Raw genomic sequence first — 69114 nt, 5'->3', positions numbered from 1 at the left:
GACAGTCCCCAAACCCCCCCAACCCTACCCCCGCGGGAATGTCCGCTCTGTGAACTCAGAAATGCCTTCTCTCTCAACCTTTGAGACATCCCAGTTTATCACAAAAATATACCCAGATTAAAGACATAAATTGTTATTGTTTACATTTGGTGTAGGCTTTCCTGCTTCTCAGTGGCGGTGATTGAACAAAATATTAGCAAAGGATAATATTTCGATAATTCAATCCATCTGTAGACAGGAGCTAGTGGGGGCCACTTGTACTTTTGGGGATTGGCTTGGGGCGAAAGGAAGGGGATCATTGCGATAGTGCCTCATAAAATACAAAGGCGGCTCGGTATCAATTCAGACCCCACCACCCACCAAAAAAAAAACAAATAAAAGACCTTTGTAAATGCCCAGCGTTGGCACAGACTATCGAAGAGTCGGCTGTGTGAGCCGGAGTTACGTATGTGCCCAGTCTTGGTCAGAGCGGCAAGATTCCTTTTTCGGGTTTATCGATATGTTGTGTCAGCTCAGGTGGGTGTGTGCACTGATCCTGGGGGTTTGAGACCTGTGACTGAGCCCCTCAATGAATCCAGTCCAGCAAGGTTTGACCACACATGATATTTACATTTCTGAAACAGCATTGGTTATCCCGTTTCGAATCCTCCCACTTGTGGGAGAGTTTAGAATTCGAGCGTTGGAAAAGAAGATAGTAATACAGTAAATCCAACGGAGAGTTCAGAGGGGGGAAAGAAACATTTATATCTAAAGAGTGGCGAGAATACACGGCCTATCACAAAACTGAGTGGTTCAAGTGAATAGTATTTAAGGGGTAGCCGGATGAACAGAGACAATTTAGGGAGAGGTGGTCAATTGGTAAACCCTGGCAATTTACTAGTGGTGGTTAATAAATGCAAAACAGCCCCACTGGTGATTTGGTGATGGGGAGAAAAAAGAAATGCTCAATTGTGGGCAAAATTCTGGATATGAAAATAGGCAGGAACAAAGGATGAGAAGGATGCTGACAGGATGAGATGAAGATGGATAAGAGGAGACTCATGTCAGAAACTAACAAGGACCACTTATCCCAAATGATCAATTTCTGCTGCAAGTCCTGTGTAACTGTGCAAACATTTCAAAAGCACTGCATTACCTGTGAATGTTTTGGGAAGCTGAAAGATGTAAAATATGCTGCAGAATTCTGTCTTTTATTTGAAAAGGAGCTGAGATGGTTGACTGATGCTCTCAGCCAAAGTAGAGCAACTTCTAATTTTATTTTGACAATGAGTGGTATGGTGGCTCAGTGGTTAGCACTGCTGCCTCAGAATGCTAGGGACTTGGGTTTGATTCCCACCTCAGGTGACTGTCTGAGTGGATTGGATTAGATTAGATTAGATACCCCTACAGTGTGGAAACAGGCCCTTCGGGCCAACAAGTCCACGCCTCTGAACAACTCTCTGAAGATCAACCCATCCAGACTCATTTCCCTCTGACTAATGCGCCTAAAACTATGGGCAATTTAGCATTGCCAGTTCACCTGTCCTGCACACCTTTGGATTTTGAGTGGAAACAGACACAGGGAGAATGTGCAAACTCCACATAGACAAATCGCCTGAGGCTGGAATCAAACTTGGGTCCCTGGTGCTGTGAGGCAGCAGTGCTAACCACTGAGCCACCATGCCACCCATGCATATTTTTCCTGTGTCAGTGTGGGTTTCCTCCGGGTGCTCCGGTTTCCTCCCATAGTCCAAAGATGTGCAGGGCAGGTGAATTGGCCATGCTAAATTGCCCATAGTGTTAGATGCATTAGTCAGAGGGAGATGGGTCTGGGTGGATTCCTCTTTGGAGGGTCCTTGTGGACTTGTTGGGCCAAAAGGCCTGTTTCCACATTGTAGGGAATCTAATCTAATGATTGAAATGATTAAACTTTGACCAATTCTGGGCTTTTCAAGCAGGTGGCACAATCCCACCATTTCAAGGCAATACACTCTTCCCAAGATAGAATAAATATTACAATTAGGGTCTTTGCAGGAGTACTGCACTGTCAATGGGACAGTACTGAAGGCATGCTGCACTGTCAGATGGTGATTACTGAGGGAGCACCACACTATTTCAAAGTTGATCGTGAAGGAATCACTGCACCCTGAAACTGCTGCAATTCATTGTCTACCTCTCAAGTAGATCATTGTTCAATCTGCTGGCCTCTCGTTTACTGCTGTGATAAAGGGTTACCATTAGACATGGTTTATTGATCTGTGACCTCTATGCAGCTAATTCCACTACAAAGAAAGCAGAGATTTTATCTGTGAGTATTTGCTTGACCCAGCTCAGTAAACAATGTGTTTGTGATTTGTATCACATGGATTTCTGTACCTTCTTGCAAAAATATTTGACTTTCCTTTTGTCCTCTGCCCATTTTGATCAGAGAGGAGGCTTTTTTAATTCAACGTTTTCAGTGTTGTCCAGTTATTACCCGTTGTGTTGTGACTTTAAATTCCTTGTCTTACTTTTCAAATTCCCCCACCACTCCTCTCCTCCCTGTCACTTTAAACTGCTCAATCTCCCAAGTTTTCGGGCTAGCAGAGCTCCTTCCTTTCTGAGTTAAAATTCAGAGCTGATAATGTGTTGCTGGAAAAGCAGGAGCAGGAGAATCAGAAGGGCATGAGCCCTTCTCCGAAACGTCGATTCTCCTGCTCCTTGGATGCTGCCTGACCTGCTGCGCTTTTCCAGCAACACATTATTAGCTCTGATCTACAGCATCTGCAGTCCTCACTTTCTCCTCGATGAGTTAAAAATCACACAACACCAGGTTATAGTCCAACATGTTTAATTGGAATCACTAGCTTTTGGAGCACTGCTCCATTAGGTGGTTGTGGAGAACACAATTGTAAGACACAGAATTTATAGCAGAAGTTTACAGTGTGATTAGATTCCCTGCAGTGTAGAAACAGGCCCTTCGGCCCAACAAGTCCACACCGACCCTCCAAAGAGTAACCCACCCAGTCCCATTTCCCTCTGGCTAATGCACCTAACACTATGGGCAATTTTAGCATAGCCAATTCACCTGACCTGCACATCTTTGAAGTTGTGGAAGGAAACCGAAGCACCCAGAGGAAACCCACGCAGACATGGGGAGAAGGTGCAAACTCCACACAGCCACCCATGGCTGGAATCAAACCTGGGACCCTGGTACTGTGAGGCAGCAGTGCTAACCACTGAGCCATCGTGCTGTCCTAATGTAACTGAAATTATACATTGAAAAATACCTTGATTGTTTGTTAAGTCTCTGTCATGGAAACTAAATTGACTCGACTCAACTGTTAGCAAGAGCAAAGAAAAGAGCTTTTATTCAGATTCTGCAGAACCGACCCAATACATTCGGCCAGATGCCTCATGTAAGAGCATTTGAGCATAATTCAGATACTCTTTTTATACCATTCTTATCACACTCTCAAAGGCAAAGACTGGGAAAACTCAAGTTGTTATTTTCTCATCTCCTGGTCGTGGACATAACTGTTCTTATGCTTTCCTCAGCTGTCGCTGAACTCGACTGTCACAAGGTCAAGTTGAATTCAAACAAAGCCGAGCTGCCTCCTGGCTGCAGAACTCAGCAAAGTATTGTTTGCAAAGCTCAGCACAGCGTTAAATTTAGAAAGGCATTCTCTTTCAAATTTCACAGTAAATGTTAAATTTGTTAATTTTCCATTACAGTCTCTCGGCTGTTAGAATGATCATTTAGTTTCACTTCTTTCATATGTAAAACACAACACATTTTTTAAAAGTTACATTCTCAGATTAACTTTAACAATTGGTGTCAACCCACATAATGTGTTTAAGGTGTTAGCCCCCGTGCCTTCCTTTCTGACCTCTTTACTTGATTTTACTCACACTATTATTGGTAACTCTTCATTTTATTGTCTAAACTCTAAGCTTTCAAATAGCCTCCATTCAATAACTTCATTAATATAACATCTCGAATATAATAAAATATTTCAAGGGGCTCCATGAGAGTGATTGTCCAATTAAAAATTGCACTAGACACATAAGGAGATATTAGGATAGGTGACCATTATCTTGTTCTAAGGGCTTGGTGCTAAATAGCATATTAAAGGAGGAAAATAAGGTAGAGTTATGGAGAGATGTGGGTTGGGAATTCCCAAGTTTGGAGACAACACAACTAAAGGCATGGCCACAAAAGTTAGAGTGAATAAAATCAGGGATGTTAAAGGCAGCGGGGTGAGAAGATCACAGAGTTTGGAGGTTTGCGGGGCTGGAAGACACAAGGGAGGAGGCACAATACCAGGCAGGTGAGAGTTTTAAAATTGAGGAGTTTGATTGTTTGTCGTGCATGATTGGAACTTACTGCAAATTAAAGTGTGGGCAGCAATGTCTTGGATGACCTCCGGTTTATGGAGGTTCAATTATTGGGGTAACCAGCCAGGTGGGTGCATGTTGGAATAGTCAAGTTAATAGTAACAAAACCATCAATAAGGGTCTCAACAGCAGTTGGTGGAGGGTGACATGGATTTTGGGCTGTCATGATGGTAGAAATAGGTGGTCAGATGTTTACCACGGAGCTGCATGTGACCCCCCCCCAAGGTTGTTAGTCATTAGGGAGAGGGATAGAGTCGGTAATTATGGAATGGAGCTCACGGTAGGGATTGAAACTAATTCCTTTGAGGTGGTTATAGATTGGAGGAATTGAGAAAGGTGCTTAAGAGTTAGAGCTTGATGTCATCAGTATCTGTGTGAAAACTAACACTGTGCACTCAAATAGTGTGACCAAGTAGCAGGATGTAAATGAGAAACAGGAGAAAACCATGGGAGACACCAGAGGGAGGTGTGTGTAGGTGGGAAGAGAAACTATTATAGGCGACCTCTCCAGCACCTTTAAGACACTCCTTTTAAACCCACTATTTTAACCAAACTTTTGGCAACCTGTCCTAACATTTCTTTCTGTGGCTCAATGTCAAATTTTGTTTAATATCTCGTTGAACTATTTTATTGTTAAAAGTGCTAGTATAATGTAAGTTGTTATTAACATAAACTTTGCCAAATCACACACAACAGATGTTGACTTCACATCAGTAAGAGTCAGGACTGCCTGCTGTATGATGGTTCCTTACGTTGCTCTCTTTAAACGTGCAAACTCAACATTTAACTACTGCTGATCCAAATCAAACACAGGAATAGCTAGAGTAACTCAGCAGATCTGACAGCAACTGTAGAGAGAGAAAAGCAGAGTTAATGTTTTGAATCCGTTGTAACTCTTCAGAACTGAACTAAAGTTTCCCACCCTCACACAGCTTGCGTCGACCTCCTTTCCAAAACCCACAAGCAGGACTGCCCTGGCAGACCTGTTGTTTCAGATTGTTCCTGCCCACTGAACTTATTCTTTCTTCTCTTGACTTTATTTTTCACCCTCCACTCCTTATACAGTCTCTTCCCACCTGCATTTAAGCGATGCTGCCATCAGTTCCACATCTTCCACGTTTCCGTCCCTAGTTCCTTCCTCTTCACCATGGCTGTGCAATCCCTTCAAATATCAACCCCGCCCCCACACCCCATCAGGAGGGTCTGCACGTTCTCTACTTCATCCCTGAAAAGAGGCCCACATAGCCCCTATCTATCACCGCCTTCCTTTGTCAGGCTGAGCTCATTCTTTCTTCGAACTTCATCTCCTCTCATTTTCTCCAAGTCAGAGGGCGTGGCCATGGGAACCCACATGGCTAACCCACAGTTATGGCTGTCTTATTGTGGGGTATTGAAACATTTCTTGTTCCAATCCTGCTCAAACCACCAACAACAACTCTTCCTCCAATCTTTGGTGCTGCTTCCTGCTCTCATTCAGAATTGGAAAATTACTCAATTTTGCTTCCAATTTCCATACTGCACTCTAATTCACCAGATCCATCTCTGACTCTTCACCTCCCTTTCCTTAACGTCACTATTTCCATTTGTGGGCAGGGGTCACCCATCCAATATCCATTACAAACCCGCTGAGTCCCACAGTTACCACAACTACACTTACTTATACCTTACTTTACTCCAGCTTTTCTGTTTCCATTGCATCAGTTCTGATGTTGCCATCTTCAAATGGAGTGCCTCCGACATATCTTCCCTTTTCCCTAACTGAGGATTCATGCCTCATTGTGGTAGGCAGGTGCCTCAGCTGTGTTTGACCCATCTCCCACACTTCTGCTCTCACCCCTTCCCTTTCTCCCAGGGAAGGAACAGGATTCCCCTTGTCAAGTGTGTGGTGCTGGAAAAGCACAGCATCTGAGGAGTAGGAGAATTGATGGTTTTGGGCATAAGCCTTTCATCATCATTCCTGATAAAGGGCTTTTGCCCGAAACGTCGATTCTCCTCCTCGGATGCTTCCTGACCCGCTGTGCTTTTCCAGCACCACACTATCGACTCTGATCTCCAGCATCTACAGTCCTCACTTTCGACTAGGGATTTGCCTTGTCCTTACTTTCCACTCCTCCAAGCTCCACATTCAAATTTTCTCCACCATCTATGCCACCACCATAGAATCATGCAACACAAAAACTGACCTTTTGGTACAACCAGTCCACGCCAACCACAATGCCCGAGCCTAGCCCATATCCCTCCAAGTTGAAGAGTGTGGTGCTGGAAAAGCACAGCATCTGAGGAGCAGGAGAATTGACATTCCGAGCGTAAGCCTTTTATCAGGATTGAGGCTTGTGGGCCAGGGGCTGAGGGTGGGGGGAGGGGAAATGAGGAAACTGGTGACATTTACATTGATCCTGTGTGGTTGGGGGTCCCAAGATGGAAGATGAGGTGTTCTTCCTCCAGGCATTGGGTGGTGAGAGTTTAGTGGTGGAGGGGACCAAGGACTTGCATGGCCTTGGCAGAGGGGGACGGGGAGTTAAAGTGTTCACCCAAGGGCTGTGGAGTTATTTAGTGCATTTGTCTCAGAGCTGATCTCTGAATTGCTGCTCAAGTTGGTGTCCTGTCTCCCCAGTGTAGAGAACAAAACATCAAGAGCAACGGACACAGTAGATGACGTGTGTGCAAGTACAGGTAAACTTTTATGCGTGTATGGAATGAGCTGCCAGAGGAAGTGGTGGAGGCTGGTACAATTACAACATTTAAAAAGCATCTGGATGGGTATATGAATAGGAAGGGTTTAATGGGATATGGGACAAATGCTGGCAAATGGTATTTGATTGATGTAGGATATCTGGTTGGCATGGATGAGTTGGATAGAAAAGCCTGTTTCTGTGCATCTCTATGACTCCGTGTTCTACATCAACTCTCCAAAGAGTCAATCCATGTGACATTTTATAAATTCCTACTTTGGAAATTGAACCAATCTGACTCAAGATTGGAATACAGACAGACTCTAACCTTACACCTTAATGCATTCTCTCAGCTGAGATATCAGTTTTTTTAACAAAACCTTAAGTTATCTTGGAAATGTGACTTGACAGAAGTTCTGGGGTTTACATATTAATGAATTGATACCTGCAACCCATTCCAAAAGATAACAGACATAACAGAAATCTAGGTTTGTTCAATGTATCGTATCAGTTACATGACACTGTGATTTTTTGCTATACATTCTGTGTCATATGATCCTGCCCCACTAGTTACCTGATGAAGGAGTGCTCCGAAAGCTAATACTTCCAAATAAACCCATTGGACTATAACCTGGTGTTGTGTGATTTTTAATATTTAAAAGTCATCTGGATGGGGATATGAATAGTGAGGGTTTACAGAGATATGGGCCTAGTACTGGCAAATGGGACTAGATTTATTAAGGACATCTGGTCAGCTTGGATAAGTAGGACTGAAGGGTCTGTTTCTGTGCTGTATATCTCTAAGACTTTATGATAAGCTTTACCAATGTGACTTAGCTGACTGGGAAACAGACACTTATTATTTGGACAGAAAGCATGGAATTCTGTACGTTATCCTTGTGAATATTCATCTCTGAACCAACAGCATTAAAACAAATTGCCTGGCCATTATTGCGTTACTGTATGTGAGAGTCTGCTCAATTGGTTGTTACATTACAACAGTGGCAACCACAAAAAAAAATGTTTCATTGGCTGTAAATCCATTTTCAGGGCATTGTCATGTTGTAAACGGTGTGGTGTGAATTGAAGTTTTTCTCTCTGCTGATTTTCAGAATGATCCTGGAATTTCCAAAGCAATAAGATGCAGGCACATTGTGTTTGACAATAATTAAAGGAGTGACTCTCACTGGATAAGAAGGTCAATGAGTTCAACATCACGTGACTTGCCCTTGGCTGAGTCAACATCCACACAGTCTCATGTGTGTGAGAGATGTCCTTGAGGACCAAACACAAGTCTAAGAAAATAACACTTGCAAGATGTGTACTCTGCCCTACCTGAACTAAATGAGCAAGACCTACTTCACAGTCTGATCCTGAAACAATACTGCTGGTGAATATTTTAGCTACAATGCCTTTGGAAGTGTACAAAGTTAAAAATCACACAACACCAGGTTATAGTCCAACAGGTTTAATTGGAAGCACACTAGCTTTCGGAGCGACGCTCCTTCATCAGGTGGTAGTGGAGGGCTCGATCGTAACACAGAATTTATAGCAAAAATTTACAGTGTGATGAAATTATACATTGAAAAATTGATTGTCTGTTAAGCCTTTCATCTGTTAGAATACAGTGATAGTTTCACTTCTTTCATGTGTAAATCACAAAACCTTTTTTTTTAAGTTGCATTCTCGGGTTAGCTTTAACAATGGTGATAGCTAGACAATATGTTGAAGGTATTGGCCCCCTGTGTTCTCTGGCTATGCCATGATGTTTAGATTGATTCTAATCTAAAAAGTGAGATAACAGAGTTTTACATAAATTCATGCAGTTTTTGAGCTCAGACTACTACATGAAAGCATGTTATTTCCGTTATCTCACTTTTTAGATTAGAATCAATCTAAACATCATGGCATAGGGTTGAGGAGGGAAATATATCTCTGGTGGTGGGGTCCATTTGGAGATGGCGGAGGATGATGCATTGTATGCGGAGGTTGGTGGGGTGGAAGGTGAGGACCAGAGGGGTTGTGTCCTTGCTGCATTGGGAGGGGTGGGGTTCACGGGCGCTGGTGCGTGAAGTGGAGGAGATGTGCTGGACGGCATCGTCAACCACGTGGGAAGGGAAGTTGCGAACATGGAAGAAGGAGGCCATCTGGGACTTTCTGAGGTGGAAGTGGTCATCCTGGGAACAGATATGGTGGAGGTGGAGGAATTATGAATAAGAAGTAATGTTTTTACAGGAGGTAGAGTGGGAGGAGGTGTAATCTAGGTAGCTGTGGGAGTCAGTGGGCTTGTAGTAGATATCCGTGGTTAGTCAGTCACCAGAGATGGTGATGGAGAGGTGCAGGAAGGGGAGGGAGGTTGCTGAGGTAATCCAGGTGAATTTGAGGTTGAGGTGGAAGTTGTTGGTAAAGTTGATGAACTGTTCAACCTCCTTGTGGCAGCACGAGACGGCGCCGATACAGTTATCGATGTAAGGGAGGAACAGGTGGGGGAGTGGATGGTGCCAGTGTAAGTGCGGAATATGGATTGTTCCACATATCCGACCAATAGGCAGGCATAGCTGGGTCCCAACATCTTTTCCCACATGGTTGATGATACCCTCCAGCGTATCTCCTCCACTTCACGCACCACCGTCCTTGAACCCCAGCCCTTACAACACAAGGAGAGAACCCCTAGTCTTCACCTTTCACCCGACCACCAGAGATATATTTCTCTTCCCACCCCTATAAGTGTTCTGGAAAGACCATTCCCTCTTCTGGTCCACACCCCACACCTGGCTCCTTTCCCTGCCACCACAGGAAGTGCAAAACCTGCGCCCACACCACTCCCCTCACCTCCGTCCAAGGCCTCAGGGAATCCTTCCATATCTGTCAGAAATTCACCTGCACCTCGATCAATGTCATCTACTGCACCTTTTGCACTTAGTATGGTCTCCTCTACATCAGGGAGACAGGACACCTTCTTGCGGATCATTTCAGAGAACATCTCTGGGACACCTGCACCCACCAACCCCACTGCCCCATGACTGAACACTTCAACTCCCCCTCCCAAACCATCAAGGACATGCAGGTCCTGGGCCACCTCCACCACCAAACCGTTACCACCCAGCGCCTGAAGGAGGAATGCCTCATATTCTGCCTTGGGACCCTGCAACCACACAGGATAAATGTGGATTTCAACAGTTTCTTCATTTCCCCTCCCCCCCCACATTATCCCAGTCCCAAGCTTCCAACTCAGCTCCGCCCTCTGGACCCATCCACCACTGCCCCCTCTGACCTATCACCTTCTCCCTCATCTTCATCCACCAATCGCTTTCCCAGCTACCTCCCCCAACCCCACCTCCCTCACATTTATCTCTCAGCCCTGACCCACAAACCTTATTCCTGGTGAAGGGCTTATGCCCGAAATGTCGATTCTCCTGCTCATCAGATGCTGCCTGACCTGCTGTGCTTTTCCTGCACCACACTTTCAACCATGTACATCAAGGTCTGGATCATTAATATAAGACCACAAGACATAGGAGCACTACTAGGCCATTTGGCCCATCAAAGTGGCTCTGCCATTCAATGAGATCATAGCTGATTTGATAATCCTCACCTTCACTTTCCAGCCATCTCCCCATACCCCTCAATTCCCTTCCTGATTAAGCCTCAGCTTTATACTTAATGACCCAACCTTTACAAACATTTGCAGCAACAGATTCCACATTTCCACTATCCTCTGACAGAAAAATTCCTCCTCATCTGCGTCTTCTGCAGCCAACCCTTTATTCTGAGATTATTCCCTCTGGTCCTAGACTCTCTTTCAAGGCAAACTAACTTTCCACATCCACCCCGTCAAGTCCCCTAAGAATCATGGACGTTTCAATAAGGTCACCACTCATTTTTTTCTCAATTTCAATGGACACAGGCCCAAACTAATCAATCTTTCCATAACAAAATCATTCCATATGCAGAATTAATTTAGTGAATCTTCTATGGACTGTTTGCAATGTCAGTGCAGGGGTATATTTCCACTTAGATAAGGAAACCATTCACAGTATTGCAGCTATGGTCTGATTAACGCTTGTACACTTTTGGAAAGACCTTCCTGTTTTATTCCATATTTCCTTTGGGAAAAAATGGCCAATTGTCCATGGAACATCCCAATTGCTCACTGAACATCTTGTCATTCAAGAACGAGAACTCCCAGACTCCAAAAGCCACTGACCATCCTGACTTGGAAAAGTAACACCATTTGTTTAGTGAAATCCTGGGACTTCCTCCCTAAGGGAGTACTCCTACATCAAATAACTGCAGCGATTCAAGTAGGCATCTCACCATCACCTTCTCAAGGTCAACTGGGGACAGGCAATAAATGCCAGCCAAGCCAGTGACACCACATCCCATGGGTTTTTTTAATATTACATTAGATTACTTACAGTGTGGAAACAGGCTCCTTGGCCCAACACGTTCACACAGACCCTCTGAACAGCAACCCACCCAGACCCATTCCCCTACATTTACCCCTTCACCTAACACTACGGGCAATTTAGCATGGCCAATTCACGGAACCTGCATATAGAGATGTACAGCATGGAAACAGACCCTTCGGTCCAACCCGTCCAGATATCCCAACCTCTTTGGACTGTGGGAGGAAACCAGCGCACCTGGAGGAAACCCACGCAGACACAGGAGAATGTGCAAACTCCACGCAGACAGTTGCCCGAGGCGGGAATTGAACCCAAGTCTCTAGTGCTGTGAGGCAGCAGTGCTAACCACTGTGCCACCGTGTCACCCCAAAGAATCACTCCATGAGCTGCACCAAAAATGTAAATGTCTCATTTTTCTTACCAAAACTTGCCAAATTGTGTCTCTGTTATCTAGAACAAAATAGATTTTCTTTAGGTTACTTTGAGATTATTGAAGAAACCTTTTATTAGAAATAAACTTATCCCTTAAACAAAACTTATTCTATAACCAAAAGGCTGTATCTGTGCCACCAAGTTTAGGATTTTAGTTTATTGTAGTCTGTTCTACCTCCTGAGCCTCTTTGTGTGAGATGAGGAGGGAATTCTTCACTCAAAGCATTGTGAATCTTTGGAATTCTCGATCTGAATTCTCTCTATGGGATGGCATGTGGCTCAGTGGTCAGCATGGCTGCCTCAGCACCAGTGACCTGGGTTTGATTCCAGCGAGTGAGAGAACCTGAGGATTGCAGATGCTGGAGAGTCAAAGTCGAAAGGTGTGGCACTAGAAAAGCCCAGCAGGTCAGGAACATCCGAGAAGCAGGAGAGTCGACCTTTAGGGCATAAGCATATTTCGGTCATATTAATGGGGTGGTAGGTGAGGACCCCTAAGCTCCTGGGTCAATGAATTCCATACACATTGTGATATCAAACTTTTCTTCCGCCACCTCTGCCTCCATGCTTACTTTATCAATTGTGACTCCCACCCACCCTCTCAGGTCCCTCTTCTCCCACCCCCAACATACTCCATCCTCTTGGACACCCTGTCCTGGTCTGTTACCCACCCTTGACCTCTTCATCTCTTCTACCACTCCATTGACCGCCTCAACCAGTCCACCCCTTTCACCAACTCCAACCTCTCACCCTCGCAACGTGGAGCCCTCCACTCTCTCTGCTCCAACCCCAACCTCACCATCAAATCTGCAGACAAAGGGAGCACAGTGGTAGTTTGGTGCACTGACCTGTACGTCGCTGAAGTCAGGCGTCAACTCACAGACATCTGCTCCCATTGCCCCCTCGACCATGAACTCACCTCCCATCACCAAACTATCATTTCCCAGACCATCCACAACCTCATCACCTCAGGGAATCTCCAACCTCATAGGCCCAGAACCCTGCACTGACCGGTTCTATGTCCTACCCAAAATTCACAAACCTGACTGCCCCGTTTGACCCATAGTCTCGGCCTGCTCCTACCTCACCAAGCTCATCTCCTCATATCTCGACACCATCCTGTCCCCTTGGTCCAGGATTTCCCCACATATACTCGTGATACCACCCATGTCCTTCACCCCCTCCATGACCTTCGGTTTCTTGGCCCCCAGTGCCTCATCTTTACCATGGAAATCCAATCCCGGTACACATCCACCTGCCACGGCAAAATCCTCCAAGCCCACCATTTCTACTGCTCCTGATGACTCAACCAGTATTAGCGGAACTGGTCCTCAGCCTCAACAACTTCTCTTTCAAATCCTCCCAGTTCCTTCATACCAAAGGGGTAGCCATGGACACCCACATGGGCCCCAGCTATGCCTTCTTCTTCATTGGGTACATGGTACAGTCCATCTTCCGCAGTTACACCAGCACCATACCCCACCTCTTCCTTCGCAACATTGATGACAGTATCGCCGCGACATCGTGCTCCCATGAGGAGGTTGAGCAGTTTATCAACTTCACCAACACATTTCACCTTGACCTTAAGTTCACCCGGACTACCTCAGATACCTCCCTCCCCCTCCTGGACCTCTCTGTCTCCATCTCTGGTGACCAACTCAACACAGACATCTATTTCAAAGCCACCAACTCCCACAGCTACCTGGACTACACGTCCCTACACACACACCCAAAAACTCCTCCACCCTGTGGCTGACCACTTCAACTCCCCATCTCACTCCACCAAAGACATGCAAGTCCTGGGCCTCCTCCACCCCCAAATCCTAGCTAATGGACTACTGAAGGAAGAATGCCTCATCTTCTGCCTTGGGACCCTTCAACCACATGGCATCAACGTCAACTTCACTCATTTTATCACTATCACCCTCAGCTGCATTCACCTATCGCCTTCCCAGTTACCTTCCCCCAGCCTAATCCCCATATTTATCGCTTTATTAAGCCCCTCCCCATTCCAAAACACATTTCTGATGTGCCCGAAACGATGACTCTCCTGCTCCTCAGATGCTGCCTGATCTGCTGTGCTTTTCCAGCGCCACATCTTTTGACTCTGGGCTCGATTTCAGCCTTGTGTGACTGTTTCTTTGTGTCTGTGTGGAGCTTACACATTCTCCATGTCTGTGAGGGTTTCCTTCACGTGCTCCGGTTTCCTCCCACCCAAAATTGCAGGTTTGGTGGAGTGGCCATGGGAAATGCAGGGCTAGAGGGATAGAATGGGATGCTGTTTGCAACGTGGGTGTGGACTTGATGGGCCAAACGGACAGATTCCACTCTGTAGAGGATTCTTTGAGTGTTGTGGATGCACCATGCTTGAATATATTTAAAGCTGAAATATACAGATTTTTGATTTTTGTCATGATGTGCAAGAGGAGTTGAAGCCCCAGCCATGCATGTAGCGAATAATGGAGTACTCTCGATGGGTCAAATAGTGCTCCTGTCTCATCTTCTTATGGCAACTTCTCAATTTCTGGAATAGTCAGTGTATGTAACACCTGCACTTTTGTTTTCAATTTTTAACCCTAGTATTTCAACTATGTTCTCTTTTGCTGTAACTTTGGCAGCATTTTCCTTGGTGAAGATTTTTGTTATGCATTCATGATTGAGGGCACCACTAGTTAGGCAGCTCAGAGGACAGTTAAGAGGCAACACATTGGTGTGGGTGTGCAGTCACATGTTGGCTAGGCCAGGCAATGATGGCAGCTATCTTCCCGAAAGGGTATAAATCGGTTCAAATATTTATTTTGACCTCACTCATGCCCCCCTGCATCACTTAGAGATAGTGAAGGTTCCTGCCCGAAACATCGACTCTTCTGCTCCTCTGATGCTGCTTGACCTGCAGCACTTTTTCCAGCTCCACATTTTGTCGCCTCTGCATCATTTGCATAACATCACTTTTAAAAAACAAATGCGGGATCTCACTGCCCAAAGTCTCAATAATGAATTCAATAGAACTGAGGTTGAGAGGGTGGAGAGCGGCAAGTTCCTCAGAGTGACAATCTAAATTGGTGTCCCCACATGGATGCGATGTCAAGAAGTCACAACAACACTTCTTCTTCCTCAAGAGGATCAGGAAATTTGGCATGTCCATGAGGACCCTTACCAACTTCTACAGATACACTGTTGAACGCATGCAGTCTGGGTGCATAATGGCCTGGTATGGCAACTGCTGTTCACTGGACCATAAGAAACTACAGTAGGTTGTGTGCATAGCCCTGACCATCACACAAGCTAACCTTTCACTGATAGACGCCATTTACATCGCTTGTTGCCGAAGGCATTTCTTCACCTGAAGTGTGGTGAGCCTGTGGAATCATTATCACAGGAAGTAATTGATGTCAAAACATTGAATGTATTCAAGAGGTAGCTAGATATAGCACTTGGAGTGAATGGGATAAAAGGTTATGGGTAGATAGCAAGATTAGGCTATTGAGATGGATGATCAGCCATAATCATAATGAATGGCACAGCAGGCTCAACGGGCTGAATGGCCTCATCCTGCTCTTATCTTCTATTTCAATGTTTCTGTTTCTATGAAAGGCTGTCAACATTATCAAAGACCCATTGCACCCTAATAATGATCTCCTGCAACCGTTTCCCTCAGGTATGATTAGAGAAGCAAGTTCAGAAACAACTTTTTCCTGGCCATTATTAGACTGATGAATGGACTCTCTAACCTCAAATAATGCTGATCTTGCTCATGTTGGTCTCGCCTAGCTCACACCCTGTGCAACATAACCTGTACGCCTCTGTCGAAGTTTTTATGGCAATTTTTGATCCGTACATCCCTGCTTCCAGTGATCTCCCTGTACTGCTTGTAAACAAAGCTTTTCCCTGTACTTCGGTACACATGACAAGGGTTGGTACAGTGGCTCAGTGGTTAGCACTGCTGCCTCACAGTGCCAGGGACCCAGGTTTGATTCCCACCTTGGGTGACTGTCTGTGTGGAGTTTGCATATTCTCCCCGTGTCTGTGTGGGTTTCCTCTGGGCACTCCAGTTTCCTCCCACAATCCAAAGGTGTTCAGGTCAGATGAATTGGCCATGCTAAATTGCCCATTGTGTTCGGTACATTAGATTACTTACAGTGTGGAAAAAGGCTCTTCAGCCCAACAAGTCCACACTGACGCGCCAAAGTGTGCCCACCCAGACTCATTCCCCTGCACCTAACACAACAGGCAATTTAGAATGGCCAATTCACCTAATCTGCACATTTTTGGACAATGAGAGGAAACCAGAGCACCCGGAGGAAACCCACGCAGACACGGGGAGAATATACAAACTCCACGCAGTCAGTCACTTGAGGCGGGAATTGAACCCAGGTGTCTGGCGCTGTGAGGTAGCAGTGCTAACCACTGTGCCACCGTGCCGCCCACAATTAGTCAGGGGTAAATGTAGGGGAATGTGTCTGGGTGGGGTACTCTTCGGAGAGTTGGTGTGGACTTGTTGGGCCGAAGGGCCTTTTTCGGTACCATAGAGAATCTAGTCTAATAAATAAATGAATCAATTAATCAATCTGCCCCTTTGCTCCTACTCTGCTTCTGGCAAGTGTAAAATGGAGCCAATTTTCCAACTCCTTTTAGTTCTGAAAACTTCGAAATGCTAACTGTTTCCTCCCAAGAGACCTGCTGAGTTTCTCCAGCAATTTGTCTGAGATTTCCAGAAGCAGCAGTATCAATCCAGTAATGGGAACGACTGTGATTGGATAACTGCAGTGGATACACTGACGGCAAGTTACAGAGTAAGCTGCGATTGGCGGGTTCCCCCAGGGGCTACGATTGGCGGGTTCCCCCAGGGGCTACGATTGGCTGGTTCCTGCAGTGGTTGCGATTGGCTGGTTATAGCATATAGTCGATTGGCTGGTCACAAGACGGGTTCTTATTGGCTGGCGGCAGTACTGGCTGTGATTGGTTGCTTTGATCCGGATGTATCAATGTAAACAGCTGGCGGCCGCTGGGTTCCACGCCGCAGGTAAAGCTCGCCGTGTGCCTGGGGCTCGGGCAGCGCAATGAGGACAGCCCGGGGCTCTCTACTCTGCGGCGGCCTCATTGCGTTAGTCTCCGTTGCAGTCGCTTTGTGCTGCCTGCGGATTGAAGGTACAGGATTCCGGGAGAAAGTCTTCCAAGCCAGGCCTCCAGACACAAGACACCGGGGGATCCAGTCACACTCACTGGAAACTTAACGTTCAGATACAGATCAGTTCTCTCAACCGGCGATCTCACGGTGCAGCACTCCCTCAGTACTGACCCTCTGACAGTGCAGCACTCCCTCAGTACTGACCCTCTGACAGTGCAGTGCTCCCTCAGTGCTGACCCCCTGACAGTGCGGCACTCCCTCAGTGCTGACCCCCTGACAGTGCGGCACTCCCTCAGTGCTGACCCCCTGACAGTGCGGCACTCCCTCAGTGCTGACCCCCTGACAGTGCGGCACTCTCTTAGTACTGACCCCCTGACAGTGCGGCACTCACAGTACTGACCCTCTGACAGTGTGGCTCTCCTCAGTACTGACCCTCTGACAGTGCAGCACTCCCTCTGCACTGACCCTCTGACAGTGCAGCACTCTCTCAGCACTCACTGGAAAATTAACGTTCAGATAGAGATCAGTTCTCTCAACCGACCCCTGACAGTGCAGCACTCCCTCAGTACTGACCGTCTGACAGTGCAGCACTCCCTCAGTACTGACCGTCTGACAGTGCAGCAGTAACCCAGCAGCAGTTCCCTGGAGCAGCGCAACAGTAACCTAACACTAACCCTCCGATGTTGCAGCGCTCCGACAAGTACTGTCATTGCAATTGATGCTGGAGGTTGTGTTCCAGGCTCAGTAATGAGGTTTGAACCCTGGATCATTTGGCACGGAGAGGGAATGAATAACTATGGCAGACTGTTTCCCTTGATTGTGAATTCTGTTTGAAAAAGAGTTGTGAGCAATGAATGTGTGTTAAACATTAAAACAAAACAAAGAACTCTGGATTCTGATGAACGGTCACCGGACTCAAAATGATAACTCTGTTTTCCCTCTCCACAAATGCTACCAGATCTGCTGAGTTTCTCCAGCTATTTCTGACTTTGAATGAGCGTGTTAATCCCTTGAAGTTATGTTACAGATTTTGCTTTTTTTATTTTCTTACTGTCTTTCAGTTCTGTGCAGAGCTTTTACGTTTCACAGCCACAGGCCTGTGGGAAGCATGGAAAAGAATCTTCAGCTGGTCAGGAATATCATCCCTCCTTTAACTGAGAAAAAACATAAAGGACAAGATGGAAAAATAGGGATTATTGGTGGATGTACTGAGTGAGTCTGGTACAGACCCCCGGCTGACGCAGGGAAAGTGCAGTGTGGCGTTGACGGGGAGGAGGATGGTGAAATGGTTGAGGTTGGGACAGAGGTTGTGTAAGATGGAAGAAGGAATTATGGTGAACAGAGTGATGGGGTTCCTCGCAATAACCATTTGGGGGACATAGAACAAATCTTTGGATAATAGGATGATCCCATACAGGACCATTAGTGAATCTGAGAAGGTGGCAGTGGGAGTCAAGAGTGGGCTGAGGAAGGGCGATGAGTGAACTGGGGAGAGAAACTCTCTGTGAAAGCGTCCAAGATCAGCTCATCAACTTTCGGGGACAATGGTTGCTTATCATTTTTATTTTCAGCACAAAAATTCTCCAAAAAACTTACATAACTAGGTGAAAGAAATAATAATTGGGAAAATTAAATAGACTATGTACTCTGTTTTAATTGAATAATTTTGATATTTTAATAACTTACAGATACACAGGCGCACCATACTTTGCAGCAATTGCGAGTCTTAAAGTGGTATGTACTTGACCAAAGTTTGAAGCATTAAATTTATATTTTGAGAAAACATTGTACCAGTTTCTGTTGGGTTTGAATATCGCAAATGGTCTCAGGAATGGCTGATCTAACTTAGAAAAACGTGAGGTGTTGCTTTTTGGTAGGGCAAATCTGGGCAGCACTTATAAACATAATGGTCGGGCGCCGGGGAGTGATGCTGATAAAGAAACCTGGAGTGCAGGCTCATAGTTCCTAGAAATAGTACAGATAGACAGAATAGTGAAGAAAGCATTTAGTACGCTGCCTTTGTTGGTCAGTGTGTTGAGTATCAGAGTTGGGAAGTTGTGTAGTGGCTTCACAGAACATTGGTTAGGTCACTTCTAGACTACTGCTTTCAATTCTGGGCTCCCTGCTATAGGAGAGATCTTGTGAAACTTGAAAAGATTCAGACAAGTTTTACAAGGATGTCGCCAAGATTGGAGGATTTGAGCTACAGGGAGAGGCTGAATAGACTGGGGCTGTTTTCCCTGGAGCGTTGGAGGCTGAGAGGTGACCTTCTAGAGGTTTATAAAATAATGAGGGGCATGCATAGGATAAATAGCCAAGGCTTTTATCCCAGAGTAGCGGAGTCTAAAACTAGAGGGCGTAGGTTTAAGGTGTGAGGGGAAAGATTTTAAAAAAGACCTCAGGGACGAGTTCCCAGAGAAGGTGGTGGAGGCTGTACAATTGCAACTTTTAAAACGGTGTGGATGGTACATAAGTAGGAAGGATTGAGAGGGATATAGGCCAAATGAGACTAAATGAACTTAGGATATCTGGTTGACATGGACGAGTTGGAGTGAAGGGTCTGTTTCTGTGCTGTACATTTCTACGACTCTATCTGGTGCGTACGTACTGACAATTAAGAAACAACTGGACCTTTGGAACACTGTGAAAGAACAGTAATGGGTTTAACTGATTTATCTCTTCAAATGCAAAATCTTTCCAGAACATTGATACTGTGTTGCAAGCTGCAGATAATTGAGCCTCAGAGGTGTAGCTGTAAACAGAAATGCTTCGTCAGCTAAGTTGCTGAGTATTTCTGTGTTTCACACATTGTGTTGCATCTGCTCACAGTGCGATCCAAAGTGAAGAACTTGCTTTTATGTATGCAAAGATTGGCTTCACACTGGTTCGGTTGTAGCCATTCACTGGTTCACTGACACTTGTTAGGAACCAGAAACTACCCGCGAAGCCAGTCTGCATCCACACTCACAACTCTGAACCCACACCATGTGGTTGGCCCTGGAGCTTTCAGCAATTGGACATAGGCAATAAATAAATGCAGTCTGGCCAGCGTAATTCAGGATTGTATGTACAGTAACAGGAGGATGCAGAAGTGTGCGTGAGCTATATTTAATCTCTCTTTTGTCTCCCTAGGGTGCTGACCTTTCTCATGTGTTCTGCACTAAAGATGCTGCCCCAGTTATTAAATCCTACAGCCCGAATGTGATTGTTCATCCTGTCCTGTAAGTTGACTTTGAGTTTGTGCCCTCTACAGGACACAACAGGTGCATCGATGCTGTCCAAAACAGATTACAGGGGTATACTGTTACGAACTGATTAGACACTGTTCATATTTCTTCCTGACACGTTAACAATCAGCGATCAATTGTCAGAACTACACAAGGATTCACATTTTTTAAGCAAAAATTTTTTTTTAATCAAAAAGAATGTAAACCAATTAACCTAAACCATGGCTTACAGAAACATATACAGTTACTTCCACTTTATATTTTGTGCCACTCCCCTCACACACACGGGTGCACGCACTTACTAAATTGTTAAGGTTAACTTCTTTGTCCTGAAACCAATTCAAAAGTGGAATTCACTTTGGTTAGGTCACTGAGGAGAAATCAAAGCACAAGAATTGTTGAGGGTTTTCCATTGCCGAGTGGCTTAGTGATCTTTCAGTTTCTCCCCCAGTGTCTCCTTTCTGGATTCCAGAGCTCCTGCACTGGCATCTCTGAACCTTCAGTGCATTGGCTTGAAACATCAGAACACACCTTTTGGTTTTCTACATCCGGCTGCAATTTCAAATCTAATGATGACCTTGCTTTTTGGGCACCTTCTTTGCAGCTGTTGGTTTGTATTCCTCACTCTGTTCAGTCACCCTACGATCTTTGTATGTTATGATCTGCCTGTACTGCAGGCAAAACAAAACATTTCACTATACTTGCGTGCATGTAACAATAATAAACCAAATCAAATCAATGTTTCCAAATGTGACCCAACCACTTATTTCCAGAATTTCAACGGCAAAAAGGCTGACTTCCTGTTATTGAAGATTACTTTCATTTCTTCCTTTAGCTTCAATCTTCCAGTTGTTTTCCCCATTTCTAGCATTATTATGTACTGAACACTGATCGCAGGCTGCATCATGGACAATAAATATAGAATTAACTGTACTTTCGGGCTTTATCACTTGACTTCCATGGAGCAACAATCTACATAAAACCAAAGCTGACACAGTCTCTTAGCTGTCTTTCCAAACATCATCCAGTCTTACCCCCACCCCAGCTCCCTCACTACTGAACTCTCAGAACATCAAGACAGGATGGCACTAAGCTCCACCCATCTCCATGTTAATGCGGTGTCTGTGTATTCTTCTCGAGTAAAAATGTAAACCTTTTTAATTCTAAAGCTTTCTTTAATTCTCAGAAATCAAATGAATAATGTATCATTTACTGAAAAAAAAACTGCAAGCATCATGTCCTTGGCTAAGTTAGCCCATCTGCCATTTTATGATCTTACTTTTCTAGCTGTTAACCTCTTAGGCATAATAGATTCCAAACATATTTGAATTACGTTTACTTCAGGGTTATGTTTAGTAGTTTCAAAACTAGATATTCCTCATTTTGGTTAAAACTTTCATTCTTAAAGCGAGACGTTGTATTCTAAAACATCTGAATTATGAAGTAAATATTCACAACAATATGTAATTAAAGTGATGAAAGTTTGCGACACAGGAGATAGAAGCTGTTTCCAGAAAGAATGAAACACATTGATAGAAGATTATGTACACCGTTTAGGACTGGGGCAGAATCAAGGTCCTCAGAGAGAGAAGAGTGATGGAGGCTGTGGGATTCGATTCCAATTACTATTTGAATCAGAAATTTACATGGGGTTAGATTGAAGAGGTGATAAGGGAGTGTGGGGACTGGACAGTGATTATCTGCTGTTGCTAATGTGGACTGCATGAGCCAAATTGCCTGCTTATGTGACAGCTGTGCAAGGAATGCTGAAGATTTTATTTTGTGTAGCTACTGATTCACCTGCAAGGAAATTTCTTGTCTCGGTGAAACTTCAGACCAGGACTGTGCATTTGCAAGTTCAAATGAGAGAATTGCAGGAGTGACTGGGGCCCAGGCGGATTAGCCTTGCATCAGTATAAATAAATCTAACATTGAGCAAACACACTGAGTCTATCTGGAGTACACAGACATAGAGTGAAGTGAGAGCACCCCAGAGTTGGCCTGTTCCATTGTGTTCCATTTGTGGAAAAATGTGTTTTTGTTTATTTCAGAGACCTGTCCAGTGGTGTGGAGAATGTGGAGAAATGGTTTCCTGCTCTGCATTCAATGGTGATTGGGCCAGGGCTGGGAAGAGATGAGAAAGTCTTGCAGAATACAAAGGTGAGGATGACAGTCTGTGTAAACAATCCCTGCAGTGATGCCAGCCAGGAGGTACTTTTAGATGTTTACAAGCTGGCGACCGGTGTACTATTAGACCATTCTGTTCCTTTCACCTTGATTGAGTTTCTAAAGGAGAGAAGGGTCACCAGGTAAGGGAGAAGGGAAATGATGGGACGGGCTGACGGAGTGAGGGAACTGGGGAGTAGCTGACAGGGTTGGGGTGGAAGGTAGGAGGCAGGAGAGGACAGGTGAGGGGTTTTGGAAATAATGAGGTGGGGAGAGAAGGGGTCCTGTGTGAGAGAGGGTGGAGCTATTCCATTCTGTGAAAACTGATCTTGACCATGGTGGCAGGAAGTGGGTTGATTAGAGTGGAAGAGCACTACTTGCCTGAGGTCTCAGCAAGGCTGGTCCACACTGAGGCAGTCTGCTCCACAGGAGGCCATTAAGGACATATCTGTAAAGTTTTGTGTTTACAGTAGACAGTGATTGTGGAACTGAGAGGGGCAGTAGGTACAGCGCCACAGCTCCCTGCCTCTGCATAGCTATCGACATTGCTTCTTGGCCATTCCCATGGCTACAGAGGACCATTCAGCACCCACTGAGGAGAAAAGTTACAGGTGAAAGGAAAATAAGACCAGGCTGTAGGTCTGGTTTGCATGAAAATTGCCTTTTCTGATGTGAAGGGACTGAAACTTGGATATCAGATGCAGCAGCTGTGATGGCGTCTGGAGAGGAATAGCTAGAGATTACTCCCACAGGTGGACTAGACAGAACAGGTCCTGGCCAACATTACAGGTTGTAATAGCCTGGCTAAGTACAGCAGTCATAGAGATGTACAGCATGGAAACAGACCCTTCGATCCAACCCGTCCATGCTGACCAGATATCCCAACCCAATGTAGTCCCACCTGCCAGCACCTGGCCTGTATCCTTCCAAACCCTTCCTATTCATATACCCATCTAAATGCCTTTTAAATGTTGTAATTGTACCAGCCTCCACCATTTCCTCTGGCAGCTCATTCCATACACATACCACCCTCTGTGTGAAAAGGTTGCCCCTTAGGTCTCTTTTGACTCCACTTTCAAGGAACTGTGAACCTGCACTCCAAGGTCTCTTTGTTCAGCAACACTCCCTTGGACCTTACCATAAGTCCTGCTAAGATTTGATTTCCCAAAATGCAGCACCTCACATTTATCTGAATTAAACTCTATCTGCCACTTCTCTGCCCTTTGGCCCATCTGGTCAAGATCCTGTTGTAATCTGAGGTAATCCTCTTCACTGTCCACTACACCTCCAATTTTGGTGTAATCTGCAAATTTACTAACTGTCATAGAGTCATACAGCACAGAAACAGACCCTTTGGACAAATTCATCCATACCGACCAGACATCCCAATCTGATCTAGTCCCATTTGCCAGCATTTGGCTCATATCCGTCTAAATGCTTCCTATCCCTGTAATCATCCAGATTTGAGCACAGTTACTCCAGTCAGAGTCACAGAGCTTTCTATAACAACCCCATTGACCTATATGTATTCCAGGCCTGTTAAGATAGCGTTAACCTGTCGGAGGGGCAAAGCCAGCATCATAGGGGCCCAACCTTCAAACACTCCTTGCGAGGAAATTGGGCTGTTATTGTTTAGACACTGGCTTCATGAACGGATTGGGAGGGGGGGCGGGGTGTGTGGTGTGGTTGGAGGGAGGTACCAGTACTTAAGCTTCTATGTGTTTTACCCTGAATCCTTGAAAATCAAGACAAGTTCCTTTAATGGCTGAATATTGGTGGCATCATCCTGTTGGATTTTCCTCCTGTTCTAATGGCCTCCTATCTTGCTGATGGCAATAACAACTCTCAGTTATAGAAACACCACCAATGTCCGAAGCTGTCTCCAGTGAATTAAACCTGGCTCCGTTGAGATTGGTGTTCCCTGTGGCACTTACACCCCATGGGACATTTAATATTGAATTTAAAATGCATCATATCATCAATATCAGACAGTCAGTAATAAATCCGACAGGGAATTCAGAAGAAATGTCTTTTTACCCAGAGAATGGTGAGAATCTGGAATGTGACTCAGGGTGGTAAAATAGATACGTTTAAGCTGGGTGAACAGCTGGGCCAAATGGCCTCTTTCTGTGCTGTAAATTCTGTAATGTGATTGGCCTGTTCAGCAAATAGTTGCAAATTGTAGGATTTCAGTTCTAAATGTATTGGTAGTGTTGCAGCTATTCAAAGTGGATTTCTGTCACAACAGGTTATAATGGAGAAATGTCAGAAGCAAGGAATACCCATTGTAATTGATGCTGTGAGTAAATCATTCAGCTCTTTTTAAGACAAATTTCATCGTGTTTTATGCTTCGGGATCTTGCCCCTCTGTCTGATTTTGTTAATTGTAAAACTGTTGCTTGTAAATCCACATAATCAAAGAATCCTTCAGTGTGTTTTACAAGCTCAGGACATCCCAGCACTTTCTAACCAATGGAATAATTTTAAAGGGTTGTCGCTGTTGTATAGCAGTTTAGAAAATCGAACACAGTACAATCACACAAACAGCAATGTGATCTGTCCATTTACGGACTAAATGTGGCCAGGACACAAGGAAAACCTCAACACATCTTTGAAATAGTGCCATTAGATTTAACACCTCTGACACTGCAGCACTCCCCCTGGTGCTGACCCTCAAGTGGTGCAGTGCTCCCCCAGCAGCTCACTGGAATGTTGTCTACAGGGATTATCTATTTAATTCTGTTTGGAGCCTTTACAAACTAAGGGGAAAAAAAATCCTCACCATTTACTACAAGAAATCCAATTTGTTTTGTAGGATTTCAGAACCTAGAAAGTGAATTCTTTCTCTTTGTGTGTCGTGTACACTCTGAGCATCGAGATCCTTAAACAGTTTGTATCTCTTTTCTTTCTCCAGGATGGATTATGGGTGGTTGTCCAAGATCCCTCTGTGATCCAGGGATACCATAAAGCCATCCTAACACCAAATGTGATTGAATTTTCCAGACTCTACAATGCGGTGGTGAGTCTTTGAGTAGCATAATTAGCTGAGGTTTTTAATTGTTCTTAATTGGCAGCATGGTGGCTCAGTGGTTAGCACTGCTGTCTCACAGCACCAGTGGCCCGGGTTAGAGTCCGACCTCAGGCAACTGTCTGCGTAGAGTTTGCACATTCTCTCTGTGTCTGCGTGGGTTTCCTCCCACAATCCAAAGATGTGCAGGTCAGGTGAATTGGCTATGCTAAATTGCCCGTAGTGTTAGGCGCATTAGTTAGGGGTACATATGGAAAATGGGTCTGGGTGGGTTACTCTTTGGAGGGTCAGTATGGACTTGTTGGGCTGAAAGGCCTGTTTCCATACTGTAGGTAATCTAATCTAATCTAATCGTGTGCTCAGTGGAGCATGTTGGGCTCCTTAGACTCTGGTGGGCTGAATGAAGCAGATCGATCAAATCTTAAGAGTCATCGCTATGGTGTCTTTCAATCTAAACAGCCTGGATATGCCTCTTAAAATTGGGTGGTACTTCCTCCTCCCTTTGGTTACCAGGTGACACCGGTTTAAATTGTTGGCGAAAGAAGAGGATGAAATTTTTTTGTAATGCAGACAATTGTTGAGATTGGAAAAAAAAATTGCTTGAAAGGCTGTTGAAGCAGATCTGGAGATTACAGAAAGTGGAAGGAGGAATCAGCTATTCGGTCCACTGAGACTGCTCTACCATCTGTAAGAGCAAGGCTCATCAGATGTGGCATCAATGCCACTTTATCTGCCCGCCATCACCCTATTAATCCTTGACTGACATTCCCCCAATTGTTTTTTCTCCCCACTGTGCAGGCCTCAGGCCAGTGTGTGGCAGTAGCTTCAGGAAGCTGATCGGTGTGCACTGGTGTCCGGGGAATAGAATTGCAAATAGTAATGACCCTGTGAGAGAAAAAATACCCCTGTCCACCCCCACCACCAAATTTCAACCTTAATCACTTTTTTTCCAAAATGTGGTCCCAAGTTCACATTCCTCTGCAATGGGAAATATCATCTTACCTCCTGTCAAGCAGCCTCAGGAATTTTTATACGTTTCAATAAGATCACCACTCCTCCTTCTGAAATCCAATGAGTTTAAATCTCGCCTGCTTGTACTTTTCCTTATGAGACAATTCCATTCCATGAAACAATTTAGTAAACCTTCTCTGAACAGCTTCCAATGCAAATAGTTTTGATTTCTATTTAAATATATACAGTTCAGGAGTGATTTGTCCAAAGCCCTGTACAGTTGGGGCAAGATATCATTTAATTTTGTATGCAAACCCCCTGCAATAAAGGCCTCCTTCTACTGGCCTTCCTTATTGCTGTACATGCGTGAGGAACTTTGATTCATGTGAAGGACACCCAGATCTCTCTGTAGTGTAACATTCTGCAGTCACTCTTCATTTAAGTAATATTCTGTTTTTCTCATCTTTGTGCCAGAGTGGACTGTCTCACGTTATCTCCCATTATAGACCATCTGTCAAATGCTTGCCCACTTAGCTAACCTATCAATATCTCTCTGCAAGCTTCCAAATGGAAGTGGAATAAATATTTGAAAATGATACATTTGCAGGGCTATGGGGAGAAGAGCAGGAACAATGGGAATAACTGTATAACTCTTTCATAGACAGATGGGCTGAATGGTCTCTTTCTGCACTCAGTGATTCTATTGCGCTTTGCACTCATTTGTTATGAGCATTTGTAATTGATGGGAAGTCATGTGGATTCTCTGTGCTTAGCTCAAGAGTCATTACAATGAGTGCAATCACTCGAGCAACTTGCTTCAACTCAGTCAAGCATTGGGGAATGTGACTATTGTCCAGAAGGGAGAGAAAGATCTCATATCCGATGGAAGTACAGGTGAGCTTCACTAATGTAAACTCAGTCACAGAAATCCTTCCTTTTGGACCACTCAGTCACTCTTAGCCAATTGATTGTTTTGTGCAGTAATCCTCCAAGATTTCCTTTCCCCAAACTTTTACAAGGAGGTATTTGGCTCATTGTATCTGCACCCACTCTCCCAATGAACGTCAGGATTACAGGCCAGTCTCCTACCCTTTCTCCTTAACACTGCTATAAATAACTCAATTATTCCAGTTTACATCATCAACCATTGCCACCTTAACTTAATGGAACCTACTTCCATCATATTTCCAGATGGTATATTTCAGAATCCCAAGTTTTCCTTTCTCGTTACATTTAGTTCTTTTGCAAAGCCCTTTAAATCTGTGCTCTCTAGTTCTTGATCCTTTTATGAACAGAGAAAGTTTCATCATGTTTACTGTGACCAGACCCCTCATAACACCGAAAACTTCTATCAAATCTTCTCTTCGAGGAAAACAATCCCAACCTCTTTAATCTACCTTCAAAACTGAGATTTCTCATCCCTGGCACCATTCTTGTAAACCTCATCTGCACTCCCTCTCCAATGCATTCACATCCTCCTTATTATACTATGCACAGTACTCTAGCTGGGCTCTAACCTCGAGGCTCAGCCTAACCTCCACGCTCTTGTTCTTTATGTCCCTGTAAATGAGGCCTAGGATACTGTATGATTTATTGACTACTCTCTCCACCTACTGTGCCACCTTCATAACTTATACCCTACTCTGCCACCTTCATAACTTATACCCTACTCTCTGCTCCTGTACAAACCTTAGAGTACCCTTGATTTTACAGTCTCTCAATGTTCTTTCTATCGAAACATAAAAGTTCTGTCATGTGTTACCTATCTGGCCACTTCACTGACTCGTTGATGGCATAGAGTCATCCAGCATAGAAACAGACCCTTTGGCTCACTATGTCTGTGTCAACAAACCAATACCAAACTACATGAATGCTGTTTACCTGCACTTGGTCCATAACCTATTAGGCCCTGGCATTTTCAGTGTCTGTCCAGATGCTGCTTAAATGTTGAGTGTACCTGCCTCCACCACCCTCTCTGGCAGCACCTTCTGTATTTCTACCACCCTTTATGTGAGAAAAACATTTCCTCAAACCCCCTCTAAACCATTTACTCTTCACCTTAAACCTACGTGGTCTTTGACACATTTGACATGAAGAGTCTCACGATCTACCCTGTCTGAAAAGGAATTTGTCCTCCTTGAGGGGATTTTGGGATGGATAACTAAAACTGACCAGACCAGTGCCCACATCTCATGAACAAATGAAAAAAAAACTGAGCTTTACCAGTGAAAATATGAGAATTCAAATGATTGGATTTCACAATAGATCAAGTCGTGTTAAGAACCTAATTGATATTTTTGCATTGAATCATTTGTATTCAACTGTGGGTTTCTGGTTGGCTAACTTAATATTTAAATGTTTCCAACTCTTGAGATAATCCAGTTTAATACAAATAATTCATAACAGCATCTAGTGGCACACAACTAAACCTTTTTCTCCCTTTTTGAAGTTTATTTGGATGTGGATAATTTAACAAGAATTTGCTTCAGTTTTGGCTTATGGAATGCCTGTTTCTCACTTTTCAGTATTGGTGTGCTCACAGCAAGGCAGTGGTCGGAGGTGTGGGGGTCAGGGAGACCTGCTCTCAGGATCACTGGGGGTCCTAGCCCACTGGGCCTTTACGGCTGGGGATGAGAAAACAGACGGGTAAGACTGGCCAATAGTGTGTCTCCAGTCAGTGGAAGAGGTTTGGGAATTGTAATGTTTTTGTAATTAATGCATGCAGAGGTGCTTACACAGGAGTGATCCTCATTTGGAATCATTCTCCCGCTCTCTCTCTCCAGGATATTTATAGACTCCCCCAATATAATGCTGGGTAGGCAAAAATATCATCGCTGATATCAGGTGGAATGCATAGGTCCAGTGGGTGTAAGCGTTTGTTTCTCTCGTCCCTGCGAGACTGGACTTAACCCCTATCACTGGATATCAAGATGACTTTGGTCATGTTACAGACAGTCAGAGCACTAATCTAACTGTAACTTCAGAAGAGTGTGTTGTGGGAAGAAGTCATTTTGAAAATCTATGTATGTTTCCTGGACGGACTGTCCCAGTATCTGCTCGTATTCCCAGCTCAGACTCTCTACAATAGCGCTTCCACATTCCTCTTGGTTCTTGTGAAGCTAAGTGGGATTGAGCTGTGAACCCCTTGCTCTATTTCACACCCTAGCTGGACCCTGGCTGAAGTGGAAAGGTCACGTTTCAAACGTGGAGAATGGAGATGCTTTTTCTCACACTGATGTGGTTATGCGTTATCCATTAATCACCTTGGTGCGAATTGGGGTTACATACACTCAGTTTTGAGATTTCTTTGCTCAGTTGAGTTGAAGGCAAACTTGAATAGAGATTCTCAATTCTAAGGGTTTTAACGGAGTAAATAAGGAGAAGCTTTGCAGTGACAGGAGGGTCAGGAAACAGAGGGAGACAAATTTAAGATAAATTAGAAAAATAATCTCAAAGGAGATGAAGAGAATTTTCACGCAGTCAGATTTTCAGGGTGTGGAAGAGAAGCAGGGGCTTGGTAGTCTTTTTGGATAGTCTTTCACAAACATGATTCATGCTGTACAGTTAGAAGCTTCACACAGTAACTCAGCATGGTCTCTGTTCTCCTTCCAGGTTAAATCCCACACTTATAGCTGCATTTGGAGCCTGCGCCTTGACAAGGCAGTGCAACCACCAGGCTTTCCAAAAACATCGTCGTGCAATGACCACCTCGGACATGATTGCGGAGATCAGTACAGCTTTTAACAAACTCTTTGAGAGCTAAAGGGAAGAGTTGGCTGTTGGAGTGGAAACTGAAGTGCAAGAATTCACATGGGGCTGTATAAGCTGCTTACAGACAGTTCCCATGAATTAACTCTTGCCTCAAAATATGTCTACATGCAGCTGGCTAGCTGCAATTAAAGCACTGAAACTAGCAGTTATAATCTGTCGAATACTATGAATCCTATCTTGTGAATAAACACATCAAAATAATGGAAATGTTTTGATGGTCCAAAGTAGGATTGACACTGTTGGTGTGGGGACAGGGCAGCAAGTCCACGATTATAAAGCTCATAGTTACCATACTTTAAAATTATTTTCACTCCCTGATTGAAATAAACACACGGGTACATCCTTTGAATGACAGATCATTATTAAAAAAGAAAGTGTTTAAATTCTCTTGCTTTAAATAGCAAGAGTTTACCATTTTTGAGGACAGTTTGCCTTTGTTTGTAATGCTGTAATCTACACAGTGATTGCTTGGGCCATGATAACATGAATTATAATTCATTACTGGGCCCCTGCATAGATCCCCTGTCTGGGATTAGGAAACATGAGGATTGCTTCATTAAATCGTAATTGGAATCCTGAGAATCAGCTGTTCTCAATGGGTAGCGTTTGTGTCCCTTCATGCCCCAGTCCAGACTGTTGAGTCTGTAATCAGTTGACAGCATGGTCCTGTACAGAAGGGGCAGACTGACATGGGGCAACCATCAGCTCTCCGATGTAAGGACTCCACTTTTGATCCTGGATTTAAATTTGATCAGAACTGAAGTAGACCTTTCGCTCCATCATGCCTGTGCTAGTGTGATACAACTTTTACCCCTCTGAGTGTTAATCCAATTCACTTTCAAACATTGCTATTGAATCTGCTGCCACTATCATTTCTGCTCTAATAACCAACTCTACACTTTGTGAGAGTTTTGTTTAATATAGCTCAAATCTGTGCCCTTTGTTCCTGAACCTCCTGTAATTGAAAAGTTATTTTTCTATAAAAACCCTTCATAATTTATAGTTGAGTAAAGCTGATGGGAAAAATTCCACCATCCTGATCTTAGGACCAAGGAGTCATGAGTTGAAATAAAGGACAACATTCCTGAAGCGTTTTAATAACTTGTTTCTCTTTTTGAGCGATTTTGTACCAGGACCCTAAATGTCTCTATTTGTCCTTCTGAAACTTAACAGCATTTAAAAAATACTTTATGGGCTATTTTGTGTGCAAAATGGTTGAAATGTGTTATACTGAGGAACTGACTGTGAGGAATATCAGAATTTACATTGTGGTTCTGATCCACCATGGGAGATCTACAAGTTATTTGAAAATAATGGTGGGTTATCATTCAGTTTCAGCTCAGCAAAAATGACCTAGGAATCTGCAGCCAAACAGCTCTTTCAAACATACTGCCAGGGAAATAGGATTCAGTTGCTTGCAAGGAATGATTTTCACCGGTAATATTGAATTAAAAGCACAATGTTCATTTAATGAGTAAAGGGTTAAATTCAACCTGGGGTTGCTTTTCAGACGGTGTTGCCATCCAGCAATTAATACTGGAAACACTCCAATCAACGAGCACCTGTGGAGACAGCAAAAGAGATAATGTTCCAGGTTGATGACCTTTAACCAGGACTGCTATCTGTAAACTGTAAATTGGTTTCATGAGCAAAGCCTCATCAGATCCATGTGCTTTGTGGGAAGTCTGTGTGACATTGCAGGACATTACCACAAGAAACCACAATTAGTAACTGGACAAAACACATATAATGCTTGTTGTCCACAGCGATAGGTGTGCAAGGTCAGCTCACCTTCAGAGCATTAGGATTTTGTGCATATTTAGAACAAAACAGTCTAAAAATGTTTTAGCATCGAGTACTCCATCCTCCCTCTCTTCCCCTTATGTCACTCACTAACTTTCAATACCTCTTTCTGTTCTCTACCCCTCTCCTCCACAATCCCACCTGAAACAAACAGACAAACTGCTTGAACTTGTCCATTTGGCAAGAAAAATAAACTAGAAGCATATTATCTAAATGACGGAAGATAGCGGAGCTCTAAGGTGCAGTGAGTGCATGAATTGCAAAAGTTTGGTAAACAGGTATGCTAAATAAAACAAAAGCTAATGTTATCATTTACTGCAAGAAAAAGTGAATACAAAAGCAGGGCAGTTATATTTCAGTTATTCAGAGCATTAGTGAGATCAGATCTGGAGCACTGTGATCAGTATTTGTCTCTAGTTAAGCTAAGATGTAAAAGCATTGCAAGCTTCTGAAAGGATTTACTACACTAATACATGAAATGAGCAAATTGTCTTAGGAGTACAGCCTGGGTTTGTATCTGCTAGAGTTTAAAGAGTAAAAGGTGACAACATATCTTGAGTCTTGATAGAATGGTTATGGAAAGGCTGTTTCCATGTGAGAGAAACTAGAACTAGGAATGACTATTTAAAATTAAGAGGTCACTCATTTAAGACAGAACATCTTTCTCACAGAGGGCCATGAGTCTCTGGCATTCTGCTTCTCCTACCTCTGGAGGAAGAGTGTCTTCGATGTAGGTAGATTCTTGATTAGCAAGAGGTTGAAAATTTTTTGGGAGTAGATAGGAATGTAGAATAGCCAGAGCAGCCACAATGGTATCAAATGGTGGAGCAGGCTCAACGAGCCAAGTGATCCAAGCCTGCCCCGAGTTCATATCGTCGCATGTACATTGCTACAGTATTTAGGTTGTTCTAAAACAGCCTGAATTGGATGTGCTCAGCTATGACTTCATGACAGCATAAACTTTGTTTTCCAAACTTTTCACAACTTATCAAGTACATAATCAAATTTTTAATTGATGTACAAGAAAGAAACAGCATGATAAATGAACAAGGTGTTATCTAGCTAATGACAATGTTTGATAAACAACAGTTTAAAATATCATGATTCATCCTGTATAATGGAATGGGATCCATCAGTTTTTCTCACCATTACTTTATGTAACTACGATTGAGAAGCAACGTGTATCTTGTCTGGAACAGTGATGGACAGACCTGATGCACTGGGAGGGGGGGCAGCATGGAGACACTGCATTGTCAGTTAAGAGCCCGGGGTCCAGCAAAATTAATCACGGAGATTGATTCACTTTTCAGTCGGGGATGTGACCCCTTAGTGTCACAGCCCAACATTCCTGCTGTAGGCAACTCCCCCAGTTTATGATACCAATAAACAATTTAGCCCAAAGATAGCATATCTTTTTCCATGACTGTCAATGGGTTATGTTAATACCCCAATGTTGGTGTTGAAAGTCTGAAATTAATAATCCGGCTTCACTTTTCTTTAACTTTTGTAAGTTGTTCCATCATCTCCCATGATGAAGTTGCCCCTCGATCCTGGAAAAGCAAAAACAAAGGAGGTTTGTACAGAGACTGTGGAGAATTATATCAAATAATGCAAAATTAATGTTGCATCTTTGAATCATTGTTCAAATGGGTTAACTGGAAATTTTCAGACTCTCCAACAAAATTTCATTCCCTGCTGCCCTAGGTCGATGGATCCAAGTCTAACCCTTGATCCCGGTGTGCCCTAGCCATTTAGCAAGCAGAAAATGTCAAAGTTTGAAATTAAATATAGTGAGATTTGATCTTAAAAGTTTCCGTAAATTCCTTTACTGTTTAATGATTTATATCTGGCTTAATCTTATTCAATTACCATCAAATCCATCTATTCAAAAGAGTGGATAATTGCAGCAACACATCGCATAATTTGCAACAATTTATTTAAATTGCATGAGTCCCAGATTACAGAATGGCCTATTAGGCAGTTCAGGCAACTCTCAAATTGCAACGTTCAGTTGTCAGGGTCATAAATTATGCAATTCACTTCATGAACACCTCTAATCTCTCCACCTCTCACTTTTTTAGCACCTTCCGTAAACCTATCACTTTCACCAAGCTTTGGTCACCTGTTCTAATATCACAAATACATCTGCGTTAAATTTCATTGGATAATCCTGTGAAATGCCTTGATGCTTGTTTTTAAAACGCCAAGGAGCTGTATAAATGCAAGATATTGTTCAAAATAAGCCAAATGAAGTCCATTTACAGGAGTACAGAAAACCATTGAACTCACCTTTGATCTTGCTTTTGATTTGGCTCTGTTGAATTTGGTCAGATTAAGATGTGTATTAAAATGTAAGAAAAACTGACTGAACTAACGACTAGTGTAATTGGTTTGTGAACGGCTGCTGACAACTCTGTCAGTTTACCTTTAAAAGGATATTGAGCACTATATTGGAGGTGAGCACCTTCTATATTCAATCTAACCGGTAGCATCCAGTTTTCAGTATTTACCTGGGTACCACATATAAACACTCAGTTTTACAAGGCCTAATGGGAGCAGTCTCGGTGCTTGAATTCGGCATGACAACTCAAGTACATAAGTGTAAGAACAGAAATTTGTGGAAAAAGAAAACAATAACTGATCAAGAGTTGTGGTTGCTAAGAATTGGCAGAATGAAAAGGGAAAAAGTCAGTGGTGGCACAAGACAGGAGAAAAACAACAGCAAATGTTTCTCTTGTCAGTAACTTGGACGAGAGAATTTTGTTAAAGCCATCTTAAAATTAAACATTCACTGAGGTGGGGATTTAGAGAAATAAGTTACTGCCAGTTATCATAAGCAGAACAGAGAAGGTGGCTGGAATTACATGTACAATCATTTGGCTCAAGGCACTTTCACGCATGGACTGAACAGACAGTACAAACTCACTATAAATCTTGACTATTTTCATAGCATGTGATTTAATATCCCAAACACAAAGACAAATTGTCAGCTAGAATCATAAAATGGTTATGACACAGAAAGAGGCCATTCAGTCCATTGTCTCTAGGCTGACTCTCAGCAACTCCCCTAACCCCCTTCCACACTTTTCTCTGGAGCCTTGCAAACCTTTTTCTAACAATACTGACCCAGTTCTCTTTCCAAAATCACAACTGAATTTGCCTCAAGTCTACTCTCAAGCAATGTTACCCAGATCCTAACTATTCGCTGAATTAAAAAAAAATTTCCTCATGTTGCCAATGCTTTATTGACAATTACCTTAAATTGTTATGCTCTTCTTCATAAGATCAAATGAAAGAGAAGCATAAGTAGGTTATATGGCCTATTCAGCCAGTTGTACAGCACAGAAACAGACGCTTCAGTCCAACTCATCCATGCCGACCAAATATCCTAACTTAATCTAGCTCCATTTGCCAGCACTTGGCCCATGTCCCTCTAAACCCTTTCTATTCACAGACCCAACTGTGAAATGGGTCTGTTTCTCTGCTGTAAATACTTGTGACTTTGAAGGGAGTAAGAATGTGCTTCTGGTTGTGGTTAATGGTGTATGAGGAAGAACAAGAGTAGGGCGCTAGAAAAGGCACAGCAGGTCAGGTAGCATCTGAGGAGCAGGAGAGTCAATGTTTCGGGCATAAGCCCTGCATCAGAAATATGGAGGGGGAAGGCTGAGAGATAAATAGGGAGGTGGGAGTGGGATGTGGGGCAAGTTAGGTAGAAAGATAGGTGGATGCAGGTGGGAAGTGATGTAATGAGTCAGTGGGGAGGGTGGAGCTTGGAAGGAAGATGGACAGTTAGGTCAAGTCTAGAGGGTGGTGCCGAGTTGGACAGTTGTATCTGGGATGAGGTGGGGATTGGGGAGATATAGAAACTGGTGAAGTCGATGTTGATGACGTGTAGTTGTAAGGTTGTAAAGTCCTGAGGTGCAAGATATGGCATTCTTCTTCCAGTTGTTGGGTGGCTTTGATTTGACAGTGGAGGAGGGCCAGAATTTGCATGTGCTTGGGGGAGGGGGAAGTTGGAATGGTTGGCCACAGGGCAGTGGAGTTGTTTGGTGCCTGCATCCCAGGGATGTATCCTCAACCACTCCATGAGTTGGTGCTCAGAACACTGCAGGAAAAGCAGCCCCAGTCTAATCAGCCTCTCCCTATAGCTTAAACCCTTCAAGCCTGGCAATATTCTCATAAATATTTTCTGAACCCTTTTAAGTTTCACAACGTCCTTCCTATTGGAGGGAGACCAGAATTGCACGCAATACTCCAAAAGTCGAACCAATGTCTTGTACAGCTGTACCATGACCTCCCAACTCTTATACTTCATACACTGACCGATAAAGGTAAGCTTACTAATTGCCTTCTTCACTATCCTATCTGCCCGCAACTCTCTTCTCAAAATTAATTAAATTTCCAGTGAATATTAAAGCTTTTCCAAAAGGGATCGTATTAAAGTCTAATAAAGTCATGTATATAATACACTTTGGCCTAGTTGTGATTAAGGCTTCTACAGGAAGACCAAATGCTATGGAAAATGTTGTTTCAATTAGGACATTCTGCTAGTGAATAGTAGTGTTACGGGTGGAAATGCAGCATTCTAATGGTGCAATCCTCACGTTGGGCAGCAGAGGGCAGACACAGTCCATTCAGCATAGCAAGTTTAACAAAGTAACAATTGTTCAATCTTTCATAAACAGAAGAACTGTGAAGTTTGGCATAACAAAAGTAGTGCACAGTATCATTGCTGGAAATGTGTATAATCTGTGCAGACTGTAAATCAATAACTACTAAAAAGGCTTTCTGCACTGCAGTAATATTCTGCATGCTGTACATCGCGTCCCAACTAATACCCCTTCAAACGATTTGGTCTATTGCTCTCTCCCACTCTCCGAAATACTGTCTGCCCAGCATCTTCCTCCTCTGCATTGCTTTGGTTTATGTAAGAAGCTATTTAATACCATGTCTAATGGAATTGGAGAACAGGAAGGAGGAGAGTCCTTTCAATTTCTGAAGCTTGCTCTTTATTAGCCTAAATTGTGACCCAAGGCCGTATATCCACCTTGGTCCCACATTCCTTAATAACTTGGATAACAAAATTCTAAAAGCGTCAGATTTGAAATTTTTAAATGAGTCTCAGCTTATTTAACTTCTTTCGGAGGGAGGAGTTCTGGATTTCATGTGTGCTTTCTGACATCAGTCTCAATCTCAGTCTCCAATTTTAAAGGTCCAGTCCCTTGTTCTAGACTTCCCCATTGGGGAAATAGTTTCTCTCTATCTATCCCAACAATTCCTTTGTCTTGAAACCTGAATTAGATCACTCTTCACTGTCTATATTTAATGGAGTACTAACTGAGATTTTGAAATTCACCCTCAGATTAAACCCTTTCACCCCTTTTGTCCTCAACTTAAGTTTTAGGATGAATAATTTTATTTCTGACTTCATCCTCTGCTAAAGAGACATAATTGATGTGAAACAAGCAAAAAGCTAAGGACACTGCTGTGTAGACCAGGACAGTTGCAACAGGTCCAATAAACTAACAAGTATTTTATAGGCCTTTTTCCAAAGGTCTCTCACTAACCTTGATATTTATTCCTATTGCACTGAGATCCTGCCGCAGCAAGTCGCAGGCCTGGAGGAGAGGTTGCCGTTCACTCATCATCTGCTTACGCTTCTCCTTTAGCTTCTGTTTCTCTTCCTGGGACAGCTCTCTGCCTTCACCTGATGCCAGCTCCTGATCATCCACTGCTAGGGCATACTTTCTCACTTCCTGTCGAAAACCAACTAGTTGTTCAGCGACACTGTGAAGGGTGACTGAAGACCGGTCTGCTGCCTGCACCTGGAAAAAAGAAGAAAAGAATACATGCTAAACAAAATCCCAGACCCAGGACAACAATAGAAAGACTAATATTCTGTCTGTAATCATAGTCATACAGCATGGAAACAGGTCTTTTGGCCCAACACATTCATGCTGTTCAGGTTTCCTATAAGAAATTATTTGGCCCATATCCCTCTAAATCTTTGCTATCCATGTACCTGTCCAAATGTCTTTTAAATGATATAATTGTATCCACCTCTATCACTTCCTCTGGCAGCTTGTTCCACATATGCACCATTGTCTGTGAGAAAAAGTTCCCTCTCAAGTCTCTTTTAAATCTTTCCCTGTTAGTTTAACTTCTGTTCTCAATAATTACAAGGATTAAACTATTTGCTGTTTGAGAAAACCAAATGCAAAAATTGACCATGAAAACTATAGGATGTGGCCATTTGGAGCAAGCCAATTTAGAGATGCCTCTTGGTTTGTCAATAATTCTTTTAAATTCACCTTGTTCAGATGCTGATCTGATCCCCCTGTGAACAATATTACAATATCTCAACTTCCCTATGGCAAAATATTCCATTTTATTAGAATCCTTGATGCAACAATATTTCAGTTCTTCTTGATTGCTATCTAGATAATTGGTCTTAGTACATTCCTCTTGCTAATGATTCACCAAACAATGGAAAACTCAGTAAATTACACAACGTTATTCTCTCAATATTCTGAAATTCTATAAATTCTCCCTGAATCAGTGGGAAAAAAAACCCCACTTTCCTCCTAAGTACAACCTCTCACTCCCACTATAAGCCTAATGAACTTTGCTTGCAATATTTATCTCATTAACTAAAGAGTTGTTTGACAAGGAACAGCCTTAAGAAATATTCAACTATTACAATAACAACTATACGGAATTAGATGGAAAATGCAAAGTAATTTGGGGTTTTATTTAGCAAATCCAGAAATTGCTGAAGAAACTCAGCAGGTCGGGCAGCATCTGCTGAGACAGAATATCTTGAGTCCAAAGACTCTTCTCCAGAACTGAAGTTTGTTTTTCTTTCAGATTTCTAGCATTTGCACTACTTTATTTTATTTTCTGGCTTTTCAAAGTTCCATACGTGGTGTTGTGACATTCTGGAAATGACAAATAATCACTGCTGCCCATCTTTGTTCAAAGTAGTGGAGGGAGATGCAACATACAGAAAACACAGCCCTCTGTGGCAATGTGTACCACAGATTAACCACTCTCTGGCTGAAGAAATTCCTCCTCATTTCAGGGTCATTCCTTCACTTGGAGTCTGTGTTCTCAGGTCATAGCCTCTCCTAATATTAGAATCATCTTCTCCAGTCCACCCTATCCAGGCCTCTCAGTATTCTGTATATTTCAATCAATCAGATCCCCCCCCTCATCCTTCTAAACTCTGAGTACAGACCTAGAGTCCTCAACTGCTCCTCACATGACATCTTTCATCCCCAGGATCATTCTTATAAACCTCCTCTGAACTTCCTCCAATGCTGGCATATCCTTCCTTTGATATGGGGCCCAAAACTGCTCATAACATTCCAAACATGATCTGACCAGAGCTTTATGCAGCCTCAGCAGTACATCCTTGGGCTCTTGTATCCTCGCCCTCTTGAAGTGAATGCTAACATTGTCATTTGCCTTCCTAACTACAAACTGAACTTGCATGTTAACTTTAAGAGAATCCTAAACAGGACTCCCAATTCCCTTTATGCTTCAGATTTCTGAAGCCTTTCCCCACTTAGAAAATAATTTATGCCTCTGTTCTTCCTAACAAAGTGCATAACCTCACACTTTCCCACATTGTATTCCATCTGCCACTTCCTTACACACTGTCCTAGTCTTCTGCAGCCACTCCACTTCCTCAATGCTAACCATCCCTCCATCTATCTTTGTATCATCTGCGAACTTACCAACAATTAATGTATAACATGAATAGCTGTGAACTCCTGCAGGCCTTCACTAGTCACTAGCTGCCATCCTGAAAAAGACGAGGAGAAAGTGAGGTCTGCAGATGCTGGAGATCAGAGCTGAAAATGTGTTGCTGGAACAGCGCAGCAGGTCAGACAGCATCCAGGGAACAGGAGAATCGACGTTTCGGGCATAAGCCCTGAAGAAGGGCTTATGCCCGAAATGTCGACTCTCCTGTTCCCTGGATGCTGCCTGACCTGCTGCGCTGTTCCAGCAACACATTTTCAATCCTGAAAAAGACTCCTTCTCTCCCTTCTGCCAGTCAGCCAATTTTCTACTACCCCAGTCCCTTGCTCCTAACTCATTTTATTTAGCAGCCTCCTGTGTGGCACTTTGTTAAGATTGAATTAGTCTGTGCAAATGTTTTCAACTCTCCTCCCAGCCTTCCTCAATTTACTGCAGCAATGATATTTTTTACCTCAATTTTGCTGAAGCAATATCATTTAATATTGAAAAAAATTATTTTATGAAATCTGTTTAGCATTCAAAGCTGATATGTTTTCTGTTATTTTTTATTTCAGAAACTAATGGTCTCTGGAAAAATGAGGAACACCAACTAACCTCTAGTTTTTCAGATTAAAAAACACTATCTGTTAAGATTATAAAGGTATTATTCAGTAGCAAATAAGAAACATACTGGATCACAGTTTATTCTGAACTTTGCTGAGACTGGCTGTTCAATGTTTTAAAAGGTGTTTAATTTGATTCTCCAAATAAAATGTAACATTGTCAGAGATTCAAGAATTTACAGGGTCACTTTTTTATTCCACATAACTATGTCAGGTGAATAAGAGATGCTTCTAAAGAAAACAAAAACAGACTAAAGATTAGGAAGACAGTAACATGTGCCTTCTTTGCAAACTATCACTAATTTGCATTTGCCCGAATAGACAAGTTCATTCCATTTGTCTCAGAATGTAATTTGTGTAGCAATATTAGAAACTTATATCATAAGCACATGTTCCATGGCAAAATTGATGGCTAAAAGTGGAGTGTTAAACAACCAACTGAGTGCTTTAGAAAGCTTAGGCACCCTTATTAATTACATGCACAAGTACATATATGCATTTTATTCTAGAGGTTCCTTGTTTTTGGAGAGTGTGAAAAAGTCTGACATATCGTCCATATCTGTCACACCAGATTTTTGAGGCTTAACACATAAAATAAACACTAACAATGATCAAATACAAGCTGTATCTGTTAAATGAACAATACTCACTGGCTCAAGTTGACAGGTTCAGAATCTGGGCAAAAGTGAGTACTGCATATGCTGGAGATTAGAGTCAAGAGGTTCAGAATCTGGTTGGTCTGTATCTGAACCATAGCTCCATAACCTTCACACCTCTACCCAAAAAAAACGAACAACTAATCCACTGTTCACTTTTATCAAAATTGGATTCCTCAGGGACTAGAATAGCACACAATGTTTGTGATATATTCTGTTCAAAGCCCCACACTGTCACATACTGTATCCTACTGGGTTTTCTGATGAGTACAAAAGGCACAAGGGAAACAAGATAATAACATCAGTACAGAAACAACAAAAGGAAGTTACACAGAGGAAAAAAAAATCATGCAAAATTGATAGTAATTTCGAGGACAACCACACAGCAGGAGTTGGATGTACATAATGGAGTCTGAAGAACACCCAAAATAAAAAAAAACAAAAGTGAGATGAAAAAGCAATGAAAAATAAAGAAAATATTCTGAAAGACAATATCAGAGCCTGGACAAGTTTAGTGTATTCATAGGAATAGCTGCATTTTCCTTATTTATTGTCCTAATTAAATACAGGTATATCAAATTATAACTACTGGTTACCACATTCTATTCACATTTCAATATTGTGCCCTCTGTGAAAATGCTGGGACCATTGATGGATTAGAATTCTGATTCATTGCAGATAATTTATGTTTGAAAGCTAATAAATGTCTGCACCAAAACAGAAACCTTCCCATGTTCAATCTCTTTCTGTCTGTCTTTTAAATTTCACAAACCTAATTATCCTGGGTTAAAAGTAAGATTTCTGACAGCCTTTAAGAGGTTAAACACTGCACATTTCACTATAGTAAGGTTAATTGACTGGAAACAATCCTTTCTGTGATGCTGTCTTGGATTGGGAAAATTTCCACTATTAATCAATAGAATTCACTCGGTTCTGTACCTGTATTTCCTCAGTCTATAAGAGTTTTGCACTTATTTAGTTTCAAAATAATAAACATGAATGAGAATACAAATTTCAGAACTTGTGCATAGAAAGTCTATGTGGCCAACATTTTTGAAGTAAAATAATAAGAATTAGCTGAATAAGATTCAAGAACAATTATTATTTAGAGATGAGTGAAAAAAAAACCAAATGTGAAAAATATTGTTCATGAACAACAATAGTATTCATGATTTTATTTTTCCAAGTGATCTGAAAACTAGCTGGAGGATAAACTTCAATAACTGATGCAAAACCTATATTTCACTGGAGGAAACATAGCTGACAGAGTGAGAGCAAGAGAGAGAAAGCAAGAGAGCAAGAGATAGAAAGCGAGAGAGAGCACGCGGGAGAGAGTGAGAGTGAGAGAGTGTGCGCGATAGAGAGAGAGAGAGACACCAATAAACAGAGACCAAGACTAATATGTGGAGGTCAGAAGTCTCATAACACCAGATTATAGTCCAACAGATTTATCTGAAATCACAAGCTTTCAGAGCATTGCTCCTTCATCAGGGAAGTGAAGAGAAACACACAGGCGCAGAATTTATAGACAGGGAGATCAAAAGATTGTAAAAATGGCGCCAGTGGAGTGTCAATAGCTGAAAAGCAAGTGAAAGGATGATCTATAATCCAATTAATTGAGGCAGAGAGATAATTACAAAAAACATATAAGGTGGTGCTGGAGACAAACCAAATGGCTATAATAACATGAAAGGTATAAGTGTCGCATGCCGACAGTCTAACCAAAGTAACAAGTGATCCGAAACTGTACAAACTAATTAAGGTAGAGAAATCATAACAAGTTACCAATTAATTTCAATACAAATTAATTGGATTATATGTCATCCCTTCACTTGCTATTCAGTTGGTGATGCTTTACTCACACCGTCTGACACTTTTGAACACCAGCAGAGATTATCATTCAGTATGCCAACACTCCATCCACACCATCTGCATGATCTTTTGATCTCACTGTCTATAAATTCTGGGCCTGTGTGCTTCTCTTCACTTCCCCGATGAAGGAGCAGTGCTCTGAAAGCTTGTGATTTCAAATAAACCTGTTGGACTGTAACCTGGTGGAGTGTGACTTCTGACCTTGTCCACTCCAGTGCAACACCAGCACCTCCATATCATAGATTTCCTTAGACTGAGACATAATAAACAATTGTCCATAGAAAGCTAAATACTTCCTCATCCATTGGTAGGGGAAACGCTGGTTAACGTTACTATAAAAATAACCTAAGATCCTTATTTTCAAATTCTGTTGTTAAACATCTCTCATGCCACCTGCAAACATCTGTGCCCCAACAACCCCATAACCTCTGACTCCCCACAACCTACTATCATTAAAATCTAGCACATGGACATCACACTGCAGAATATGAACCACACAAAGGGAAAGTGAGGCAATCAGGTCAGAGTACTCTTTCTAATCTAGAAAACAAGCCCATTATCATCTGCAAAATCTCATCAAAGACCAATAATACAGTCCTCCCTGTATAAAGCAGAACATCATATTTATAAAGCAATAAATTAGCACTTAAGACAACATGTGTTTCAAAAGCACAGAAAGCACAGGAACCTGCCAGTCAATATATTGAATAAAGAGGGAGCAATTAACATGCTGTGCCAATGGTAGTGAAAGCAAGCCCATATACCAACCTCACAATATAAATCTGTAAAAATTAATATTTAACAAAAATATAGTCTGCCCTGCCCTAGAGATCTAAGTAACCTGTCTGTGATAATTGCCATGGCTGAACTCCAAGAACCAGGTTATTCAATTGAAGGTTCCCTCGTCCAACTGGGAAAGCACTTGTTAACAATGGAACACAAACTATGCAGCTGATCTGACCATAACTCTGACCTGAATAAGACTCAGACTCTACACTCACTGAAGGTGTACAATGGAAATATCTGAAATTCTCTCATTCAACCCACTGCAATGTTCAATCTTATTTGGAATCTGTTGGATAAAGATGTGATTGGAATGCTAGAAACTCATCAGTGTTTCCCAGTCATGGAGTCATACAGCACAGGAAACACCATTCAGTCCACTGAAAGCAATCCAATCAGTCCCACCCTATCCCCATGGCCCTGTAAGTTTATTACCCTCTAGTGTCCATTTACTTTCCAGCCATGACTGTATTTATAGCACCAGGGATTAACACTTTATCAAGTGTTGAACCAAATAAAAGAACAAGATTTGGATGCATTTTCTTAGTTGAACAAGGCTTGTAAGAGCCAAACCAAGATATTTAGCTTGCTTTCACTGTAGCTAGTCATAGAATAGAATCATAGAATCCCAACAGTGTGGAATCAGTTCATTCAGCTCTTTTGAGTACACACAGACCTTCCCAAGAGCATCCCAACCAAACCTTATCCCTGTAACCCCACATTTCCCATGGCTAATCCACCTAGCCTGCACATTCCTGGACATTGGGCAATTTACCATTGGTCAATCCTTTTAACCTGCATATCTTTGGACTATGGGAGGAAATTGGAACACCCGGAAAACCCACACAGTCACAGGCAGAATGTGCTCCACAAACTCCACACAGACGCTCGCTCGAGGCTAGAATTGAACCTTGGTCTCTGGTACTGTGCTAACCACTGAGCCACTGCGTATGACCTACTCTGAACAATTAAGGGAATTAAAGTTCAGAGTTTCAGCAGAGTTCAATCATGCCTGACTAACCGTTCCCAAATAGTTCAAAAACAAACAACAACTACTGAAGGAAGGTTCACGCTTCTGCTGGATGGAGATTTTAATACTCTCCACAGTGAGTTATCTTTTAATGAAGTCTAGTCTAACCATATAAACTGCTAGGACCACTGTCCAGAACCATAATAAACACTGCAGTAGTTTTCACCCAGCTGATCAAGCACCTAATGGAAGTACACTGCAATCCTTTTGCTAACTCAATGATAGAAAATTAAAACAATGCAGAGGATGGGCAAACTGGAGGAAAATCAAAATTAAAAAACCTAAGGAACAGAAAGGAAGTGCATTAGAACCATAAAGTGTTGCATTATAAAAGATATTTCATTGTCTCTGCTGGCTCTTTGAAACCGCTATCCAACTGATCCATTCCCTGCTGATTTCCCAATGCCAAAATTGTTTCCTCCTTCAAGCAATTATTCAATTCCTTTTTAAAGTTATGACTGAATCCATTTCCAACATCTTTTTGTACATTCCACCTTGTGTTTAAAACTTTGTGTGCCTGCACCACTGATTCTTCTGTAAATTACTGCAAATGTGTGTTCTCTAATTACGGTTTCTCTTGCCCCTGAACATAGTTTCCTCTAATGAATTGGTGACAACTTGTACAGTAGGAAATAAAATGTTTGGGTGGATTTAAAAGATCCCACTGCCACAATTTAACTAAGAGCAGAGAAAGTCTTCCTGTTGTTCTAGTCAACATATATACCTCAATCCACATAATCAATGGCAGATCATGTGGTCACAATTTCAAAGTCTCTGCGTGGAATCCTGCTGTGCACAATAATCACTGCTTTGAATTTGACACTGTTACAGTGACTACACCTCAGAAGTATTTTTTTGATTGTAATATACCTTGAGACACTGAGATTACATTAGGCACCATATAAATGTTTGTGTAACTTTTCCTCTATTTGCAGTCCAACACAGGTATCTTAAATTGTCAGATTAAGACTATGACGCTTTCAAAAAAAAGAGTGCTCATTACACTATTATAGATTCTACCAAGATATTTTGAGCGCTGAACTTGAAAAACACTGTGGCATTCAGAGTAGCATTCAGCTATCCAATCAATAAAATCCTGCTCCAGAATGTGACTGGCTAAAGCTTTGTTACAAAGTAAAGCTGCCTTAATTAACAATTAAAGCATTATTCCAGGAATTGAGTGCTTCATCAAGGCTGACACTTTGTTTCAGTACTGAGAGAGTGCTGCACTGTTGGAAAGGCAGTGCTGAGAGCGTGCAGCCCTGCTGAATAGGCAGATGGAAGGAGTGCTGAACTGCCGGAAGGTTACCACTGAAAGAATGCTACACTGTTGAAGTGACACTGTTGAAGTGCCAGTATTGAGTGAACACTGCAATGTCGAAGGATCAGTTCTTGAGGAGTATTACATTATTAGAAGGCCATTTTGAAGAAGTACTAGAGGGTCAATGTGGAAGGAACATTGCAAAATCAATAGGTTGTATGGAGGGAGTGCTGCAGCGTTATAGGAAGAGTACAGTCGGAACACTGCACTGTCAAAACAGCAATTCTGAGAGTTTGCTGTTCTGTCAGGTAACAGGACTGAGGAAGGACTGAACTGCTAGAACTACAATACTGAGTAATGAGGTTGTGCTGAATTGTCAGAAGGTCAGTATTGATGGAGCACTGCAATGTTGCAGAGCCAATAATGAGGGAATACTGCTGTGTTGGAGGGTTAATACTGAAGGAACGATGCAGAGTCAGAAGGGTTGTGTTGATGGAGCAATGTTGGAATATGAGCACTGAGGGACTGTTGGAGGCAGTACTGAGGGTGCACTACGTTATCAAATGTTGCAGAGATTCAGGTAGATCAACAAAAAACCCCACAAATTCCTGGTGAGTTTAATAATTTCAGAAAACTGTGTTCAAAAAGATAGACCAGTTTTTATAATCTCAGAATATCTCAAGACATTTTACAGTCAATTAAGCCCTTTTGGGCTGTATCACTGTAACATAGAAAACTGTTTAAAGTTTTGCTTGCTCCAACAGTTATCACTGATTACTATTTTCACTATTTCCTTCATCGTTCCCTTGCTAAGGGTCCACCATTAGCCAATTTGTAAATTTAGTCTACAAAATGGAAAGTGAACTTCTGCCCTTGCTGTTCATGCTGGCATTTACTCTCCATCATAAATAACGAGCATGGAGAACATTGACATCAAGAATTCAGCAGTAAATAAACTAAGGTAATTCCTCACCCACAGTGTTCAATCCACAAACAAGTAAAATGCAAGGCAATGAAGATCACCTGTAACTAAGATCTTTGTTGGCTACGTAGAATAGTCGATCTTCTGTAATTACACCGGCACCACTCCCCACCTCTTCCTCTGCTACGTTGATGACTGCATTAGCACCACCTCGTGCTCCCGTGAGGAGGTTGAGCAATTCATCAACTTCACCAACACATTCCACCCTGACCTTAAATTTACCTGGACCATCTCTGACACCTCCCTCCCCTTCCTGGACCTCTCCATCTCCATTAATGACGACCGACTTGACACTAACATTTTTTACAAACCCACCGACTCCCACAGCTGCCTGGATTACACCTCTTCCCACCTCATGCAAAAATGCCATCCCATATTCCCAATTCCTCCGCCCGCATCTGCTCCCAAGAGGACCATTCCACCACAGAACACACCAGATGGCCTCCTTCTTTAGAGACCGCAATTTCCCTTCCCACGTGTTAAAGATGCCCTCCAACGCATCTCGTCCACATCCCGCACCTCCGTCCTCAGATCCAACCCCTCCAACCGTAACAAGGACAGAATGCCCCTGGTGCTCACCTTCCACCCTACCAACCTTCGCATAAACCAAATCATCCGCCGACATTTCCGTCACCTCCAAAAAGACCCCACCACCAGGGATATATTTCCCTCCCCACCCCTTTCCGCCTCCAAACAGACCCCACCACCAGGGATATATTTCCCTCCCCACCCCTCTCCGCCTCCAAACAGACCCCACCACCAGGGATATATTTTGCCTATCTTCCTTTCCACCTATCCACTCCACCCTCCCCCCGCCCCCGACCTATCACCTTCATTCCCTCCCCTGTACTCTATGCTACTTTCTCCCCACCCCCACCCTCCTCTAGCTTATCTCTCCACGCTTCAGGCTCTCTGCCTTTATTCCTGATGAAGGGCTTTTGCCTGAAATGTTGATTTTACTGCTCCTCGGATGCTGCCTGAACTGCTATACTCTTCCAGCACCACTAATCCAGAATCTTGAATCACAGTCAATTTAAAAACAGAAGAAAAGTGTGGATGCCTCAGGCATATCTTGGAGAATCTGTTAATGGAATATCCTTTTCCTGCAAGCCAATACGAAAAGCTCAAGAAGTGAATGTCTCGGTTGACTTCGACTTTACGCAAAACCTACAATACTTCTATAATATATGGAAACCACACAAGAATTTCTAAATTGCAGTTACTTACCTGACTTTGTCCAAGAGAAATACCAACAACATCCAAGAATCGCTCTAAATAAGAGATTATTGCCCCAAACACAGCCGGACTCCTGGGGTAGTCACCTTCCTGTCATGAACATAAAGAGCTGACCATTACGTATTTTGGGAGGATCAAATGTCAGCAACAGAATACATACATATTCATTCCAAGTGCTTACTGATCTCAGAACTAACACTAATTCTATTTGACCCTGAACTGCTCCAACTCTGGATTGCCTAAATGGATATTTTACATTCACCGAAGGACACATAGCACCTCGATTTAACATCTCAGCCAATAACGCATTAGTCACTGTGATACTTCCTTAGGACTATGTCTGACAATGCAGTGTTCCCTCAGTACTGACCTTCCAAAATGCAGCCCATTCTGAAGTGCTATTGGGAATCACTCTTGGAAATAGAATCATGGAGCAATAACCTAACCAATGCTAATCCCACACAAATCACTGGTTGAAATATATTTAGAATACTGTGTGTAGTTTTCTACGGTGGGAAAGTCTATGCAAGGTTACAGGAGGGATTAGTGTAATATCAGCAATAGGCAGCTCGAGTTATAAAGAGGGACCAGAGAAACTGGAAAGTTTCACTCTAAAATAGAAAAGTTCAAAATTAAGAAAGATTTTGATAAAGTAAATAATTAACTTTCACCAGTCAGTGAGTGGGCAACCAGGTTAATAGGAAAATGCAAAAGCCCAAGTATGGAGAATGCATTCTTTTGTTAACTCAGTGGATTATTAGAAGACAAATGATTTTCTAGAAAAATTGTTGAAAGGCTTTTGAAAGAATTGATAAATACTTTGAAGAAAAAAAAATTAAATGTAGAATGGAAAAATGCCAGTGAATGGGGTGAATATGGGTGGTCCTTTCAGAGTCGACAGGCGCAATGTGCTAAAATCCAACTGTGTGGCATCATTCCATTATTAAATCAATTAGTCTTTTTGTATTTTACGCACAGTTTCAGCAAACCCTTTCAAGCATTAGAGTATGATTTCTTGGTGCCCATTTGAAGCCAGTAATTGTCAGCCACCCATAGGTCTGAACAGTGGCTTAGTGGAGAAATTATATCTGTTGCCTGTTATTTACACTGCCCATAAGATCCTGTCCTTCAGGGGAAAGATATTCCCTTCTGTTTCCTTGTGAAGAGGCAGACTTAATCGTCTCAATATTTCCTGATTGAGTTCCCTGGGATGTGCATCTTCTTGACCGCTGCCTTCTTTTCCTGCCCCTCTTTCAACAGTGACCAATCCAGGTATTTTGCCAATTGTCACATTGCAATCAGTGGCTGTAGTTATGTTGAGTCATATCTCAGATAGATTACACAATTTCAAACAGAATGACATGGAATGTCCAACAATGAAACAGGCCATTCAGCCATCTAGTTTATGCCAACATTTATGCTTAACAGCAGTTTAGCGAAGTTATGACTTGCACTGAATTAGCTTCTAAACTGAAAAGCAACAGTTCATTTCCAATTAATGCACAGGAGAAGTAATGCCCCTGAGCCTCTCATGTTTCCCATTCCTTCTCAAGAGAGCAGTGACACTAACCATCAAAGCTCAGTACAAGACCCTGCTTCACCTCAACAATCCTAATGATGGTTTCGAAAAAAATCCAATACACTAATCACGACCTTACTCTGAATAATGCACTACCTTCACAGGATTGTAAAATCCTAATGGGTTACCTTGGCAACTGCTTGAAGCTGTCTGTTGCCATGGTGAATGAGGTTCATAATTGAATCAGTAGCCCCTGGGGTGTCAAAATCATCAGCAAAGGCAGCCTGCACATTGACTTTAGTTGCATTTAACCTGGATACAAAACAAAGAAGCAAAGAGCACACATAATACATGCTAAAAATAAAGAATGATCTATATATTTTTTAAGCAAAGACAACAAAGGCATTATAAAATGATTTTTATTGAAAGCAGCTGAAAATGATTGTAGCCCAAAGAATGAAACTAGAGGGATAACGGTGTGATCCTACACTCCCAGCAGGGAACATTACTCTCAAGAAAACTGGGCACTGCAGCAATTGGCTTTTGTTTTTGATTAAAATGGAAATTTACAAGTGCTCCCAGAGAATATGCTTCCTTGGCAGCACTAGATCAGGTGGTCAATCCCTTCGTCCTTACTGGTTTTTGATCAATATGCTGGTGAATTTATTTGAGCTGACATTGCAGGAAGACGATCATTTTTGAAACGTGTTTCTACTTGCTGGATTAGCTCAGCTTTGTAACACAGAGCAGAGCATGTAGCAACACAGTGAATTTTGAACCCTTTAAAGAGCCTCTCTCCTAAAGTAAAACGACACAAAACTCAAAGGGATCATGAAGTGCAGTGTTTTCGGGTGTGCAAATGGTCGTGGGTTCAAGTCTCACACCTGAGCAAAACAAAAAAACTAGGTTGACGCTTCAGTGCAATGTTGAACGAACTTAGTGCTGCTGGAAATTTGGTTTTTGGATGATTTCGGTTTCAAATAAAATCAAGGGAAAGTTCCTGAGTTTCTTCAGCCAATACTTATTGTTTGTTTCAGCTCAAAACAGTTTAGAACATTGCTGTTTGTGGGAATTTACTGTGAGTAAATCAGCACCTATAATATAATTACTAAATTTCAAACATACATTGTTGGTTGTATAGCATGTTGGGTTGCTCTCAAGCTGTGAAAGGCAAGATAGAAATACAAATCTTTCCTTTTGTTTACCATACCTCTCCCATAATAGAGTTTCGTCAACCGATGGGCAGATCAATTGTCCTCTCATGTAAGCAGATGCATCGTCAATAAAAGCTGAAATGGAATGCAGAAGGTTTCCAGCTTCTGCCATGCTTTCATCACTGTATTCCACAGCTACAATTCAAACAGTACAGATTCAGCAAGGTTTTCCTGTCATATATAAACACTTTATTTTAAACTGTTAAAGCTTTCATACCTGATCTGTACTTTGAGAGAAGACAAAACATTCGAAACTGATCTGCAGAGAACTTTTCCAAGACTTTCTGGTTAATAATCAGAGAAATTACAAAGTTATCACTTGTGCATTACATTACAAACCAATGCTAAGTATTAAAAGCACTGTCTAACGAGGCACAGTGAGAAGAATTGACAATTCATGCAATATAATCATTAGGCTGTAACCAGAAAATGTGCTCCACAGCTAGAACTGAGTACAGTACAGAAACATGCCTTTCAATCCAACCTGGTCATGGTGTCTACACCCCAGTCAAATCTCTCCCTATATCATATTTCATCTCATCCTAACAACCCAAACATAACCTCACAGGCCCCCCCAGCATTGGTTTGGAGTCCTATAAAATTCTCCAGGTGACATCCAATCCACACCAACCTGGCTGAAATATTATGGGGTGGGGGCGCAGAACTGGTGATGTCTATGCTGGTCTGTCTGCTCTCGCTCAATTGAGGCCTTTAAAAGTGGGCAATTAATAGTCAGCCTCAACTGTGAGGCTGGTGGGAAGAGTTTGGGGGGAGGTGTCTACCTGAACCTCAGGGGAAGGGTCCCTCACCAGGCACCTCCACAGGATTGCCTGCAGGTCCTCCCTCACTTCCTGGTCTCTCCATCGAGATCCGCACACTACTCCTCTGCCATGAATTCCCTCCTGCATTTATGTTTATTTGTCAATTTCCTTATTTTCAAAATAGTTATTGCATATACAGTGAATCAGATGAGCCAAATCTCTCAGCATGTGCTGCATCTCCTTTCTGCTTTACCCATTTCCATCTAAAATCATACCTTTCTTGCACCTCTAGTAGCAAAAGATCTGATTCCAGTCATATTTTTTATTTGTTTGGGTTCCCCACCTCATTGCCATTCTGCATTCTTTGCTATTGAGGTGCTTGAACCGCAACTTTGGAAGTATGCACAAGGCAAGGTCACTGCGGTGGTGATAGATTATTGTTATTAGGGTGGGGAGAATTAATGTCCTGCCAAGTATTTCTCAAATCTTCACAGCCAGCTTAAGGCTCCTTTGTAGGGCTAGCACAAGTCTTCTCCATTATGTTATGTATTTGCACAGCTACACGAAAAAAAATTAAGACAAAGGCACACCAGAAAACCAATAGAAGGTATGGTGCCGCAGCCCATCTGAGATTGGCTCCTTAGTGAACATTATTGTGCCTGATATTTAGGATGCTGGGAGGTGGGGAGGGGAGGAGGAGAAGGCAGATAAGAAGCCTGATATTGTGGTGGTGACATTTGTGAAATCACAATTTCCTAACCTCTGTTTATAATCACTTATGATGTGGAAGACCTGGTGTTGGACTGGGGTGAACAAAGATAAAAATCACACAACACCAGGTTATAGTCCAACAGATTTATTTGGGAAGCATAAGCTTTCGGAGCGCTACTCCTTCATCAGGTAGTTATGGAGCAGGACCATAAGACGTAGAATTTATAGCAAAAGAGTACAGTGTTATGCAACTGAAATGATATATTGAACAAACCTAAATTGCTGTTAAGTCTTTCATCTTTTAGATTGGGTTACGGGTTTTGTGGAAGTCATAAAATATTACGTGGATTGACTGCTTGCACATTGTGTGCTTTTTGAGCAAAGTAGAACGTATCTGCAAATATAATTCTGCAAATGCAAATTCACCCCATAGACTTATGTGTGTGTGTGTGCATTTGCATGAGAGAGAGAGACAGTGTGAGGATGTGCATGTGTGAGTGTGCATGAGAGATTGTGTTCGCGTGTGTACATGCTTCATAAAGTGTGTGTGCGTATGATGGAGTATAAGCCTGTGAGAGGGTGTGAGTGTGGGGTGTGTATGTGTGTGTGTATGAGAGAGAGTGTGTGAATGAGAGAGGGTCTGCGTGAGTGTGTAAGTCTGAAAGAGAGTGTGTGTATATAGTGTAGTGGGGTCACCTGTAGTGTGACATGAATCCAAGTCCCAGTTGAGACCATCCTCATGGGTTCTGCACTTGGCTATCAGCCTCTGCTTGGCCACTGTGCGTTGTTGCGTATCCTGAAGTTCGTCTTGGAGGATGGCCACCCAAAGATCAGAGGCCGTATGTCCCTCCCACTTTGGAAATAGAACCAGTCTGACTCAAGATTGGGATACAGATAGACTCTAACCCTCACACCTTTAATGCATTGTCTGAGCTGTCACTTTTTTAAAAATAAAACCTTAAGTTATCTCTAGAACGTGACTTGACAGAAGTACTGGGATTTACATATTAATGAACCAAAACCTGCAATCCATTCTAAAAGATAAAAGACTTAACAGCAGTGTAGGTTTGTTCAATATATCATTTCAGTTCATCACACTGTAATTTTTTGCTATAAATTCTGTGTCTTATGGTCCTGCTCCATAGCTACCAGATGAAGGAGCAGCGCTCTGAAAGCTAGTGCTTCCAAATAAACCTGTTGGACTATAACTGCGCTTCTCCAGCAACACATTTCCATCTCTGATCTCCAGCATCTGCAGACCTCATTTTCTCTGTTGGACTATAACCTGGTGTTGTGTGCTTTTTAAATCTAATCACTTAGGCATTTTGCATTGTGCTTGGAATGCCTAGGCTTCAACAAGTGATCATACAGGCAAGAGTAAGCCATTTGATCCTTTTAGTTACTCTGCCATTAAAAAAGATCATGGTTGTTCTCATTGTGGTCTCATAGACATTTCTGCCTTCTCCCAATAACCTTTTATTCTCTTGATTTGATTTATTGCTGTCACATGTATCTAAGTATAGTGAAAAGTTTTGTTTCGCAAACATTACAGGCAGATCATAACATACAAGGTCACATGGATCATAGCGTGTTTATACAGAGTGAGGCATACAAAGTTACAGCTGCACAGGAGGTGCACAAAAGCAAGATCAACATTAGATTTGAAATTAGACAGGTCCATTCAGCAGGAGGAGGTTTAAAAGTGCAAAACTGTTGTAAGAAGTGTGAGAATAAGATCTGTTTTAGAGAGCTCACAAAGAGTCACCTGGTGTCAGCACCATTTTGGGATTCTGTTAATCAAGAATGCAGCAAGTGTTTGCAGTTCGAGCAGCTTCAGCTCACATTTGATGAAATCTGCTGAACAACAGACACTGCAATGCATCAGGGAGGGGAAATATTACCGGATTCTTTGTAGCAGGAGGCTGTCATGCCTCTTAGGGTTAGACTGGCTGTTGGTCAATGTAGAGGGACAACAGTGTTAGACAGCAAGTGAGGCAGGTAATGGGACCCATAGGGCACGAGTGCAAGAGAACCAGTCTTAGCAATTTCCAACAAATTTGAAGTTCTTTCAACTTATCTGGATGACAGCAAGGGCTGCAGGAGGAATGAGCCAACTGACCATGCCACATGAAATGAGGAAAATGGAGAAATCCGAGTTCATCCCCTGTGGTTGGAGGGTTCCTAGGCGAAAGCTGAGGCGCTCTTCCTCCAACAATTACGGCTTCTTCATTTGAGCCACAGTGAATTTTTCATGGTTTAGTGGGTCTTAATTATGGAGGAGAAAGTGAGGACTATTCTAACCTGCAATCTTCTTCCAGACCTCTCTGCCCCCACCCCACTCTGGCCTATCACCCTCACCTTGACCTCCTTCCACCTATCGATTTCCAACGCCCCTCCCCCAAGTCCCTCCTCCGTACCTTTTATCTTAGCCTGCTGGACACACTTTCCTCATTCCTGAAGAAGGGTTCATGCCCGAAACATCGATTCTCCTGCTCCTTGGATGCTGCCTGACCTGCTGCGCCTTTCCAGCAACACATTTTCAGCTCTGATCTCCAGCATCTGCAGCCTCACTTTCCCCTCTAGTTTGTGAGCACTGGCATCAGTACTGGGAAATGTAGGAGTTGTTCCATTGGGATTGTCTCCACTCAAGCCTGTACCCTCACCAATTCCATAACTAGGAAAATTGAGAGGATTTTAATCTGAATAGTCAAGGCAAGAAATCAAATTTAGGAAGATGCAACAAATTAAAGAGGAGACTCAAGGCAAAGAGGAAGACATCAATAAAAAAATAAAGATGGTGACAGAAAGGGATAGATAGTGTAAATCTACAAGTCAACTAATAAATACAACTAGCATTTACAGAGAGGCAAACAATAGAACTAAGGGCTCCAAAAGCACTCTGTATTCTGATTGTGAATAATAGCAGCCTTTGAAACAAACTGGATGCATGTAGAAAGAAAACAGAAGTGATTAAGTATGAGCTGATAGCCATTATAGAGACATGACTGCCAAATGACAGTCTGGATTGAATCTGGAAACGTACAGGACACTTTGAAATAACAGGAAAGTAGGAAAAAGGTGGATGAGTGGCTCTGTTAATTAATGATAATATGAGCACAATACAGAGTGGTTACCTAAGATCAGGAAAACCAAGTGGTAGAAGTAAGAAATTATAAAGGTAATAAGTCACTTTCAGGAATGGTGTACAGGCACTCCTGACAATAACCACACAGTAGAGGAGGCATAAAGGAAGAAATAATGAGACCCTGTCAGAAAGACATGATGATAATCATGGTAGATTTTCATCTACATATCGACAGGGAATGTCAGAAGGACAAAGGTGACCAGGATGAGGAGTTCATAGAATGTTTTCAGGATAGTTTCTTGAACAGCATTGCTGGAGCTGACAGTTATACAAGACCTGGTTCAATGAGACAGGGTTAATTAATTATCACATTTTAAAGGTGCCTCCTAGACAGCAGCAATCTTACTATGATTGAATTTTATATTCAATTTAAGGGAGAGAGGAGTGGGTCCATGACTATTTTTAAATAAATACAATCTTGAGGGCATGAAAGTGAGGAGCGGGATTTTACAATGCTGGCAGGCATACTTAGCATAAAGGATGGTTGTGGTTGTTGGATATATGTCATCGCAACTCCAGGTCAGAGGCTATGAATCCTTTAGCAAGTAACTCACCTCTTGATACTTCAAAACCAGTCCACCAAGTATGAGACATCAGTCAGGAGTGTGATGGACTTGCCTGGATGAGTACCTTCCCGACATCACTCAAGGAGCTTAGCATCATCCAGGACAAAGCAACCATTTAGATGCCACCACATCCACCAACATTCAATCCATCCACCACTGATACACAGAAGCAGCAGTGTCTATCAGCTACAAACACAGTGCAGAAATGCACCAAGACTCCATTATCACTATCATCTAGTAGGACAGGAAAGCAGCTACATGGGAAGGCAACCATCTGCAAGCTTCTCTCCCAGTTACACATCATTCTGACTGGGAAATATATCAACATTCCTTCTATGTCATTGAGTCAGAATCCAGGAAGTCCCTTCCAAAGAGCATTGTGGGTATGCCAACACCAAACCGCAATATTTCAAGGACACAGTTCACCACCACCTTCTTAAAGGAATCAGCAATAAATTCCAGTGGTACCCACATCCCACAAATAAGTTTTTACAAATCTGGTTAAAGTAAATTGGCAAGTTAGGTTAAAGGATGGGTCAATAGTGATGGGTCAATAGATAGTTAAAAGGATATCTCAGAAAAGATGCAGTTGAGTGAGGAAGGAAAATTCTAAGGGATGGACCCACCATCCATGGTTAATTAGAAATATTAAAAGATAGCATAAAACTTAAAGAAAAAACATAATTGTGCAGAGATGTGGTAGGTTATACAATTGGATAGAGTATTATAAAAAGAGCAGAGAGCAAGAAATTACCAAAGGGAGAAACTACAGTTGGATTTGAACCCTCGTGTCTCCTATAATCACAATCCCATTTTCATTTATTCCCATCAACTTCATACTAAATATTAATTCCTATAACCACATGTGGTGAATTATGCCATTATTTAATACTCCTTAGTTTGAGAACTTCTTCCATCCAGCTCTTCAATATTACTGGCTGCTTCTCTTTCAAATGCTGCCCCTGTAAAATGTTGCTGCTGCAGTTTTTTGCTCTGCAAAGCTAATATATCCATTCCAAAGGATGTCATTAGTGTCAGTGGTTTCAAGGGACAGTGTGCATCTACTATAATGCAAATTATTCAGGATATCAACGACATTATTTGTTTGTATAGGCTTCCACTTATTTAAGTCGTTTGTTTTGATCTCTTCTTTCCTATATCTACATTATTAAACAGTTTCATAACTTTAAAGACATTTGTAAGATCAGGCCTCAGTCTTCTCAATTATGGGTAACGAATTCCAGGATATTCAGTCACCCCACGTGCACTTCTTTCTTCTAGTGATGGATAACACAACACACTTGTCAGTTTTCTGCAGCAACTGTTATGCAACACTGATGGTAGGAACACGATTAGAAGCCCACAGAGTAACAATTACCTTGAGTCACCGAATTTATTCAAACAGTGGCGATCTGAATCATTGTTTTGAATTTTTGGTGTTCTTTATTATTGCTGTGATTCGTTGGGTGATAACTAATCTGCAGGTGCCGCCAACATTTATAGAATGTTGTTTATAGCAGAGAAGGAAATCATTCTATCCATCATGTCTATTGCCAGCATCCTCCAAATACTTCATGAAGCAGTTAGATGCAAAGAGTTTTTAAAAATTGGTCAATGATCTCAAAACTGGATTACATTAGTGTGTTACTGCTTTTGCTCTCTTACCAGCTAATGATATTGCTTACTGGCTTGTACTGCATACCTCTCTCAATTGTTCAACAACAGTAGAAAGCTTTCTTCTGTTTGCCCAAATCTTCAGCCAATCAAGCTGAGAATTAGGGCTAACCCCATTGACACCTATAAGACTCCACATCTATAACCCAACTGTATCATATAACTTGCAATGTTTCAGACCCTGGTTAGAATAAGCATGTTCATTTCATTCATCCAGTTAACAGTTGGTGAATGAAGTCCATTGTGCACTGCTACCAGCTGTCATTAGAAGAAATTTTCGAAGGAACAAAGAGAAACAAGAAAAAAGTAAACAGGAGGGATATAAGTGGATAGTTACCTTGATTGTGATATAATTTTTCAATGATTTTGACATCTTTTCTTCACTTCCTTTCAAATGCAAATGCCCTGTGCAAAAGAAATTCAAACAAGGCTATAGCATGATATTGATCGGCTGGTAAATTGGGCAGATAGAATTTAATCCTGGTAAGTGTGAGGGGAAGCACTTTGGGAGGTCTAATAAGGAAGGTTTTACATAATGAATGGTAGGTCCCTAGAGAGTACTGAAGAACAAAGGGACTTTGGTGTGCAAATGCATAGATCTGTGAAGGTATCAGCGCAGGTAGACAGGGTGGTGCCAAAGGGATGCTTGCCTTCAATTAACCGGAATGTAAAATATTGAAACAGAGAAGTCTTGTTGCAACTTTATAACCACAGTTTGATTATAGTGTGCAGTTCTGGTAGCGACACTATCTAAGACATGACTACACTGAAGACAATGCAGAGGAGATTCACCAGATATTGCCTGGGTTGGGAAGTCTCAATTTTGAGGAGAGACTGGAATGCAGGTTTGTTTTTCCTGGCAGAGGAAAGGGAACTGACTTATACATGCAAAATTATGAGAGGCATAGACAGAGTCGATATTTTCCCCATGGCAGACGCATCTAAGACCAGTGTGCTTAAGCTTAAGGTGAGGAGCAAGTGGTTTTGAACTTTTTTAACCAGAGGATGGTACAAAGATGGAACACGCTACCTGAGAGGGTAGCGGAGGCAGGTATTGTCCCAACATTTATGAAGGATCTGGACAAGCATTTAAAATGCCAGAGCACAGTAGGCTATGATCCAAGTGCAAGTAGTTTGGTGTTTGTGGTTTGGCATAGATATCATGGGCTTAAGGGCCTGTTTCTATGCTGTATGGCTCTATGACTCTTCATAGAATAAAGAAATGCTGAAGTCAAGCATGGCTGAAATTGAAATGTATGAAGCCAAATCTGCCATCTATTTTACAACATACCCCATTTTCTTTATAATCAGCTTTCATAGAAAAGATTGTCAGGTAGAAAAGGAAAAGATATCCAGGTGCATGTGCCTACTTACTGCAACTTCAACATCCCCCATCCATTGGTTCCGATCTCATTTACCCAAAAATAAAGTGGAAGATGAGAATAAACACTTTCAGACAACACAGTGGAAAGTGCAGTGTGGCCACTAATGGAGATTAATTCAAAATCAGTGGTCACATTCAAAGATGAATAATTATTGAAATAATGGAGAATGAAGGATTTGGAAACCAAATAGAGAAATGGAATAGTTTACAATCAGCTACTGAAAGGCAAGAAGTTCAGCTCAGGTAGGAAGGGACAATTTGGTTAAAAATATCTAGGTTCTTTGGTTGAATACAAATATGTGAAAGTAAAATTAGTTACACAAAATAAACTTTTTGAAGTTTTATATCAATAACTCTACCAGTGCACAACAGAGATACTGGAACTAAGAACCTTAGGCCTGAAGAATGCCCATTCCATGAATCAAAACCTAAAAAGCTGAGATTGTTGGTCTCTTTACAGACATTCAAGCATTCCAATCCAAATGGATTGATGAGTTTGGCTAACAGTTTAAACCAGCTAAAAAAAAAAATCAAAGATCCATCCACCAGCAAACAATTCACTGTATTGAAAACTCAATTTTAAAAAACAAAATCACACCATGACATAACATGGGTTATGATATACTGCTGCAGGCCTTGAATTCAATTACATTGATTCTGTTCATTACTAAACAACAAAACAATTCCCCTCCTCATTAGGCTGCATTCTTGCTTCCAATGACTTCATTTAATGATAAAACAAAAAATTAGGCTCCTTTACTGTGCCTTCCAAACCTATAACCACTTCCATTTAGAAGGAAAAGAGCAGATACATGGGAACACTACTCTCCAAGCTCCTCTACAAGCCACTCATTGTCCTAACCCAGAAATATATTGCTGTATATTCAATTAGGTAAAGTTCCCTCCCTGATGGTATTGTGGGTCTACCCACAGCACATGGATTGCTGTGGTTCAAGAAGAAAACTCACCATTACCTTGTCAAAGGGAATTAGGCTTGGACAACAAATGCTGGCCTGCCAACAGCAAACACATCACATAAGTGAATGCAAAAGATTAATCAATTACTGTGATATGAATTACATCTTTTAAAGTCAAGTGGCTGGGAGAAAACTTAAAAATCAAATATCCAAACTGCTCAGGGAATTTGATCTGAATTTAATGTTAGTTATGATTATGCATCTGTTCAAGAAGCCTTCTTAAAAAAAAAGTGAAGAATTTTTCCCTCCAGAGCAATTGCAGAACTAAAATTGATGGTCAGAAAATTACATACAGATTCCGAAATATACAGTTCAATGTAGAAAAATTTATTTCACTATTAATCCCTCACGAATCAAAAACTCATGACAACTGCCCCATATGAATTAATGTCTTTGAATTCCATCTGCTCTTCTTCCACTGGCCAACAAATACGTACCTGAGTGTAAAAAGTAGTTGCCCCATTGCTCACACTGGTGGTAGGCCTCACATTGAGCAATCTCATTCTCGTGATGGGGAAACGCTAGGTCTATTCCACCTGAATGGATGTCCAATTTATTTCCAAACACAGAGCTGAAAATGCACACAGTTATGCTCACCATTTGATATATCAAGTAGTGCGAAACTATTTTCTCAGTACATGAGCACCTTTGACAAGCTCACAAATGTCTACCAAGAAATTAACTGGAAATAAGAAAAAATGTCATGACTAAAAATCCGAGGTGTTGGCAATGCCTTAATTTTCAAATTATCATATTTGTTTTCAATTCCATCCATTGAACTCACCCTCCCCATCTCTGTAATCTCAGAGTCCCATAACCTTACAAGATCTCAAACTTGTTCCAATCTTGATATCCAGCACATGCCCGATTTCCATTGTTTCACCATTGACAGCCAAACCTTCAGCTGCTGATGTGCTAAATTGTGCAATGCCTTCTCAAACATCTCCTGCTCTACCTCTTTAGGGTACTCCTTTAGGTCTTTAGTCTTCAGTCCTATCACTTCCTTATGTGGCTTCATGTCAAATTATGTAGAGTAATGCTTCTGTGAGCAATAAAACTTTTGGGTCAATTTTGTCATTGTATATTTAACAAGAAACACAAATACCAACCTTGCAATGGTGGAACACTCAATATGCCAGCCAGGTCGACCCTTACCCCATGGGGATATCCAAGACGGCTCATTTGGTTTTGATGCTTTCCACAAAGCAAAGTCTCTGATGTGCCTTTTATCACCAGCAGCTAGCAATTAAAATAATCAACAATAACCCATTAGTTATTTAAAATAAGTGTTTTCAGACATGAATCTGTGCTCTGTTTTCAATGGTACATCAAAATGTGGCTGAGGATTTCTCCTGCATTGTTTGCTCTCCAAACTGCTTCTCTCACTGTCCCTGCTTTCCCACGTCCTATTACAACAGGAGAGGGGAAATGTTTCCATTTGGGTCTGAGACAAGTTTTGGGACCCGGGTTCAATTCCAGGCTTGGGTGACTGTCTGTGCCGAGTTTGCACATTCTCCCCATTTCTATGTGGGTTTCCTCCAGGTGCTCCCGTTTCCTCCCATGATCCAAAGGTGTGCAGGTTAAATTGCCCATAGTTTTCAGGGATGTGTAGGCTAGGTGCATTAGTCAGGGGAAAATATAGAGAATGGGAATGGGTCTGGGTGGGTTACTCTTTGGAGGGAGGGTGTGGACTTCTAATTCTATCTCTCAAATCTAATAAAAGATCACTGATTTGAAATGTTCACTGTTTGCCCACTCAACAGATGTTGCCTGTTCTCAGAATCACAGAGCACTGAAGGAGGCCATTCAACCCATGAGGTTATCATGGAATGCCATTCTCCCACTACCTCTCTGAAGCTTGCAAATGTATATAGAATATTGCAGCATGGAAAGAGACTTGTGGGCTGATTACATCCACATGAATCATTAAGCACTGATCTATCTTAGTCTCATTTTCCAGCACTTTGGCCATAATCTTGCATGCTAAATACTATCTAAATGTTATGATGGATCCCACATCTACTACTCTTTCAACCGAATGAGTTCCAGACAGCTAACACAATGCAGATGAAAAACTTTTCTTAAAATCTCCTCTAAACTTCCTGTCTTTCACCTTAAATCTACACCTGTTGGTTATTGATCCTTCTATAAAGTGGAAAAGCTTCTTCTCTATGTTAGGGGAGGTGATGGCATAGTAGGATTGTCACTGGGCTAGTAATCTAGAACCTCACGTTAATGTTCTGGGTAGAGAGAGTCATAGAGATGTACAGCACGGAAACAGACCCTTCGGTCCAACCTGTCCATGCCGACCAGGTTTACAAACCCAATCTAGTCCCACCTGCCACCACCCGGCCCATATCCCTCCAAACCCTTCCTATTCATATACCCATCCAGATGTCTTTTAAATATTGCAATTGTCCTAAACTCCACCACTTCCTCTGGCAGCTCATTCCATACATGTACCACCCGCTGTGTGAAAAGGTTGCCCCTTAAGTCTCTTTTATATCTTTCCCCTCTCTCCCTCCCTCTAGTCTTGGACTCCACCACTCCAGGGAAGAAATTTTGGCTATTTTATCCTAACCATGCCCCTCATGATTTTATAAACCTCTATAAGGTCACCCCTCAGCCTCCGACACTCCAGGGAAAACAGCCCCAGCCTATTCAACCTCTCCCTATAGCTCAAATCCTCCAACCCTGGCAGCATCCTTTGTTTTCTGAAATATGTTTTCTTAATGTTTTCTGAACCCTTTCAAGTTTCACAACATCTTTCCGATAGGAAGGAGACCAGAATTGCATGCAATAATCCAAAGGAGAAAGTGAGGTCTGCAGATGCTGGAGATCAGAGCTGGAAATGTGTTGCTGGAAAAGCGCAGCAGGTCAGGCAGCATCCAGGGAACAGGAGAATCGACGTTTCGGGCATAAGCCCTTCTCCAGGGCTTCAGCCATTCCTGAAGAAGGGCTTATGCCCGAAACGTCGATTCTCCTGTTCCCTGGATGCTGCCTGACCTGCTGCGCTTTTCCAGCAACACATTTCCTGCAATAATCCAAAAGTGACCTAACCAATATCCTTACAGCCGCAACATGACCTCCCAACTCCTGTACTCAATACTCTGACCAATAAAGGAACGCATACCAAATGCCTTCTTCACTATCCTATTTAACTGTGACTCCACTTTTAGTGAGCTATGAACCTGCACTCCGAGATCGCCTTATTCAGCAACACTCCCCCGGACCTTACCATTAAGTGGATAAGTCCTGCTAAGATTTGCTTTCCCAAAATGCAGCACCTCACATTTATCTAAATTGAACTCCATCTGCCCATTTCTCAGCCCATTGGCCCATCTGACCAAGATCCCATTGTAATCGGAGGTAACCTTCTTCGCTGTCCACTACACCTCTAATTTTAGTGTCATATGCAAACTTACTAACTATACCTCTTATGCTCACATCCAAATCATTTATATAAAATATGACAAGTAGTGGACACAGTACCAATCCTTGTGGCACAGCACTGGTCACAGGCCACAGTCTGAAAAACAACCCTCCACTTCTCTGTCTTCTACCTTTGAGCCAGTTCTGTATCCAAATGGCTAGTTCTCCATGTATTCCATGAGATCTAACCTTGCTAACCATGGGGAACCTGGTCGAATGCCTTATTGAATTCCAAATGGATCACGTCTACCGCTCTGCCCTCATCAATCCTCTTTGTTACTTCATGAATTCTACCATGGCACATGGTAAAATTTGAATTCAGCATTCTGGTTCACTAATGTCCTTTAGGGAAGGAAGCTGCCATCATTGCCTGGTCTGCCCTATAAGTGGCTCCACATCTATAGCAATGCAGTTGACTCTTAACAGCCATTTGGGCAAGTAGGGATGGTGAACAAATGCTGGCCAAGCCAGCAACGGCTGCATCCTGTGAACAAATAAAAAACAAAATCTATGACTCTCAATTTTGTATATTTCAATCATGTCCCTCCTCAGCATTCTCTGTTCAAAAGTAAACAACCCCAACCAGTCTAATTTCACTTCAAAGCAGAAACACATCAGTCCAGGTAACATCCTGGTGAATGAGCTCTGTACCCTTTCTAGTACAACTGAATTCTTTCCAAAGTTTGGCGACCCAGTCCTCCACCTGTGCCCTAACTGACATTTTACATAGATCAATCATAACCTTTTTGTTCTTGTATTGAATGCCTCAACTAATAAAAGCAAATATTCCAAATGCCTTTTTAATCACATTATCCTTTGTGCTGTTATCTTCAAGGATCTGTGGACATGCACACCAAGGTCCTTCTAATCCTGTGTTTCTGAGAGTCCTACCATTTATTGTACACTTCCTTTTCTTATTAGTTCTTCAAAATTTATCACCTCACATTTTCAAGATTAAATTTAATTTGCCACTGTTCAGCCCATCTGACCAGTCCATATCATTCTACAAATTTGTTTTTCCTCCACACTATTTACTACTTATATTCATGTCTAGATCATTAATGTACATAAGAGACAACAAGGGACCCAGCACCAAACCTTACAGTATGTTACTAGTTACAGGCCTCCAGTCACAAAACAACCTTCGATCATCACCCTTCGCCTCTAGCCATTAAGCCTATTTTGGACCCAATTTTCCAAATCGCCCTGGATCTCACGGCCTCTATTTTCTTGACTGGTCTGTCTTGTTGGAAGCCTTAAAGTCCACATAGACCACAGCCACAGCATTTACTTACACATTTAATTACCTCCTTGAAAAATTCAATTAAACCTGTCAGACATGGACCCCTCCTGACATCTGCATGCTGAATATCCTTTCCTCTCAGAGTGGATATTAATTCTAGCCCTTAACATTTATGTTCAATAATTTCCCAAGCATGGTTGTCAGAGTCACTGGTTTATCTTTCAAACAACTTTTCCAACCAGTTGTCCTCTAGTCATCTGGCATCTCTCCTGTATCCAGACAGGATTTGAAAATTAACATCAATGCCCTGGAAACCTTTTCTCTTGCTCCCCACAGTAGCTCAGGACAAAGTTCTCTGGGTCTTATCCAATTTTAAGTTCACTAGAACGTCTAATAGCTCCTTCCTCTCAATTGTAATTTGGTCAAGCACATCACAGTCCTCTTCCCTTGCACAATGCTCCTGCATTAAAATTATAGCCATCCAACCTTACTGAGCTCCCTTGTGTCCTGACTATCTACATTCTTCCTGTCAGACTGATTTGGCTTTTCTTCTACATTTGTCCGTGCATCATTTACTATTGTGACTCCACTTGCAGGCTTTTTCCCTGCCAAATTAGTTTAAACCTAAGACCCTTCTGTCCTCCCACCACAAGGTTAATCATAGAATATAGAACAGCACAGGAAAAGGCTCTTTGGCCCACCATGTCTGTGCCGATCATGATGCTTTTCTAAACTAATCCCATCTGCTTACATGTGGCCTGTATCCCTCTGTCCTCTGCCTGTTCATGTGTCTCTTTAAATGCCCCTTAAACTTTGCTATCATAGCTATGTCTTCCACCTCCTCTGGCAGCATATTCCAGATACCTAATACCCTCTGTGTAAAAACACTTTCCATCTCTCACCTTAAACCTATATCCTTAGTATTTGACATTTATACACCCTAGGATAGATACACTTCAATTTCCCCAAGAATGTTGGTCTTGCTGTGGTTCAGGAGCAGCCAGCTGGATTTGTCCAGGTCCCACCTTTTCCAGAAACAGATTCAGTAACCCAAGAATGTAGTCCTGTCCTTCCTGCACCAACCCTTCAACTACACATTCATCCCACTCTACCTATCTACATATCCCTATCCTCAGAAGCACAGTAAGATATGTTGTGCTTTATTGTCTGCTTTTTCAACCTACCCTTCCACCTTCAATTACTTGTGCACATTTATACTCATATCCCACTGCTTTTCTAACCCCCCCCCAATCCCTTATATTGTCTCCCCATGTTTTCCTACCAAAATGAATCACTTCACATTTCTCTGCAATGAATTTCATGTGCTATCTACCCATTCTACCAATTTAAATATGCATTTGAGGTTCTACAATATCCTCCTCACAGGTCACAATATTTCTAAGTCCCACGTCATCTGTAAGTTTTGAAACTGTGCCCTGTGCAACCGCTTTTAGGTCTTTAACATATCAGGAAGAACAAGAGTCCCAATACTGACCCCTGGGGAAGCCATTACAAACCTTTCTCCCAGCCCAAAGAAAAATCCATTAACCACCACACTCTATGTTTCCCATCACTCAGTCAATTTTGGATCCATACTAGCCCTTTTATTCTGTGAGGTCTAACTTTTTTCTCATTAGTTGTTGTGAGACACACACTGGTTGAGTACTATTATTGCCGGTTTGCTTTCAGATTTTCAATATCTATTACTGTGCTTTTAAATTTGAAATATCTGTATGAAATTTCCTTTGAGAATAGTCTGTGGCCATTGCTCGTCGCATGCAATCAGATTTCGTTAAATCTGATTTTATTAACATAACCCTCACATTCCCATCCCATACAATGGATGGACCAACCCTTGACTAGTTTTCCCCAATTCTGGTCTTCTATACATTTCTACTTTTCTCACTTCAACACCATCAGCTAACTAAGTCCTAAGCTGTGGAATTCTGCCTGTAAACTGCTTCCCTTTCCTCTCTCTGCTTTTAATTTGCTCCTCTAAATTATTTTATTGACCAACCTTTTGGTTGCCTTTCCTAATATTCCTCATAGTTTCTCTTTAGATGTTTCAAATGTGTTGTATAAATGTTGTTTGTTATTGCTAAGAACAAATTTAACTGAGAAGATGCAACAGGTTTCCTGGATCACAGGATTCAATTACTGCGATAAGTGTCAGGTCAGACACACTGCGGTCAAACAGACCCTTTCAGGAAACAAGAAACCATTATATTCCAGGTTCTCTCTTATGGAACCCTGTCTCCTAGCCTCTTCCACAAACATAGTCAACAGCACCCAAAAACATCTTACAATTAGAGGTATATTTCAAAGAACATACTCAGAGATGCTGCAAGATTTATATGCATTGTCTTTTTAAACTGTCAGCCCAGCTGTGCAATGTGAGAGCAAATCCTTTACTGTAGATTCATGAATTACTTTTATTTTACATAAAACTGTTTGATCATTTAGTCATTGTTGCCATTTTCTGAGATGACATTAGGGAAATCACCACTCAGATATTTGGGGACAACCGTCAAATCCCCCCTGGTGGCACTGACTCTTACACTAAGTGGAGTCATAGCTTTCAGCTCAAGACCCAGTCTACTCATGGAAAATATGATCATGATTGAAAGAAAAGTGGTACAGGTATAAAATCAAAACAGTAATGACATGAACAATTAAAAATACATACTTGTTTCTCCAGCTGTGTCAGCACATATTCCAACGAACTTCCCATACTGACTATCGATAGACTGGATGTCAAAATACACATTTCCTGAAGTGTTTTAAAAAACAAGTGTTTTGTTTAGTGAATAAAAATTGCTTTCTGAAATCATGACAGGTTTGCTTAAGAATTTATTTGTATATATAACTGGGTCAAATCATACCGAACTGTAGATATTTGCTAATATCTTAGAATGATGAAACAGCACACATAGCTCATCATTTCTGTATTGTACTGGGTCTTTGAAAGAGATATCCAATTAATCCCATTTCCCCTACTCTATCCCTGTAAATGTTTTCTTTTTCTAGTATATATCTGATTTTATTTTAATAGCAAGTTTTGAGTTTTTTTTATAGTTACCTTGCATCTTTAAAAGTTGGCTACAAAGACGATAGAGGCAAAGGTTTTAATCTGCCAAAATGTCTGAAATTCTGAAAGGGTCCTGCAGATTGGAAAATTGCTACAATCATACCATTAATGAAGAAAGAAAGACAGGACAAAAAAACCAGAGGCCAATTAGTCTAACATGTGTCATCGGGGAATTGCTGAAGTCTATTACTAAGGGGATGAGGGTTGTAGTAGAATACACAGATCATCATAATGGCCCAGATTTTGAGATAGGAAGATGGTTGTTGCTGCAGCACAGACTGGAATTTTGCTTTGGGTTATTACAGACGCGCTGATAGAGCTGAGTTCAAGGGAACTGTTCTGAAAATTGAAATTTTCTTGGGGCAATTACCAAATGTCTGGGACCATCTGAAAAAAATCCCTGACCTGAATTAGAATCAAAGACTTCAAAGGATTCCAATAGACTAAGCTAAATAGCTATGCAGGAAATGTTAATGGATGAAAACCTGCTCTAAATCCTGGTTAACTATTGAACTAAACTGTGACTCACACTGATTCTTCACAAATCCTCACATCCTCATACCTGACACACTCATCTCTTGCTCTGCACCCTGAAACCCTAGGTCCCCATGCCCAAGATCAGACACCTTCTAAACACCTCAAGCCAAGCTCACCAGATCTAACACACACTACCTAAGCAGGCAACCTCAACCTTCTGACCCATGACTCTTCTGCCTGAACTGCCCACTGAATATCATCTGACCAATTACTGCCCTAGCCTTACTCTATCCTCTTCCCAGCCCTTGTGTTATGAAGTTTGTGAGTACTGTACCTTTAAGAGAGAGTGAATGTTGTTTTGTACTGACAGTTTATAAGCACCTGTCATATGATTAACTAGCAGTCTCAAAATATACCGGAAAATTGAAAATATGTAACATTTGGCTGTGAAATAGTTGGTAAGCGTTTTGATAACAATTCAAATCTAACCAATCAGTTTAAATTATGCTGAAAATATGTTGCTGGAAAAGCGCAGCAGGTCAGGCAGCATCCAAGGAGCAGGAGAATCAACACAGTTGCGGGCATGAACCCTTCTTCAGGAATGAGGCAAGTGTGCCAAGCAGGCTAAGATAAAAGGTAGGGAGGAGGGACTTGGGGGAAGGGTGTTGGAAATGTGATAGGTGGAAGGAGGTTAAGGTGAGAGCGATAGGCCAGAGTGGGGGTGGGGCGGAGAGGTCAGGAAGAAGATTGCAGGTTAGGAAGGTGGTGCTGAGTTCGAGGGTTGGGACTGAGACAAG

General features: G+C 42.1%; 2 protein-coding genes across 3 annotated transcripts; one reads left to right on the top strand and one right to left on the bottom strand.

Annotated features, from left to right (window-relative positions):
* The first annotated feature begins 16788 nt into the window (after positions 1 to 16788).
* naxd (NAD(P)HX dehydratase) lies at positions 16789 to 31226 on the top strand. 2 transcript variants are annotated; one of them, XM_043691236.1, is made up of 10 exons: positions 16789 to 16889; positions 18056 to 18206; positions 18683 to 18728; positions 20127 to 20215; positions 22273 to 22381; positions 24636 to 24686; positions 25302 to 25406; positions 27140 to 27260; positions 28892 to 29012; positions 29979 to 31226. In XM_043691236.1, the coding sequence occupies exons 1-10, from the start codon at positions 16844 to 16846 to the stop codon at positions 30127 to 30129; spliced, it is 990 nt and encodes a 329-aa protein (XP_043547171.1). In that variant the 5' UTR covers positions 16789 to 16843; the 3' UTR covers positions 30130 to 31226. The 2 variants fall into 2 exon arrangements, with proteins under 2 accessions (XP_043547171.1, XP_043547170.1); XM_043691235.1 differs by having other exon boundaries at positions 16884 to 17014.
* A 1222-nt stretch (positions 31227 to 32448) lies between these two features.
* Positions 32449 to 68415, bottom strand: cars2 (cysteinyl-tRNA synthetase 2, mitochondrial). The gene is made up of 11 exons (XM_043692677.1): positions 68403 to 68415; positions 67439 to 67522; positions 61187 to 61316; positions 60515 to 60648; positions 58054 to 58121; positions 51077 to 51143; positions 50856 to 50994; positions 49834 to 49957; positions 48118 to 48216; positions 37508 to 37765; positions 32449 to 33490 (listed from the first exon to the last, which is right to left on the bottom strand). The coding sequence occupies exons 1-11, from the start codon at positions 68413 to 68415 to the stop codon at positions 33428 to 33430; spliced, it is 1179 nt and encodes a 392-aa protein (XP_043548612.1). The 3' UTR covers positions 32449 to 33427.
* Between the last annotated feature and the right edge of the window lie 699 nt (positions 68416 to 69114).

Source organism: Chiloscyllium plagiosum, chromosome 6 (genome assembly GCF_004010195.1).
Source record: "Chiloscyllium plagiosum isolate BGI_BamShark_2017 chromosome 6, ASM401019v2, whole genome shotgun sequence".
Lineage (NCBI taxonomy): Eukaryota > Metazoa > Chordata > Chondrichthyes > Orectolobiformes > Hemiscylliidae > Chiloscyllium > Chiloscyllium plagiosum.
Note: the sequence above shows the minus strand (reverse complement) of the source record. Positions and strands in the feature narration are given on the sequence as shown.

Coding starts and splice junctions, on each gene's coding strand:
- naxd (XM_043691235.1), top strand. CDS start 16,927: ATGAGGACAGCCCGGGGCTCTCTACTCTGCGGCGGCCTCATTGCGTTA. Junction 22,382..24,635: donor AAGTCTTGCAGAATACAAAG/GTGAGGATGACA, acceptor CTGTCACAACAG/GTTATAATGGAGAAATGTCA. Junction 25,407..27,139: donor CCAGACTCTACAATGCGGTG/GTGAGTCTTTGA, acceptor CTCTGTGCTTAG/CTCAAGAGTCATTACAATGA.
- cars2 (XM_043692677.1), bottom strand. Junction 61,317..67,438: donor TGACACAGCTGGAGAAACAA/GTATGTATTTTT, acceptor TTTAATTGCTAG/CTGCTGGTGATAAAAGGCAC. Junction 51,144..58,053: donor AAAATTATATCACAATCAAG/GTAACTATCCAC, acceptor ATTATTAACCAG/AAAGTCTTGGAAAAGTTCTC.